Below are 60,948 nucleotides of genomic sequence, written 5' to 3'. Positions count from 1 at the left end.
AAATGAATGAGGTTTTGGTAATGTGCAGCAAAGACCCCTTATCCTTGCCTCATGGTGAGGCAAGGCGTGGGGGTGGGGGCGGGGGGCGGGTAGGGCAGTCTCTCAGCCTCTCTCATCCAATTTCCCTGTAACATATTACAAATGAAAACCAAATGCAAAAAAATGATTTAAAAATCCAACATTATTAATGACTCAGAAAAAGGAAGAAAGAAACAGACGTTGCACCCACATTCCTCTTGACAAAAAGTTCTTTTCTTGTTAGGAGCCATTTTCATTTTGACCGAAAGCTGGTGTAGAAATCTTTTAAAAATGCATTTATTCGACACCACCATAAATCTGGCTGCTCTATCAAACAAAAACAAGTCCAATAGAAAGCTTTATCCTGATGCCTAGGGGTGCAAGAAGCAACTGAGTACTCTAATAATGTTATTTTTTGTTTGTAGTGTATTCCCTTAACACCCAGACCTGGCTCTTGTCAAGAGACAAGAATGCTGGGTGAAATGGCGCTACTGGCCTGACCATTTAAGGTTATTCTGTCTTTTGGTTTCTGGCTTCCGGTGAAGCTACTATTGTGCCACAACAATAAATTTAGCTCATTGACAACAGCAATAAATCTGTCCTGAATTGTTTGACTTGCTTAATCAGTAGCCCAGTTTCATGAAGCCACGGTGCTGTCACACAATGTTGTATATTTGATGCAGAGTTGCCTCCCAAATAGTCAGTATTTCATTATATCCTGTGAGGCATTTTTACAGTCTGACGTCTAACTTGTTTTCATTCTATGTCACAATAAATCATGGCTCCTTAGGATTCTCTCATCTGCCACCCTTCTCATCCCTCCCGCTACATGGAGACATACAGTACAGCTAACATACAGTTAAAACTCTCCCTTCTCAAACCCAAAGAAAGATTGTTTGTCACAATAATGTTTCAAATAAAGGAACAAGTCTTTTTATTAATTGTATGTCATGTGCAAGTAACACGAAATGTTCTCATCTCACTTATCTACCTGGCTGGCTTTTGTTTATTTCAATAATAATAATAATAATAATAATAATAATAATAATAATATTTATATGCCGCCCATCTGACTGGGTTGCCCTAGCCACTCTAGCCACTCTGGGTGGCTCCCAACAAAATATTAAAAAGACAAAAAACATCAACATCAATTTATACATCGTTTTTAAGATATGTCCAAGGTATTTGGATTTTAAAGCTAGAAGATAAAAATCAAATCAAATCAAATCCAGAAAACAGATTTTTAGCTGTTACAGGCAGCCCTGTATTGGGACATTTTTAATGTTTGATGTTTTATTATGTTTTTCTGTGTGTTGGAAGCTGCCCAGAGTGGCTGGGGCAACCCAGTCAGATGGATGAGGTTTAAATAAAAATTATTAGAGGGATGGGAAACCCGTGACCCACCAACTCCCATCAGTCCCAGCCAGCATAGCCAATGATCAAAGGTGATGGAAGTTGTAATCCATCAATATCTGAAGGACCACGTCCCTGGGTTAAATAGTGTAATCCTATGCATATTTACGCAGAAGCAAGAGCTGTTGAATTCAGTTAAGCAGGTGCATGATCATAGCCAAAGTCTGAAAGTCTCCCTAGAAGGACCAGGACAAAGAACCTTGCTTGGCATTATTTGGATCCAGTGAAGTAATTATTATTATTATTATTATTATTATTATTATTATTATTATTATATGCCGCCCATCTGACTGGGTTGCTCCAGCTACTCTGGGTGACTTCCAGCAGCACAGCAAAACATCCAGTATTAAAAATATCTATAGTTTTTAATGAACATCTATAGTTAGTTTCATTCTGGGCCTACAGATATGGGTTCATTAGAATGGACCAGTTTTTGTTCCCACATACAACTTGGCTTGTTTGATTAGAGATTGGCTTTGCCCCTCATTCCACATTTCAACTAGGAAATATGTGGGAACTAGGAAACCGTTTTCTGGGTTAGTGGCACGGGATTTGATGGCATAGTTGCTGTCACTTACCGGGCTGGGCTTGGCCAGCTTCCTTGAATCATCCTCACTGACTCCTCTATGGTTTACATTCAGTGCGGCACATTCACACTGTGGCACAGATGTGGCTTCCCTGAAGTTGCTCCAGTGACGTTTGGATAACAGATTGCTTTTAAAATCCTAGGAGCTATAATTTAATAATAATAATAATAATAATAATAATAATAATAATAATAAGGCTCAGCACTAGGTTTTGGGAAACCCTTAGTCATGTTATTGGATTGTCTTCTGCTAAAGCGGACATGGGGAACCCCAGAGTTCTTCACAGGCCACACCCCTCCTCACTGGCTCCGCTTCAAATCCTTGGCTGAAATACATCCTCGAACTCTGGTGACTCTTGCTTGTCTGAATGGATGAGAGAGGGAGCTGTGCGAGTGTGTGTAGAAATTTTTCAAAGGTAAAACATTATATTCATAACTTCACCCATTTTTGCCTCTGGCCCCATCTACCACTGTCATGTGATCTCCAGCATATTACCCAGAAGGCCCTTGTTGACTCACACCCAACACATGTAGGCAGAGGTTCTTACATCAAAGTAAAAAAGGGATCTTTATTCAGAGGGTAACAGTGGACAGGTTTGGCAGTGGACTCAAGAGTCACACTTCAGGAGCTCAGGAATCAGGTAAGATGTTTAGGACTGGACAGGAGCCACTAAGGTTCCTCAAGAATTTTCACACCCTGCCCGCCAAGCATTTAAAAACGAGGCATGAGGCACTTAACTGGTGAGACTCACTTGCTTTGCGAGAATGTTGGGATTTCAGGGCAGGAGGATCCAGAGGTGTTGCAAGGTCAGGTGGTACTTGGTGTGAAGGTTTTTTGTCACACCCCCCATTGCAATTTTTGGGAACATTGCCCAGAGTTGTTGAGATTTTTGAAGGAAGGTTACCTAGTGCTGGTGGCTGGATTTTCGCGATTGGCGCAGTCGTTGTCATGACACCCGGGGTAGACCGCACCCCCGCACCCCCTTGCAATGCCCCTGGGTAGATCTGCTCCCACCTATGGAGAGCAATGTCTAGTTCTAGGAAACAAATTTGCCCCTCTCCTGAGACCCCCCCCCAACTGTCTCAATTTGATCAGGACATCCCAGAATTATAGAAGCCATCCCGGCTCCTGATTGGATCTCAGAATGTCCCACTTTTGGGTCTGCCGCGAGTCAGCTGACTGTCTGCCACGAGAGCTCAGGACCAAAAAAGAAGTAACCCAATTATGACCAGTAACTTCAATACATAGCAACCAGCAGGATGTTGAAAGGTATGTGAGACTCTGTTGGAAGGTGGTGATGGCATCCCTGCTCCCCCTTCTGAAGTGGCTGAAGTCGAGGCACACTGCAGAGAACCCCCCTCCTATCACCCCAGTTCCCACTTATGTTTGGCATCAATGTGAAAGAGATGTGCATGTGTCCAGATGTACATGCCTGTTCAGATTTATGTGGCCCCTTTACCTTGATGCCCAATATATAGATAACAGGGGTAAATGTAGGGGCAAGACTAGCATGTGGTCCTGTTTTCTGCTCCCATGTTCATGAATTCAAACAGTCTGCATCTGTATTGGAATTGTTTTTGGATGGTTTAATTGCTCTACTGCTTGTGTGTTTGCCACCTTGGGCTCCTTTGGGAGAAAGGGTGCAATATGAAATTTAATAGTAAGAATAGCAAGATACACTGCCCTCTGGAAGTTGTTTTAAGTTGCCCATAGAATGTGAACTAACACAGGACTTTAACGCAGCCTTCTCTGGTCCAAGGCCAATATCTTTTCTACATACCTCCCAAGTATGAAAAGGGTGATATTTACTATTAGGCATAACCCTCTGTACATAATTACAGTGCACAATAACTATAATGTATGTGACAGTTTTACAGATGCGCAAAGGGACACACTGTGATGATTATGATCAAGTCCAAACAAGAAGCACTTCTTTTTAATGAGGACTGGGTTCTTTCCAAGTGTTGTAAAATGATATACTCACTCATTAAATTTATTAGAAACATCCATTAAAAAAATGGTTTTAATCTTGATAATTTCTAGCAAAAGCCAGACTTCAGGTCAAAAATGAAATGGCACATAACATGACCCCCTACATGTACAGCTGCTGTTAGAAATGCAAAAATCTATTTATAATGCATTTGGGGAGGGGAATAATAATAATAATAATGATGATGATGATGATGATGTAGATTTCTTACTTACCCTTCACTATGTGGTCCCAGGCTGGGTTACAACAATTAAAATCCTTAGGGTTACAACAGGATTCATAGAATCATAGAGTTGGAAGTGACCATGAGAGTCATCTAGTCCACCCCCTGCAATGCAGGAATCTTTTTGCTCAACATGGGGCTCAAACCCACAACCCTGAGATTCTGAGTCTCGTGCTCTACCAGCTGAGCTATCCCAGGAACCAATACTTGGGATTAACATAGTCAAGAGTTTGGGGACGCTGGTGGGAGTTTGAACTGAGTATTATAACATCCAGCGCTAAAGTAGAATGCATGCTTAATAAATAAAAGCACCAGTCTTCTTCACTTTGCTAATCCTTAAAAATATTCAACTTCTTGGCTATATTTTATGGAAAAGTTGAATCTTTTTAAGGATTAGCAGTCACATTTTATTTACCAGTATTTATGATTTACAGAGCTGTAATTTTTGTGGGGATGTTCTTGATTTGTGTGTTGTACAGATGCCCTTTACTCAGTAACAGCCACACTCCCTCCCCAAACTGACCTCTACAGGCTCCTGCCAGTTTAGGGCCGTTAGCTTGTTCTGCTCACTGCAATATAATTGTGGGGTGGGTTGGAAACTGGGCTAGTAATACCTATGATTTAACCAAACGTGATCTCAGCAGCACCTGCCAGCCAGCAGTTTAAAAGTACTCCTTGTACAGCCTAGAATTTTCTTCAGGATATCCTTATTTTATTAATGTTCAACATCATTGGAAGTACTTATTTCCCTGGCAGGGCATGGGCGGGGAATTTATCCTTACAACATCCCAGCAGGGAAGGCGATGGTGACTGGCCCAAGATCATGCTGTGGGCTGAGTAAGAACTTGAACCGAGGTCTACCCCCCCCCCCCCCAGTCCTAGGCTGGATCTAGACACATCAAAGAAGCGTTTTGGTTAAATGCGCTGTAAACTCATACAGGGAAATCCGGTTGGGAAAGACGGGACTCCACAGTGCCATCTGGTGTCACAGTGTTATATCACATGTAAAAAGGTAGACAGACCCCTGACTGTTAGGTCCAGTCGTGGATGTCTCTGGGGTTGTGGCGCTCATCTCGCTTTATTGGCCAAGGGAGCCGGCGTACAGCTTCCGGGTCATGTGGCCAGCATGACTAAGCTGCTTCTGGTGAACCAGAGCAGTGCATGGAAACACCATTTACCTTCCCGCCGGAGTGGTACCTATTTATCTACTTGCACTTTGACATGCTTTCGAACTGCTAGGTTTGCAGGAGCTGGGACTGAGCAACGGGAGCTCACCCCGTTGTGGGGATTCGAACCGTCGACCTTCTGATCGGCAAGTCATATAAAACAATGCATATAAAACACTTTTTCTTTACCAATCTAGCTGAGTCCCTAGTCCAACACTCTTAACTACTATGCTGCACTGCTTTGTTCTCTGGAAAGTAAATATACCTCTTGATTTTTAAATTTCATACCTAGGTTGTGATGGTTGGAAAGAGACAGTTTGCAGCTCAGGCCATGATGGCTCTGCTCTGCCTCCACAGTCAGAGGCAGCAATGCTTCTGAATACCAGTTGCTACAAGCCAAAGGAGGGGGGGAATCAGGTCCTACTTGCAGGTTTCGCACAGGCATCTGGTTGGCCACTATGAGAACACGATGCTGGACTACATGGGCCATTGAGATGTCTGATTTGTCCACAGTGACACAGTTACATCCCATGTGGATTACTTTCAACGCTTTTGAAAAGTGCTCAGAAACTTCCACTGGCTCCAAGAGCAGCAGCCAGATTGGTGACGGGGCTGGTTAGAGTGAGCTTGCTACAACTGCTCCGCTAGCTAGTTTCCAGGCACAAACCAAAGTGTTGTGTATAACCTATTATGTCCAAGCGATCTGAAAACCCATATTCACTCATATGAAACTGTGAATTGAGATCTTCATGGGGGGCCCTTCTCTCAGACCCGCCACCCTCACAGGTGGGGACATGGGAGAAGGCCTTCTTGGTGGCGGCTCCCACAATTTGGAACTCCTTCCCTAGAGAAGATAGACTGGTTCCCTCCTTGCTGTTCTGCTGGCAGGTGAAGACTTTCTTATACCAACAGGCTTTGGAGAACCAACTGATTTTAATGAAAGGGCTGGTGCTGTGCTACTTTTATTGTAATTATCTGTATGTTTTTTTAGCAGATGAGAGAGAGAGTGAGTTAATTCTATCAGTGTTTTAATTGTTTTTTAATGGTTGCTTCCTGACCTCAGCAGTGTTTTTAGCTGTTCTTATTTTTATCTTAATATTCTTATGATTATTCCTATGAGGATCGCTTACACTGCTAAACCACTCACTGGTTCTGTATACTTATGAATTAAGTTCCTCTTTCTGCAAATCCAGCTAGCTTCTAAGACGTATCATCGAAAAATAACTTAGTTTAATCATTAATGTGCTATCCTGTACATTTTTAATTCACTTGCTGACCTTTTACATTGTTTCCCATAGGTGCACATTGCATTGAGGAGGACTTTCATCTTCAGGAGGAAGCTAGAAAGAAATATCTCAGTCCCTGTAGGGACAAATCCTGTCAGGTTCCCCTGTCCACCTCTGCCATGGCTCTTTTGCCTTTCCTGCACTCATGGAGGAAGAAGAGTCGTCGTCAGTGGCCTACGTGCGAAACGGGAGCCGCTCAGAAGCCCAGCAGTCTTAGCCAGCAGAATTACCAAACTTTGCTGGAGGAATGCTTGAAGAAAGGATGCCTGTTTGAGGACGAGTTCTTCCCAGCCGATATTAGGTCCATTGGAAAGGGACCACTGCTCCAGAAACTACCTCAGAGGTTGCTGTGGAAAAGACCACTGGTAAGTGATGGAAATTTCCGTAAAGGGTTGGTTTGGAGAGCTGCACGCCACATTCTCAGGGGGGTTGGATGGATGGCCTGTGGCTCATGGGTAGAACATATGCTTTGTGCAGCGGCGTAGCGTGGGTTGTCAGCACCCGGGGCAAGGCAAGTAATTTGCGCCCCCTAACCCGGGGCAAGGGAAGTAATTGTGCCCCCTAACCCCTAACCTGCCGCCACTGCCAGCTTCTTCTTGCTGCTGCCTGGGCTGGGGTATTTACGGTAAGGTAGCCACGGCGGCCACGGCGGCCACGGCGGCCATGGCGGTGGGTCCGTGTCAGGTGATCTGAGGCGAATTGCCGCTGGCGCTGCCGCCCAAACGACGCCGCTTGCCCAGAGGAGGAGGAGGGCAGAGAGGTGAGGAAAATGCAACATGGCCCAGCAGCTGCAGCAGCAGCGGCGGGGCTGTGAGGAGGGGCTGCCTGGCGCGCCCTCCGCGGCCCTGACACGCGGGGACCGCGGCGAGCACTGAGAGCCGCTGCCTGCCGGACGTCTTCAGCCCGGACGCGCGCACAGCTCGTCGGTTCCGCAAGACATGGGGCTCTGCTACAGCCTGCGCCCGAGGCTCTTTGGCGACTCCGGAGGTGGCGAGTGCCCCCCCCGATGTTGCGCCCGGTGCAGCTAGCCCCCCCTGCACCCCCCATGCTACGCCACTGGCTTTGTGCATAGAAAGCGTGAATCAGGCTGCATGTAACAACACCTAAGACACACAGGGATGGGTAAGCAAACAGTAGCAATTTCTGCTCTCGTTTCTGTTGGAATTCTCTGACCTCCCTACTTTGCACACAAAGGGAGCACTTTGTACAAAACTGCCATTAGGCCGCAGGGTATTATTCTCACAGTGGTTTCACAGGCCTTGTTTTCTGTTGAATGGCATACCGTCTAGCATCCTGCTGTTCAAAATTGGGATGCTCGGTTTTTGGTCCTGAGCTCTCATGGAAGGCAACTGACTCATGCAAGGGCACTGGACAAAAAATATGGGACATTCTGGCATCCAATCAGAAGCCGGGGTGGCTTCTGTAATTCTGGGACAACCAGCTCAAATTGGGAAGGTTGAGGGGTATGGCATGAATGTATGAAACTTTCTGACTTGGCATTTCCTTTTAAGACTGCTGTTTTCTTGTAACCTTTCAGGAACTGCATAGGACCCCAGTATTTTATGCTTCAAACAAAAAAAGGCTTGCTCTGTGCCAAGGAGTGATAGGTAAGGACCATTGTCTGTGTGTCACTTTGGTGCACGAGTATCTTCTGGAATCCTAAACCCTCTTACTAGGGAGTAAACCCCACTGAACACGAGAAGATCTTCTTCCAAACAAATATGCACTGGATTACTTCTCGGATTTTCAGCTGTATTTTGTACAACCTTGCCCGTTCTCAGACAGACCCCTCCCCCAGCCCTCCTACCTGAGACACCAGATTGAACATCAACACCTTAATCCATAAGCAGCTAGACAGAACCAGCAGAGCTAATCCAACAATACAATTTCTACATTTGTTGTTTATATTTTACACATGATGGAATAAAATGAATTTAAGGAAAAAACCCTTCACTCATGCCCTGTTGGGTTCCAGGCCAAACATTTCAACACTGATGTTTGCATGGATGGAAATTGTGCGGCGGCAGAATAAAATTTTAGGTACTGGCACATAATTCCAAAGTGCTCTGTTTCATGGAAGGTTTGCTCCCTAATCTAATTTTAAGTGCAATAAAGAAGTGGCAAAATCACCCTTGAATGTGAAATCAGGTCTATAAGGCAGGCACCAAAACAAGCCTGTTCTAAATTATCCAGTTACATGCTAACAATATAGTTAATAACTATGCAAACTTACATTGCTTAAGTCCTCTGAAATACAGTGGTGCCCCGCAAGACGAACACCTGGCAAGACGGAAAACCCGCTAGACGAAAGGGTTTTCCGTTTTGGAGGCGCTTCGCAAAACGAATTTCCCTATGGGCTTGCTTCGCAAGACGAAATGTCTTGCGAGTTCCTGCGGGTTTTTTCCCCTCCCCCCCCTTTTCCTAAGCCGCTAAGCCGCTTATCAGCTGGTCCGCTGATAAGCCGCTTATCAGCTGATCTGCTAAAAGCTGCTAAACCGCTAATAGCGCTAATCCGCTAAGCTGTCAATGGGCTTGCTTCGCAAGACGAAAAAACCGCTATACGAAGAGCCTCACGGAACAGATTAATTTCGTCTTGTGAGGCACCACTGTAGGTTTGTATTTTATTCTGGTTTTATACTTGCTTTTAATGTTTGCATAGCTTTGTAAATTGCTTTGGGTCACTCCTTATGAAATTAAAACAGATGAATAAATGCTAATAACAATGTTAATAATGCTGTTTACATGCAGTTCTTTTATGTTGTCATTTTTTGAATAGAGGACTGCTGGTTTCTGGCTGCCGTGGAAGCGTTATCATTTCATCCAGATATCTTGTCTCGGGTCGTGCCCATGAACCAAAGCTTTGAGAGGAAGAAGTATGCTGGGATATTCCATTTCAAGGTAAGCATCACCCTCGGCAAAGCTGATATGGCAAAGGTCTCCTAAGGTGCTTTCAGGTTTTGCTGTTTTCAAGCGGGATCCAACACATGCTGTCCAATTTGGGTTGTGCAATGACTTTCGTAGGTATTCTGAGCATTCATAGGCAAAAACCACCTTTGTGAGATGCAGCACCTTGTGTCTGAATTTGAGCTATCCATTGTGGCCGTTCGATGAAGTTCAGTGCTCCTGTTTAAAGCTGACGCCCTTGCCACGTTTCCAAGCCCACACCCTGGTGGCGCAGCTGGGTCTTGTATGATCCAAGCTCTTCTGCTCTCGTTTTGCTCTTTTTGTCTCTGGTCTACTTCTCTCAGTCATCCATCTATCACGCTGAAGCAGTAAGTCGGAAAAACCTCCTCATGTTTTCCTAAAGCACCAGCTGATGGGCCGATGATGACTAAATGTTACGGCATGTCAGGGCTATAGCTGAGTCATGGCTTCAGTCCTCTCTTTAAGAATGGCCTCTTAGAAACATGATCACCCGCTGAAGAAGATTCATGCCCTCTTTTTTTCCCCCAGTTCTGGCATTTTGGCGAATGGGTTGATGTAGTAGTCGATGACCGACTGCCAGTGAACGAAGCCGGACAGCTTGTTTTTCTCAGTTCCGTTTATAAGAACCTGTACTGGGGAGCTCTTCTGGAAAAGGCTTATGCCAAGTAAGTGGGCCTTCCTGCTTTCCACATTGAATCTCGCTATGAAATGGGGTCCATATACAGTGGTACCTCTGGATGCAAACGGGATCTGTTCTGGAGCCCCTTTGCATCCTGAAGCAAACGCAGCCTGGGACTGCGCGTCTGCATGTACGCTGGTTGCGATTCGCTGCTTCCGCGCATGCGTGTGATGTCATTTTGAGCATCTGCGCATGCACAAGCGGCGAAACCCAGAAGGAATGCACTCCATTATTTCTGGGTCACCACGGAGCGTAACCTGAAAACGCTCAACCTGAAGAACATTTAACCTGAGGTTTGACTCTGTGTGTGTGCGTGTGTGTGTGTATGACCTGTTCCTCCTTGTCTCATCCCTTCGTAACTCGATTGTAGGGATGGACAACCTTTTCCAACTGGAGGACTGCATTCCCCTCTGGGCAAACTCCCAAGGGCCACAGGCATAAAGGTGGGTGGGGCCAGCATGAAAAGTGGGCGGAACAAGTAATGTGAATTTTGCCTTTGTACAGTAGGCTAGTTTCCACACCCACCCACCCTCTCTATCTTCCATCCAGATAAGCAGCAGGCATGGTCAGAGTTCAAGGATGCATTCCATCCAGGCATAAACACTCAAGGAGGGCCGCATAGGGGGCGTGGAGGGCCGTACTTGGCCCCTGGGTCTAAGGTTCCCCATCTCTGCCCTATTGCAATAATCAATAGAGTGTCATATATCTATAATGCTTGGCATATTTTTATTGACAGGCTGTGTGGCTCTTATGAAGACCTGCAGATTGGGCAAGTGTCAGAAGCTCTGGTGGACTTCACAGGTGGAGTTACTATGACGATCAAGCTGTCTGAAGCTCCACCTGACCTTTGGAATATCATGACAAGAGCAAACTACAGCAGATCTCTGATGGGTTGCCAGACACAGCCAGCCCAGGTCAGTTTATGTGGGGAGAGGTGATTCTGAGGTGCTGGAGCCACATAAGGCTTTTATAAATCAAAACCATTACTCTGAATTGGGCCCAGAAACTATGTGGTGGTTAATACAATTACACCAAGATCGGTATTAAAGGTTCAGACCATCTTGCCCCAGTCAGCAACAGAGCTGCTGATATTTTCACCGGCTGCAGTTTCTGAGGTACAGTGGTACCTCGGGTTAAGTACTTAATTCGTTCCGGAGGTCTGTTCTTAACCTGAAACTGTTCTTAACCTGAAGCACCACTTTAGCTAATGGGGCCTCCTGCTGCCGCCACGCCGCCGGAGCGTGATTTCTGTTCTCATCCTGAAGCAAAGTTCTTAACCTGAAGCACTATTTCAGGGTTAGCGGAGTCTGTAACCTGAAGCGTATGTAACCTGAAGCATATGTAACTCGAGGTACCACTGTATCTTCAAAGGCAGCCGCATGTATAACACATTATATTAATCCAACCTAGAGTTTACCCAGTGAGCTTCTATGCCAAGCAGGGATACGAACCCATCTGTCCTGGGCCAAAATCAATGTACTACATTGGGTTTCGTTTTGCTGATACCAAAATGGGAAACAGATTTGGCCCTTTCCCAGAGAGAATTCCCTTCTATACACGTTACTACTGTACATTTCCATGTATAAGACACCCCCATGTATAAGACCCCCCTCTCTTTTGGGACTCCAAATAGAGAAAATGGGGGGAGATTGCCCAGACTTGTTGGGCTTTTTTGGGGGGGGCGGTTTGCCAAAATCGTTCCCCCACAGAAATGCAACAGCCAGTCAAACGCACATCGGCGAAGCCACCAATCGCTTGCCAAAAGCAAGTACCGATCTCCCGCCCAATTGCTGCAGCAGCCAATAGCCAGTGGACCTTGCAGCACCCACCAATCACCCGCAAAAACGCCACGAACAATATCCTGCTTGCGGCAGCCACCAATCCCCTGTCCCACCTCTCCACTATCCGTGTATAAGATGACCCCAAGTTTTTAGCACAATATTTTAATAAAATAACCTAGTCTTATACATGGAAAAATACGGTAAATCCCCCCTAATATAGAAAATGGCTCTACCGAATCTTAATTGCTATTGTTCTAATATAGTGTACGCAAACTCTCTTTTGCAACAATTTTTTTGTACGCCTTCTCTTAACCCAATTCAATTAGTCAGTTCTATCATATGATCAGTTCCATCATACAAGCCATATGTCACGCCATACTTAGCAGCAAATCAATGGAAGGTGGAGAAGGGCATTTCTGATTCTGGTGTATCATCAGTTTCACTGCTGTTAAGAGATGGATTGACATTTAGTATACTGAAGGTACTCCAATATCACTACTGGTCTCTAGAAATATTTTGATGAGTCTACTAAAACAGACCCCCCGAAAAGCTTTCAGCATTGGGCAGTCCCACATAAGATGATAGATATTTGCTTTCGGGAATATGTTTTGCAGAAGCACCCAACGCTATTTCTCTTTTGACCCTGAGTTTTTCATGTTGATAGAAGGAAGTGTCTTTCCATAGCAAGCACCATCTTCTAAACCTCTATTTCTGTGTCTCACCTCGATAAACTGTTGTTTTTCTTTCCTGAATACTTTCCTTTATATGGAAGGTGAGTCACCCCCTAATGTCAAAATAGACAAAACAGGAAGTTTGCTGAGGTGTTTAGTGCAAACTGTGAGTGGCATTTACAGTAAGCCCAATGGAAACTACTCCTGTTTACTCACTTTAGTTTTCTTCTCTCTCTCTCTCTTCATATATTGAGTAGCATAAAAATGGTCACCAATAATGGTCACCGTAATATCAGAGACTAGAGATGTGACCAAATTTCTGCAGTGTTTTGCAAATGGGCCCAACAGGATTGGCGCTTCCTGGTTTACAGCATAGCTAAATGTTTTTATGCCCTTCTCTTCAGGAAATAAGAGTCCTGTCAAATGGATTAGTGTCTGGCCATGCCTACACTGTGACTGGCATTCGAAAAGTAAGTTCCACCTTTTTTTTTTTTTTAGTTTCAGCTATGGTTTTATAATCATCATCATCATCATCAACAACAACAACTTTATTTTAGGTTAAAGCCTATTCTCCCATTGCTTCATGCCAAGGCAATGCCTGTAACTTGTCCTTTTTTTCTGGGGGTACGCATATCCCTAAACATTTTGTGAATCTAAGTTTGGCCTCATCGAGGGGCAGTATTTTAATATGAGTCGGAAAATGAGAATACTCCTAAACATATTTTTTTTGAAAACAAGCACTGCCTGTAACATTTTGCAGGTGTAGGTGAAATTGAACAATGGCACCCTGGATGGATGTGGAAACCCCTGAGCTTTGTGGCATCCTCTGATAGCCCTTCAGACTGGGCACTGTAAAGTAGGACACAGGACCACCCTAACCACAAGGTGGTTAGCAGGTATATGGCAGAGGTGACAGCTCAGGGTGTGCAGGGGCAGGGAGAAAGTCTGAATGGCGCAGCTGCTCTGTCTGAACATGAATGCCACTGATCTTAGATCAGCCTTCCCCAGCCATCCCTCCAGACGATTTGGCCTCCAGCTCTCAACCTCTAGAGGGCACCAGGTTGGGGCAGGCTGATCTACAGTCTCATAGTGCCTTGGACAAAAGCAGGGCTGTAGGGTACATTTGACATACACTTCTGCCCTTGCTTTAAATATTATCAGGCCTTATTGAAGATGATGAGTGCATCAGAATGGTTTCTTTTTCCTTGAGCTGTGCTTCCTTTTAATGGCATGAATAAAACATAGAGGATAATAGCTGGGCCCATGTGTAAATCAAAGGCTGTAATTGATTCATGAGACTCTGCTGACAGAGAGGCTCACATGTGCATGCTAAGTGGAGCCGGGTTTAAAGCTGAAAGCAGGTCTGTGGAAAGGGGAAGGTTTAGGAGTTCAGTGTTTTCTTCCATAAAATGCATCAGAAGGTGACCTGTCTCTGGTCTACGCACCTTTTAACTCTTGCCACTTGCATGTTTAACTCCAGCTGGGGAAATGCTGATAAAATCCCCTGCTTTTAATTATCAATCATGTACAAACAAATGTTCTTTTTATGGCAGGGGTGGGGAACTTGTGGCCCCCATTCGCTGTTGAACTGTAATGCCCACCATCGCTGACCATTGTTAAATACTTTCCCCCCCATTAAGCGAGCCACCCCAGAAGAATGAGTCCGGCCGTGTGCATTAGCAATCACTCTGTTGCGTAGCATTGAGTTTTGTGTTGTTTTGTTGCACAGTGCGATTTTTCACTCCACGTTGGTAGTTTGAAATGTCGAGCGTATATTGTTTCACCTTGGGCGCCCTGTTTGAGCTCTTTCAGGAGAGGGCCAAGGGGAGTATGACCATCTTTTTATTACTCAATCTCTCAGCAGCTTTTGATAGCCTTGGCTATGGTACCCTTCTGGATTGCCTGTATGGAATAGGCATTGGAGGCACTGTATTACAGTGGTACCTTTACTACCTGCATGGTCCAGTCCAGAAAGTAGTATTAGGGGAGTTCTCTTTGACTCCCTGGCAATTGTTCTATTTTCTCTCCAGTGCATCTCCATTGAGAACGGTCACTGGGATTTTTTGAGCAAGGCATCTCCCTATGTTCCTTTTGTCAGTGTGATTCTGACCGAATGTCAGAGGAAAAGGCACTGTCTTGGAGGGACCAGGGTTCCTGAGCACCTCATAGGCCAAAACTGGCTCCTTGAATTGCACCTGGAATGTTTTTATATGTCACCAGAGCAGCTGGGAAAGGAGGTTGTAACCCCAGTTAAGGCAATCTGTTTTTTGTTTCTGTACAGGTGACTTGCAAACATGGACCCGAGAATTTAGTGAGACTGAGAAATCCCTGGGGGAAAGTTGAATGGAAAGGAGATTGGAGTGACAGGTGCGTTTCTGAGCCAAAAAAAGAAAAGAAAAAAAAAGAGGTTATGGTTTATAGAGATGAACCCACAGTGCCACCTGCAGGCGGATACTGATCCCAACAACGGCATGAGATGTGAATATGGTGCTGTCACACTGAGAAGGGCAAGCCAAGTGGACAGAGTTGAGCTTATTGATTTTATTTTTACAATTTATTTACCACATAATTACACTTGCCTCTAAGACTTGTACAGGAGGCTCAATTCAATAAAATTAAAAATGAGTTAAAACTACAAAATAAGAAAATATACCAAAAAAATTCCTGAATATTCAAGGGAAGCGCCATAGCTTGGTAGTGGGGCACCTGCTTTGCATGCAGAAGGTCAAAGGTTCAAATTCCGGCATCTACAGGTAGGTAGGAAATGTTCCTTGTCTGAAATCCTGGAGAACCACTGCCGTTCTCTGTGAGCAGTATTGAGCTAGATGGGTAAGGTAAGGTGAATTGAGCTAGATAGACCAAGGATCTGACACCATATAAGACATTCTCTAGCATCATTATTTTTTGGGGTGGCGGCCACAGTTTGCACCCCCTCCCCTGCAAGAAGGATGCCAAGTCAGGGCATCCTGGAGGCTACAAAATGGTTGCTGATGTCGATGATTGCGGCGTCAGCAAAACAAAACTGGGGAAAAAAAACGCAGGGGAGAAGAAAGCATTGTGCAGCAATTGGGCGCCTGGGGCGGCACGCATGCTCTGCGCCCAGGGGCAGGGCCTGCTGCCCGCGGGGTGGGGTGAGGCAGGGCAGGACGCTCTGCGGGGCCTCCAAGGAGTCTGCCTGCCTCTTCCCACTCAGCCGCCCTACGGCTGGGGGGGAGGCGGTGGGTGGACCGTTTGGGGCAGCGTGGAGCCTGCGGGTGCCCAAGCCACCGTGTCACTCCCCGGAGAGACGCGTGGCTCGGGCGCGCTGCAGGCCCCGCGGTGAGTGCCACCAGGCATTTTAACACCCCCTCAGGGGTGACACCCGGGGTGTGCCGCCCACACTGCACCCCCCTTCCTCCACCCCTGGCAATGTGCTCTCACCACGGCTGATGGTGAGGTCCATCCCTGACCAACGGTTGGAGAATTTCTTCTCCCCGCTGCAGTCTCTGGTATTGATGACCGTAATATTAAATAAATGCCCGTAAAGAGCAGGCAAGGCAGAATACTGGCCAATTCTGCAACAAAGCTGAGTGGGTTCCTGTTTTAAACAAAGCTCTTTTTTCCCTGTCCTTTTAGCTCTGGGAAATGGGAGCAGCTCAGCCCAAAGGAGAAGATTTTGCTGCGGAAGAATGATGACGATGGAGAATTCTGGTACTTTAATGAAATTACCTCTTTGCTTCTCTCCCCTCTGCCCCCAGTACAGGGTTTCTCAAATGCCTATAGAATGACTGCTCAGCAAATTGTCCCATGACCAGTGCTTTTTTTCCTGGGGGTATGTAGGGATATGCATATCCCTAAACATTTTGTGAATCTAATGGGAGAAGAAACAATTTTTTTAAAAAAACAATTACTTTCTTCTCTAGCACAGTGAATCGCCAGTTCTGTTGCCACTCCCGATGGCAGCCTTTTGTCCATTTATTTCCCCCGATTTGAACTATAAAATGGTGATTTTCTTGAGTAAAAATGAGAATACCCCTAAACATTTTTTTTATAGAAAAAAAGCACTGCCCATGACCCTCCCTGCCTCTCCCCTGTTAGTAGGTCAGATATCCATATGGCATAGTTTTAAGCGGAAAGAGACCACTGTGGATATCAATGAGATTTTCTTCTCTGTTGTGTATTTAGGACTGGCAAAAAATACTTCTTAAAAACCTTAATTTCTGCTCGCTGAGGGAAAAAAGAGAGGGCATGCCACATTCACATCAGTTTCTGGGAATTGCAGGTGCGTTGGGTTCTGCTTGTGAGATTCCCAGTGGCATCTGGGAAGATGCTGGACCAGACGGGCCTTTGAACTGATCCAGCAGGACTTCTCTCAAGTTCTTATGTTCACTGCCAGCACATTCACTCCTTTGCAGCTAAAACACTTTCTTTTTTCCGGAACTGGCCGGTTTGTTGCTGCTCACAAGCACGACTTCTAATGATGATGGCCGCCCTGTATCAGTTATCACCAGCACCTTAATATTGGAGATATGCCCTAATCCCTGCAAACATCTGGCTATATGGCATTGTCTCTAATGAATCCAGTTTGCTGTGATATTTTAAATAGGCATACCTCTAGTGAGCGGCTTTTTATAATACAAGTCGGGCCTGCAACACAATGTTGCAGCATAGAGTGCTCCCTCTTCAGGATTCTGGTTGTTCCAATTTCTCTCCCCTCTCTGATATTCTTCTTTTTATATACTAGCAGTTATTCAGCATTTCCTGGACGCTGAACACTCTCAGTCCTCATTTCGTTTTCTTTTCTGGGGACGGGGATTCTTAAGCTCCCAAGTTCTGCCGATATACTTAGGTGTTTTGGCTACATAAGCAATGACAATCACAGCCTGTGCAACTGAAATAGAGGAAGGGAACGATAATAACAAAGGGTCTGTTTGTTTGTGTGTGAGTGAGTGCAGTGATACTGTTCTATTCAAAACGTACACATTTTTGCATGCCGTTTTCCCTAACGTAACACAGTTTTGTATGTTATTTTCACCAATATCATCGTTTTTTAATGTACACTTCCCCCCTTATACGTATACATTTTTGTAAACAATGGTTGCAGAAGTACGTCGCAAAATTCAGATAAGTGCAAGTTTTGAAGGATAGCAGTGTTTTGCTTCACATACTGTTTCAGAAAGTGTGAATTTGATCATTTCACCTGGATTGCAAACTGAAATTAATTTCTTCTCCAACCCTGCCTGGTATAGAATGTAGTCGGACTTGTGTTGCTCCAACCTATTCCGATTTAAAAACTCCCTCAAAAGTGAGATTAAGCTTTGTTTAAAAGGCTGCATTGTGAAGTCTGAAAATCCACATTTTCCCAAATGAGCACATGTGCACACCCACAACCGCACGTTGAAGGAGGATACAAGTGATCCAGTTTCTCATGTCACACCATTTTGCCACTAGGTGGCAGTGTTAACACACAGTGCCGTTCCTCCTCTTCTTGGGCTCCCAAAAAACCTCTCTGCTAAGAATTATTTGCGGTTGTCATGTCTGCTCCTCCTCCTCATAGTGCTGCTGCTTATTGGTAATTACTAAACGTAAGCCAAGGCAAAACATGTATCCTCTGCAAGCGCTCTTGTCCTATAATGTGTTGTCAGCAGTCACACGCTTCGGCAAATCCAGTGTGAGAAATGGGAACCTGTGGACCTCTGTGCACATGATGAGAAATGGGTGCACGTCAGAGGCAACATGCATCCATTCTACGGTCAGGGATTTAATTTTGAAAGCAGGACTGCAGAGCCTTTCTGAGATCAAAGGCCACATTCCCTTCTGGGTCACATGCTGAGGGTGGGTGGAGCCAGAGGAAAAAGTGGGCGGAGCTATGAGTGTGGGTTTTACAGTCGGCTTCTTTCTCTGTATGCTCTCACACACCCCCTCTCCACCCAGACAAGCAGGAGGCACTATCAGAATTCAAGGAGACAGGCTAGGCCAAACGCGAAGGACAAGCGGAGCTAGTGAGTGGTGAGGCCTTGAGGAGAAGGGGTGTGGCTTGTGAAGAGCCCAGAGGGCCAGATAGACCTCAGGGGCCACATTTGGCCTCTGGTCCTGAGCTTTGCCACCTCTATTCTGAAGAACATGGAACAGGAGCTAGGAAACAAGGAAGGTGCCTGATACTGTGTCAGATCATGCGCCATCTAGCCCAGAACGACCAATGGTTCTCCAGTATTTCAGACAGGAGCATTATCTGGAGTCGCCAACTTGGGACAGAAAACCTGACAGCAGCCTTAAGCCTTAAACAAAAACAGAAGATGCGTTAGTTTCAATGTAGAGTCCTAAGCCAGGATGGACATTTGACTCTGTGTCTTTGTTGTTGTTCTTTTCTCACAGGATGTCCCTGCAAGATTTTAAAACCCATTTTGTGGGTCTGATGATCTGTAAACTGACTCCTGATCTCCTGAGTAAGGAATTAGGGAAGAAGTGGACGTGCTCGACGCAGGTCGGGAAATGGGTCAAAGGAAGCACAGCAGGGGGCAGGATGAAGGTGCACAATGGTGAGGTGCCCCTTGGGGAACGCTACTTTTGAACATAATTTGCTGGCATAAATGAGCTAAGCACCTGCTCTTCTGAGCTAGAGGCTCACATGTTTGCATCTCTCACCTCCAGCTGCATTTTGGAGGAATCCCCAGTACTTGCTGAGAGTTCTGCAAGGCAACGGGAGTAAAACGTCCCGTTACTCCTGCAGCGTGTTGGTGTCTCTGATCCAAAAGCGCAACGACCATCACCGGAATCGGATGCCTCATCTCCCCATAGGCCTCTCCGTCTATAAGGTTGGTGGAATCTTGTTGCTTTCCTGCTGAAACTGTTGGGTTAAATTGTTCTAAGCTGGGGCAGCCAATGTGTGGTGCCCTCTAGATGTCATTGGACTCCATCTCCCATCACCCCCAGAAAGCACGGCTGACGGTCAGGGAATGATGGGAGTTGTAGTGTAGCAAAATCTGGAGGGCACGGCATTGACTACACCTGCCCTAAGCTGTTTCTCCAAAGCCCCTTGCCAGAAAATAAGAAGTTTCTTCCTAGCAGGTACAGATTTCTTTTGCTTAATGCGAACAGAGAGGGAACCTGACCTACCAAGGGAGGCTGTGAATCAGAAGTAGAAAACAGGGAAAAGAACTGGGCAAGTCAACATCCCATGTAGGCGCAAATGATGCCCTCCATCCTAGTACTGAACAAGGCTCTCTTCTGCTTCAAGACTCCCCTGTGAGGAACCTGTGGCCCTACACATGGTATTGGACTATTACAGGTTCCATCACTCCTCACTGTTGGCCAAGCTGACTAGGTCTGATGGAAGTTGGAGACCAAGCACACCTGGAGGACCACAGGTTCTCCACTCCTCTACCTTCAATAGATAGATGTCTAGAACAGCCTTACTCAACCTTGGGTCCCCAGATGTTGTTGGACTACCACTCCCATCATCCCTAGCTAATCAGGGATGATGGGCATTGTAGTCCACCAACATCTGGGGAACCAATGCTGAGAAGGGCTGGTCTAGGAATATCATCAAGTGTAGCTGCTGAAGCAAGTCAGGATTTCTGCCCCCTACTCCCCTAGGGCTTTTGACATTGTCTCCACCACCACCACCTCTGAATCCCACCAGGAGTCAGAGTTCATCCTGTGGCTGTTCTGGACTTCAGCAACCTTACCTCCCCAAGGTGCCTAGTATATGGGATAAGTTTTAAAATAGGGAGTTCAGTGCTTTAGTGTCTGGTGGCCCTTTTGACTGATTCAATCAACTGTAACTTTCAGTTGTAAATTTTACTTGGAATTCTCTGGCTGATACATATTCTTCTTTCTTTTTTCCTAGGTGGGCCAGGAGGTACGTATATAGTCCCGTGTTGCTTATTCCCATTTTGGCTGTGCATATGCTTCCTTCCTGCACTTTTCCCTGAGACAGAGTAGGTAAAAACAGATGCAACTTCTGTGTGCTTACCATAGCCGAAATTCTGATCTGAGTGCAATCTCAGCTGGGCTGGATTTAAAATCTTTTAAGGTGAAAACAATTGGATATTTGAAATGGTGTTTGTGCCCAAATACTGAAATGTGTTGTTTGCAAGTAGCTGCATCTTCCTCTCTCTCTCTCCACATGTTGAGACACATGCACCCATTGCTAAGAATCATATGTGTGCAGAGAGCCTTTGCATTCAGGTCCTGCATGGAAGCCTCCCTGGGGCATCTGGTTTTCCACTGGCTGGATTAAATGGCTCTTTGGCTTGAACGAGCAGGGCTCTTCTTTGTCTGTTCTTATGAGGTGCTATGGGCCTTGCATTGACATTGTGCAAGTGGGAAATGCCTGCAAGCTGCACAAAGTGTGCAGCCCTGATAAATTTCACATTCTGGTGCCTTTGCGCCTTCCACCCTGGCTGGAGGTTCATGTTCAGCCATGCCAGCTTACAAGCATGGGAATCGGATTTGCACCACGATCCTAACCATCTCTGCTGGGAAGCTACAGCTGCCGAAATCCTGTGTTCAGGGTATTGGAAAATCCCAAAACCTTGATGCTTTGTATTCTGCAGAACTTGGAATTTCTGTTCGTATGTGAGTGTTTGGACATAGCTTTCCAAACTCCATTCAAAGCTAGTGTGTCCCATTTTCTTTTCCACCTATTTTAGAGAAGCTTCTTAAGGCATTTTAAAAAAAAGATTGTTAATGCCGTCGCGACTCAATGCATTTCAAGATAATGCATTTTTATGGCTTAATTAAGCATTAATGGTGGTGTGTTCCTGAGCTATGCCCAGAAGCAGTAGACAGGGCTGAGTGAGAAATGGTTTTATTATATTTCCTTTTTAAGCCCCACAAAGTATAAATCCCTAGGGGAATTCGCCCACTTTTTTTTTAGCTCATTCTTTGGCATTATTTGCAGATGCCACTAAATCGATGCTATCATTTCTTTTTGTCCATTGCATACAGTTAAATGATGTTCCCAAGTGCCTTCGTCTCAGATATTTTTGTTACACTGCCATCAAATTCAAGTAGATGTTATGTCAGGGAAAGAGCTGCCTATGAAGGCGTTTTTACCAGGACATAAAACCAAGGATTGGCAACACACTGGCTATATGATGCTGTGCACTAGAGCCATGTGATGTGCATGGAAGATGGGAACAAAGCAGTGGCATGATTAACCTGCATGGGGACTAGAGATGGGTTGATGCTGGTATATCCTTTGCTACCTTGGTCTGGGTCCATTTGCATCAAAGTATCAGCTGAGACGCTTCCTCTGATTTTAGCAATGTCAGGACAATAGGACCAGGTCATCAGAGAAACTGTGAATCTGGCCTATGCCAGGGGAAGCTAGCATGGTGTCCTCCTGATGTTTTTGAATTCCAAACTCCCCCATCAGCCCTAGCCAGCATGGCCAATGGTCATGAATGTTGGGAGTTGTAGTCCAACCGTAGCCAGAGGACGCCATGTTAGCTACCTCTGGCCAAAGCTTTTGCCCAGGCCCAGATGGCCCAAATCATGTTGGGTGGGAAAATCCTGCATTGCAGGGGTTGGACAAGATGACTCTTGTGGTCACTTCCAACTCTACAGTTCTATGATTCTATGATTTCATGACCCACATATTTGGCTCTGTATGGTCTCAGATATGCTGTGGTTTGGAAGCCCAGCCTGTCTACCTACTGTCATGCTGTGAAACCAGTCTGGCTTCTACCCAAAGGTGCCAGAGGCTTAATATCAACAGACTGGTTGAGACTACTTGAATGCAGCAGCCAAGCCAAAGTTGTTTGTCCCTTGTCTGGAGGTTTGGACCAATTGGGAGATAGCACTTTTACATCCAGGCTCATTGAAGATCAGAGCTGGAGTCTGCTTGGAAGTAAATTCCAGACTTGTATTGAGCACCAAGATTAATATAGTGAAGTACAAAACCAAGAGCAGTTTTAACATTGGAAATACAATGAATCACTGCATTGACTGAGGCATAAAAGCCTTGCATTTAATATATGATGCATTCAAAGGGGCAACCCCACCCTCTTAGGAGATGACAGATTGCTGCATTAGCAGGAGAGAAATACAACCAAAGAGAGAGCAAAAGTCTTTCTGCAACTGCTCTTGTGGGCAGCAAAGTCCGCCAGAGAGCAAAATGTCAGAGCCATTTTGAGGAATGGCCAAATCAGGAAGGCACCAGAGTTCTTAGCCAATGCAGTTATTGACCGTCTCCATGTCCGGCATTCTCTCATTCAGTCGCTAGTAATGGGAGATGCCTATTAACAGTGCAATTTTGCCTTCATCATCATGCCATAATGGGATGATGGGGTTGTCAAAAAGAGACCACGGTTGTAATTCTATTCTAAGCCTACTTGCGGAGAAGTAAGCCCCACTGAAATCAATGGGGCTATTTTTCTGAGCAAAATTGGTTGCTTGCATTCTTGGGTTTTAGGACAACATGCACAAAGGGTATGCACCGATTTAGGAAATATTTGGACCACTCTGATGATTCTGTGTTGCCTGGGTATAATTTTTCTGATAAAGGCATTCTGTAGAATTATCATCGGTTCCCCACTTTTTCCATTCTATGTGCAGGATGTGTGCCCAATAATTTATTTTAGTATAGATTTTAATGGCCTTTGTATGCCACCTCACAATGCAAAGAGCAGCTTACAAGAAAAGTAAAAACTATTTTAGTACCTTGAAATGTGAAATCAAATGCTACATAAATACAACAAAAGAGGCTCACAAAATTGAATGTAGATTGAAAAATGGAGAGGCCCTATTTAAAAGGCCTGGAGGAACAGAATAGTCTCTGCCTGGCGTTGAAAAGACCACAAAGATGGCACCAAGAAAGCCCCCCAGGGAAGGGCATTTCATAACCAGGGTGCCACAACTGAAAAGGCCCTCTCCCTGGCAACCACCTGCTTCACTTTATTGGTGGACACACCCAGAGCAGGGCATGTGAAGTGGGTCTTAAGGAACATGGAATAGGAAGTAGCTTCACAGGATCTGAGTGCTGGGAGGAAAAAAGTATTTGTTGTTGTTATCATGTTTCGGGCAAAATATTAGCATGTAATTTAGACAAATTCAAGCACCCATTGTTTTCAGGGTTGCCTCTGCTCTTTCATTTACTTCTAAGTAACATAGATGTGGTTTCTGATGACACATTTAGCATCACATCTATTTTGTGCCTTCGAAAATGGATGCTACCCCACCCTATTTTTCATATAAATATTAGCTCGTTCCTCTTCATGGAACTCTTTACATGACTTAAAAAAATAATAATCCCCAAACAGTGTAAGCTTTTTGTAAGTTTTTCTCTCTCTCTCTTTCTTCTCAGTACCATGACCTTAATAGAAAACTGCCGGCTGCCTTCTTTGTCTGGAACATGCCCCTGAATAGGGCAGTCTTTGTAAAAGACCGTGAAGTGACTCAGGATTTCCGGCTCCCACCAGGGGCCTATCTCATTGTCCCAGCCACTGCAGAACCCAACCAGGAATCAAACTTCATCCTGCGGGTCTTCTCCAGGAAGCACAGCCTTCAGTAAGTCCTCCGGTCTTGCTTTGCTACAATCATTAAGGGGCGGGGAGTGTGTAATTTTGCCAGAGGGAAAGGCTGGTGGTGGGTGCTCCCTGGTGGGAGATATGTAGTTTGCCCTACCTTTTCATGGCCATTGGTCAGGGATGATGGGAATCGTAGTCCAGCAACTCCCTGTGGAGGACTGCAGGCTTCTGAATCCTGGTCTATACCACTGTGAACTGTGACGACAACAACAACAACAATTTAATATTTAATGCTGTATTGTTTTTAAATTGATTGGGAGCCGCTCAGAGTGGTTGGGAAAGCTCAGCCAGATGGGTGGGGTATTATTATTATTATTATTATTATTATTATTATTACAACAATGGCAGCAATGTCATAGTAATAGTTGGTCCCTATTTGTGGAATGCTCTCCCCAGGGAGGCTTGCTTGGCACCTTCATTATACACCTTTAGGCGCCAGGCAAAAAACATTCCTCTTCAACCAGGCCTTTGGCTGATGGACCTCCAATGTTGTGGAAGGCGGCTTCTAGGTTTGTTTTTGTTCCTATTTTTATTAGGAAAAATATGCATTTTGTGTTTTTTATATTGTGATTTTATGTTGTGAACTGCCCTGAGATCTACGAATAAGGGATGGTATACAAATTTAATTAATTAATTAATAATAATAATAAAAATCCATTATTAATCATTGTTCATTCTTTTATGAATTAGTTACCCACTCTTCATTGCAAGGTCCCAGAGTGGGGTACATACATATTAAATAACATGAAAGCAGAACTTAAAATCATAATTAAGCAACACAAATATTACTACAGTGCAGAAATGTGGTGTGGGAGTGGAGTCAGGGGCAGTGGGCACATAGCTTAATCTAAAATGACTCATTTGCTCCAAGAAAATCCCATGGCATCTTGTCTTACTGGCAAAAAGTGTTCAAGACTATTGCCAGGGCTTTCATTCCCAGCCACCAGTTGTCTGGCGACACCAGTTGCAATGGACTCATAGACCATCAATGAAGCTCAGAGACCTCTGTGTGCTACATTCTTCAACTTTGGGTCCCTAGAGGTTGTTGGATTACAACTCCCATCATCCCTGGCTAAGCTGGCTGGACATGATGGGAGTTGTAGTCCAGCAGCAGCTAAGAGCTCAAGGCTGCAGAACAGCTACAGGCCTGTCAACTCTGTAAAAGCAGATGGCTTCACAGTTGTACCAACACTGGCTGAAGCAGCAATGTTTGTGGGGAGAGCTTGATCCAGAAGAAGCATTGTATGGGACAAGAGAAACATTTCTGCCTTCCCTCCCCCTCTCACCTTGTTGCACTATCTACACCTCTCATTGTACTTGTTAAAATTTGATTTCAGTGAATTGGGTGGTGATTCCAGCTGTGTCCTTTCAAAGGTGAGTTGAAGAACTGCTACACCGCTTGACTTGCTTCTCTCCTCTATTCCTCTCTGCTGACCTGCGATCCTCAGCAGAGCTTCCAGGGTGGGGGAACCAATCAGTTGAGTACGGTGGGCTAAGCTTGCAAATGGACTTTTATTGCTGGCCAGCTTCACTTTGAGGCCTGAATGGCAGGATGTAAATCTGGAAATATATAGGCGATCCCTGCTGTGTGCTTTTAAAAGGGGAGAAGAGGTGTAACTCACTGTGTTTTTTAATGTTCTAACAGCACCACAAGAGTATGTTGATGTCGTAACTTATGGGAAGTGAATACACTCCCTTTGAATGAACCTCAGCAGCTGGCATTTATCATATCAAGAGAAAAGGCATAAGCCAAGTGGATGCTGATTCTCACGGCATCTTGGGAATGGAAGTTACTGAGTGGGGGCTCTGATCTCAAAAAGCCAAACTCAAGAGTCTCGTGGCTGCAGGTGTCTGTTCTTTTCCCCGTAAACTCTTGCATGCAGAATTGGCATGCAGAATTGGACTGCAGAAAGTCATTTTTTCTAGGATAAGTTTGACTGTCAGCTGTTCTCTTGCCACTAAACCTCTGTTGGTCTAGTGGCTTGAACTGCTGAGCCACTGCAATCCATTACCTAGATCTTGAGCTACCGCCTTTCCATCCTGCTTCTGTTCTGATTTGTTGTTGTTGTTTTCTGCAGGAAATAGTTGATGAACATGAAGATTGGGAAGATTTCTTCACTAAGTACTTTGATCAAGTAAGTCTGCCTATAGGGTCCGCCAGAGGGAATAACCAAACTGCCCTGTTCATGTTAGTTTCTGTGAAAAAAAATTGTAGGAGAGAGAGAGAGGGAGGGAGGGAAGGAGAAACCTACATTTTGGAAAGCATGCCTATAGAACAATCCCACCACTATGGTTTGACTTGATTTGTATATATTTTCAAACATATATCAGCTCATCACCACTTGAAGGAAGGAAGGAAATTGGGACAAAATAATAAAGCCAGTTGCAAGGTTCACACGCAGGTAGAGATTCCCGTGATAAACTTTTAAGTATGAACATCCCTCTGATGACCATAGGCACTGCTGATATCTTATGAAAATGCCTTGACTTTCACAGCTGATCTGTGACTGCAGCTTCAAAACTCAGTTTTCTATGTGATACCTCCATTAAAAATTATGGTCTTTTGAATGTGTAGAACTTGAAATATGCAAAGCTTAGATTTTTCTATAATATCTTGTCTCTCTTGCTTTAGTATCCTGAGATTAATGCAATGCAGCTGCTGAGGATTTTGAACAATGTGGCTTGGACGAGTAAGTATGATCTGGACTGCGGGATGCAGCATCACGTATGTACACGGACCCAAGTGCAGAGTAGCAGTGAGGGTTTTCATTATGTAGCTCAGTCTCCACAAGAGATGGGTACATTTCTCATTAGGCTCTGCAGATGGTATCGTGTCAACCTCTATTAATTGTGTTTAAATGATAACATTTTCATACTCTTAATTATAGCAACTCTACCACTTTTACTTTCTGGGGCTTGGGAATAAAAGTGAAAGAAGTCTTTGCTCTCATGTTCTGCTGGTGTGCTCCCATAATAATAATTTATTATTTATACCCCGCCCATCTGGCTGGGTTTCCCCAGTGACTCTAGGTTGCTCCGAACAGAATATTAAAAACATGATAAAACATCAAACATTTAAAACTTCCCTAAACAGGGTAGCTTTCAGATGTCTCCCAAAAGTCAGATAGTTGTTTATTTCCTTGACGTCTGATGGGAGGGCCTTCCACAGGGCAGGCACCACTACCGAGAAGGCCCTCTGCCTGGTTCCCTGTAACCTCACTTCTCGCAGTGAGGGAACCACCAGAAGGCCCTCAGCGCTAGATCTCAGTGTCCAGGCTGAATGATCGGGGTGGAGACGCTCCTTCAGGTATACTGGGCCAAGGCCGTTTAGGGCTTTAAAGGTCAGCACCAACACTTGTAGTAATCTGGTGGGCCACTGAACCCCAAGATGTAGCAATGGCAGCCAATGTGAAAGAAGAGTGCTGTGGTGCTCAGGTCCTGTCTGCGGGCTTCTCACAGGCAACTGGTTACCCTCTGTGAGATCAAGATGCTAGATCGTTGCATCGGTGATGTGATCCATCAGAAGCCTAGGACCAGGAGCAGGCTTTTAGGATTGTGCCCTTAGGCATACCCCTAAGGGAATTTCAAGAAACAGAATATCACATCTGGCTGAGGATGCAGCAGTGACTGGGGGGGGGGGGAGAAGGAGATGCAACAGAGAAAGTGACTTTCTCCAAACTAGACATCACAGAAGAGGTGGCATTGCAGGACTGGAAGCCGGATGCTAGTAGCTAGAAGAGAGAGCTAGAAGAGTCAAGGACACAGCAGTTGCATATGAGGGAGTTGGAGGAGCATCGCCGCCCTCCTGCTGGTGGTGATACAATTGCTGGGGCGGGCATGGGGCAAGGTACTGGTGAGGTTGTGGTTCTGCCCTGCCAATCCCAATGGACACCAGCCTCTATTCGTTAGAATTATTGTAGTTCCCTTACGGTTGTATCAAAGAACTTTAAAAGCAGGCATATCCTTAGGCAATGACTTATCATCCTCTCCATTAAGGAAGGAGGTTGCAACTACAGTATGAGTCAGTGTACTGATCATCAGAGCCCTTTCATGACATACCCCTGTGATTTTGGTCTTGAGCCTGGGGCACAGCTTGAATTCCCAAGCTGTGAGAGCAGAGAACCATCTTCAGCCCCCCCCCCCCAATTCTCCATTAACAGAGCCATCCTTTCTTACTATTTAGCCTTTCCCCTTTGATGTCTTCTTGTGTCATACTTCCTCTGGTGTTCCTCTTCTCCAGGATGTTCATTCAATTCAATTTCCTTTATTCGACCGATAGTCAGAAATAGGATGTTCCCTATGGCAATTTCTCCGTCCATTACCAATGCTTTCTTTTTATTTTACTTATTTATAAAATTCCTTTCCTGCTCTTCATCAAATATGATCTTAGGGTGGGCAACAAGTTGAAATATAATAAAAATGGAACCACAAAATGCAATTGAAACAAAAACAAATGAACAAGTATAGTTCCAGGAAAAAACAAAACTTACCTGCATTATTTTTGTTGAATGCGTTTCCAAACTTTGCTCCTGGTCCTAGGCTCAAGACCATTGCTGGTTGTTACCATTTCTTTTCACTATTCCCATCTCTGCCCAGCTCCTTCCCCCACCCAGTCCTGCTTTCCCACAATGGGAAACCTTCTTGACTGACTCCCTCTCAGTTCAAGATACTGCAAACAAATCAGCAAACTGGCCCCTCCCATCATATTTTTTTTAGGGAGGCTTTTGGTTCTGTAGTATATTTCAATTTCTTTATTGTTCACTCTTTCCTGTGAATGTTTGTGCCATTCATATTTTATTGAGCGTACCCTAAAAACATGGGGCAGACCAATCCTAGTGGGGACTGCCAAGGTGTGGAGGGGCACATCCTGTGCTCTACCCTTGCCCTGCTGCTGCAACATACTGTTTGGGGGACCCCCTGCTGGCTGTTGCCGGTGGGAACACCCCTGCCAAGAGTGTTTCCTCCGTAATAATGGGGCCTCCGTAACAGTGGAACCCTCTGTTGGTTGAGGTTAGCAGGTGGAGATGTGTACTGGATCCTAACCCCCACCAACAGCATGAATAGAGGTTGGCGACTGCAGACTTAGGTTAAGAAAAGGTAAAGGGACACCTGACAGTTAAGTCCAGTTGTGAACGACTATGGGGTTACGGTGCTCACCTCGCTTTACTGGCCGAGGGAGCCGGCGTTTGTCCGCAGACAGTTTTTCCAGGTCATGTAGGCAGCATGACTCAGCCGCTTCTGGCAAAACCAGAGCAGCGCACGGAAACACCTACCTTTCCACCGGAGCGGTACCTATTTATCCACTTGCACTTTTGAACTGCTATGTTGGCAGGACAGAGCAATGGGAGCTCACCCCCTCGCAGGGATTCGAACCGCCGACCTTCTGATCGGCTAGCCCTAGGCTCAGTGGTTTAGACCACAGCACCACCCACGTCCCTTAGACTTACCATAGGTTAGCATCCCATAAAAATATTGAGCACCGTGAATAGCTTAAGGGCAGCCTGATTCCTTATATCCCTAGCCAATCACTGAGCTCTTGGGGGGAGTCTTTGTTGATGGTCCCCGTATGGCTAAGATGCACGTCTCATATCTACTAGAAATCGTGCATTCAATGTTGCAGGACCAAACCTGCAGAACTCCACCCCAACTGAGATTAGACCGGCACCCTCCTTGTTGAACTTCAGGTGCATGGCAAATACCAGCAGGCATTTTGTGTTTGATTCCATGATGCATTTTTGTATTGCTTATTCTCTACATGGTTTATTTTGATGTATGCCGCTTAGAAATGCTAACTATTAAGCACTATGTAAATGCCTCTCAATAAGTGAAAGGCAGATATGGGTTCCAAGAAAGCCCAGTTCTATTTTTCCTCCGGGCTGTTCTACCTCCAGATACACACAGCTTACAGACCGAGCGTAGCCAATAAACAAGGTAGACGATTCCTAATTTATAAATGGATAAGATCTGAAACTGTTGACGCTAATGAGATAAAAGCTCTTGTGGCACAGGTTCAGAGTAAACAGAAAGCAAAACAGAACCTTTGTCTCTATTCAGGGTTTTGGCTTCTTTTAGGACTGAGGGTGAGATGGCTATTTTATCTGTGCTCGAGTATCTTTCCAAAGTAACCCATCAGGCACCGGGAAATCTATAAGGAAACTAACCAGGCTGTGCTGCTCATCTTTTATTCTTCATAGGCAATCAATTTTAAGGCTTTCATTTCCAAACTTTACAGTGCATGATTCATATTTAATAAACAGGGCTATAATGAGATTAAAACATTGTCGGTTTCTGTAGAGAAGGGATCGGTGAGTTATGAGCCTGTTGCCTGCTCCATGGAAGTCTGCAGGCAATCTATAATCATGATTTGCAACAAGATTAGACTCCCTTTCTGTTCCATTTCTTGTCATTCGCTTATCGCTAACCGAGGCTCGGCTCTGTGTTTTTAACTCGTCTATCTGTTCGGTCTCCTAAGAGAGGCAGAGGACACAAAACTTGTCAGATTTATCCCTGGTTGTCGTCTATTGCTGCTAGTCGAGCTACACAAGGGACAAATCAAGCAGAAAAAGGCAAAGACAAGACTTCTCCCAAGGTCAGTCAGACACAACCGCCTGTGCACATTTCCTTGGGATTGCATGTCATTGAAACTGGCGGACTTGAGCCATGCCCAAATACAAAGGCGTAGGCTGGTTTCTGTTCTTTCTGACATCTTCTGTAATAGTCTGTACCAGAACCTTTGTGTCTGTCTCTCCTGTTGAAGGCAGTTGCATGTGAGCGTGCTGGCGATGCACTCTGTTCCAAAGAGGGCTACCATTACCCCTTGGGACCCGGATATTATTCTCCTGCTTGTGGATTTGCTTTGTCTTCCTATTCTCATTCAATTATACCTTTTTTCCCCTTTCCAGAGCTTCAGAACCATGGCCCGAGATTTAGCCTGGATGCCTGCCGGGGTATATTGGCCCTCTTAGATGTATCCTGCCTTCTTGGTTTGTTTTATTGTATTTTTTTCAGTGTATATCTTTATTGATTTAAAATAAATACATTTATGGGGAAACAGACAAACAAACAGACAGACGTACAGTCAAACAAACAAACAATAGAAAATCAGACAACCACAATATTAGAAACAACAAAATTAATATAACTAACATCCTTTATACTCCGGATACTGAAAGCAATTATAAAACTTATAAAGAAAAGAATTAAAAATGACTTCCAATTCATCTCACTGTACTTTATCAATTACCTTATACCGCACAGTTACATATTTCTTATATAGTTTCTTTTACCCTCCCTGCGACCTTATATTTATACGATACAAGGATCAGTCTAATTCTGCCAAAATGTTTCCTTTTATATAATAGTTTTTAAAGTATTCTTTAAAGATTCTCCAATCCTTACAGACTTTTTGTTTTGGTTGGCCTCTTATCCTTCTTGTCGTCTTCTTGGTTTAACTGTAGCTGTGCTTTGGTGTTTGCCTGAACACACAAATGTCTATCTGTGGATGAGGGGCAGGGGGCAGCTGACATGCTCCAGTGCCTATTGCCCCACCTTCTCAATCCCTGACTCTTCCCATATTGAGCTGTGAATGTCTGCAAGAAGCTTTTACCTTTTTTTAGCTGAACAAGACTGGGGACCCTGACAAAGCGGGAGCGGGGGGAAATCTTGCAAGATGTTCCAGTCCTGTTCAAGCAAAAATGGCCTGCGGACCTTCCATGCTCAATACGGGAAGGTTAGGGACCGAGAAACAGGGTGAATTAAAGGGTGATGTCATGGATAGATAGGGTTTGCATGCCCTATGCCCCTGTTTTAGTCCACAGGTATAACCCACACATGAATACCTGGTTCTGTCGGGCAGATAGCAAAATAATTGAGCAATGTTTTGGCACTGAAGAAGGGGGTTGCTTTCTTTTGACAGTTTCCAAATATGGAATAGTTACATATTCAACTCCTTTGAATTGTAGGGAGGTAGAGAAATGGGAAGGAGAAAGGCAGAGTCCATAGGGCTTTCTGGGAGATCTCCCATCCAGGTGCTGAGCAAACTCGGACCAGCATAGCGTCAGTGAGATTGCTGGATCATGTCTCTCTGGACCAGACCCTGAGACCAGGGAGTGACTGTCTCCTTGCTCCTGAGCAGTAGTGCCTGAGTTTTTGACATTTGTTTTACTCTTCCCACCTTGTCCCTTGTCCCTGTTTGTTAGACTGTAGGCCTGCAGGTAGGGTGTCTTGTTTTAATTTCATGTAAGCCACTCTGGGAGCCTTTTTGGCTAAACAGCAAGGTACGAATGCTATAAAATGAATGAATGAATGGTGGATGGTGAGTTGTTATAGTCTGGGTGGTTTTGCTCACCTGGCTTCCTCACACCATTGCTTGCTATTGCCCCTGAGCCTCATTCCCATTTCCTCCTATTGAACATCCTATTGAATATTCCCATTTCCTCCTATTAAAGCTACAGACCTTGGAAAGATTGGTAGCCTTGGAAAGATTGGGTAAGGAGAGAAGGTAAGACTCCTCCTGAGATCTCCAAAGCATGCCAGGCAACCTGGCTGAGACCTTAGGAAGGATGTCTGGTGGAGGCCAGGATGTCTCTCTTTCTAACCAAGGCTGCGATCCCAACCCTGGGAGTAAACCCCATTGTACTCAACATTGTACTCAACTTACTTCTGAATAGACACAGTTAAAATTGTGCTGAAAGTTGCTCTTATAAAGACTAAATCTGAGTAAACAGTGTATGTGCTTGTTTTAACTCTCATGAATACACAGTCCATAGTTTGCTTTGTGCTGCCTTTGAAGTTAATGAGAAAATGCTCATTGATTTTAGGAAAAGGAAGAGTAGCCCCTGGGGCAAGGTTCAAAGACCTCTTGAAATCAATAATGTAGCTTTGACTTTGGTTGCATTAGGCGCTAGGTCACATTTTTAGTGGAAGTACAAAAATCGAGAAATTCCCCCGGTGGCTTCTCTACTTTTAATCCAAAGTCTTTGACTTTGCTGCTCTCAGGTTGGTCTAATCAGAACTTTTCCAGGTTCGCTCATTCTCCCCCAGCCACAAACTTCATTTGAATATTGTACACCTTGACCACACGATTCAGTTTAATAACACTGGCACCTTGAGCATTCAAGAATTCAGATGCCTATGGAAGAAGCTGCTTCAGTACCAGGTAAGAAGTGTGTGTGTGTGTGTGTGTGTGTGTGTGTGTGTGTGTGTGTGCGCGCCAGTATGACAGTTGAGTGGGTGGAGATTCCATGGATAAGAACCTCATTACTTTCTCACCATTTTTTGAAGCGCCTCTAGTACTGGAGTTGAGAGGGAGGCAATAGGGGCAATTGCTTCCTTCCTCTCCCAGTTCTACTGCTGGTGCTGGCATAGGGAGGAGGGGTGGGGGGAAAGGGCAGGTACCACTGCCACTCTGAGGAGGCTGGGCCACCCCCTCTTTAAAATACCAGGTGGGAACCATACTGGGCAGATAGGCATTGTGACCTGCCTCCTCAGTCTCAAAGCTGTGCTTTTTCTGGAGATCCCTGGGGTCCTATGATTGCCACTGGTGGAAAAAAGTATTTCCGATAGGTGAGCAGGCAAGGATGCTGTGTGTGTCCCCATCAGGCTTCTACTAGGTGGCAAGCAACTAATAAAGGTTAAGCTTAACCTGGCATCAGGTTCTTCCCAACCCAATCACTTTTTTACTGTTTTAAAAATACTGCCTAACGGGGTGTGGACAGAATTATACCCTGGCTGCCAGAGGTTTTTGTGGCATCCAGAAAAAAAAGTTTTTTTTTAAAAGAGCTGCTGTCAAGCAGGCAACATTCAGGTGGGGGGAGAGAAAAGGAAGGAAAGAACCCACTGCTAGCCACCACAGCCAGCTTAAGCACCTTCTCCCCCTGCTCAGATCTTTCATGCAACAGTCCTGCTCACAAGCCAGAAAAAAGCAACATAGAACCACCAACCCATTTGCCACCTGCAGATGGGAGTGGCAAAGTTAGGAGTGCCATTTTGAAGTTCAAAGCTAGCCCAAAAATTTCAACAGGAAACTAAACCCTGCAGCCTACATGAATTAAGCAAACAGGCACAATCTTGTTGTGCATAATTTAGTCTAATGTTTTGCACTGTTTTATTCTGCTTCTTCTAGGCATGGGCAGGAACAGGCCAATGTTTGGGCCTCTGTCCTGCCTTGAAATTGCTCCCTCCCCATTGAGGGATGGGGAGCTAAAGGTGGGCTAGGAACTTGAGCTGCATGAAACCTGAACCAGATGCTCTGTCACTGAGCTATGACCTCTCCCACCTCTCTCTCTCTCTCTCTCTCTCTCTCTCTCTCTCTCTCTCTCTCTGTGTGTGTGTGTAGTTCTGTTCTTAGCTTGCATCCATATGAGCAGAAAGGTAGCCAGACAGACACAGAGAAGCAGATATATTTCCGATGGTCCTATCAATTCTCCATCTGCAGCAAAATGGATAACTCTGTTGTTTTGCTTTTCAGGCTAGGCAGTCTGCCAGCATTGTCTGCTTCCCTCAGGTGGCCTCGGGACCTCTGCACCCTTTGCATTGAATGAAGAAAGGGGTGGCAGTGGTGCAGGTGTAGCCAGCTGAGGGGTGAATGGGTTGGTGTGCCCTGCTTACTTAGTTATCTTCCTCTTTAATTTTTTGTGACAGGCAGTTTTCCAGAAAAATGATATTCAGCAAACAGGAACCTTGGATCAAGTAGAGCTGCAGGCATCTGTGCAAGAATTAGGTGAGGAAAAAGGAAGAGTTTTGTTTTTGTAGCATTCAAGCTTGCAGAAGTCCCCCAGGCATTTGGTTGGCTTCTGTGAGCTGGTCTTGTGTTCTTTGGTCCTTATGGGATCCAGTCTGACTTTCTTCCGGAAAGAGCTGCAGAGATGAGGACCCTGTGACTCTCCAAGTCGAGTTCCCATCAACTCCAAGCCCATGTGGCCAATGATCAAGGATGATGGGAGTTGTAGTCTAGTGACATCTAAGGGCACCACATTGGCCCTTTCCCCTGCTGTAAGATATGCTGGGCATGTGCTGAAACCTCCTGTGCTGGACTGATGCTGTGATATAGATTACATAGTCTTCCTAGGTCAGTGATGGAGAACCTGTGGTCCTCCAGATCTTGTTGGGCTTGCATCTCCCAACAGCCCCAGTCAGCATCCCAATGGCGATGGAAGCTGCAGTCCAACAACATCCTCTAAAGGCAAATTTGAGCAAGAAAACATTTGAGCTAGAAACACAGTTTTCAGCATTGTCCTATCATCAGGTTATCTGTTTGGTTGCAGGTTGCTCTGAGTTGCCTAGGGCAAGATAATGTGGCTAGCAGTTTTAATAAATAATAATTATCCATGATAAGGGCTTGGAATCCCCCTCTTTCTACCAGCTTCACTCATGGGATTCCCATTTATCCATAGAGTGGTGTCCTAATTAATCTGATGTCCCACTACTCACATTTGCTATGTGTCAGTCAAATACAGTGGTACCTCGGGTTAAGTACTTAATTCGTTCCGGAGGTCCGTTCTTAACCTGAAACTGTTCTTAACCTGAAGCACCACTTTAGCTAATGGGGCCTCCTGCTGCTGCCACACCGCCGGAGCACGATTTCTGTTCTCATCCTGAAGCAAAGTTCTTAACCCAAGGTACTATTTCTGGGTTAGTGGAGTCTGTAACCTGAAGTGTATGTAACCTGAAGCATATGCAACCCGAGGTACCATTGTAGTTAGTATATAACCCAATGCAAGCAGCATAGATCTGTTTTGCCAGATCTCTGAATCGTCACACATTTAAGATCAGACCAGATAGAGTGCATGCTCAAAGAACACAGTAGCAGATTCATTAACCTACACTGCTCAGACCTGTTTTTGGAAATGTAAGTTGTTTGTCCCACTAGATTTTTCTCGAAATGAGCTGAATTGAATCTGAGGATTAATTTTCAGCCACAACTTTTGGCTCTTCAATAATTATGCTTGATTCAAAAATGGCTGTAAGGTAAATGGTGGCAAGGTGCGGGGAAAGCAGCTTTGTTAAATGAGATTAGTACAGTTCACAGTGACGCTGGAGCTGGAGCATAATTAACTTAATTTAGCTTGGAACTAACATATAGAAAGCACTATAAAAGTTACACTTCAAAACTGTATACGAAAAGAAATGAAATTAGAATTCATTACAATTCACTTGCTACACCGTATGACAACAATAAGCCAATCATCACCGGAAGCGTAATGCAATTAAAAATACAGCATTTTGAACATCAAATTAGCAAACTTTGTGTGATTAAATTAAGAAATGCATTATTAATTGATTTGGTGCGCTTCCGTCGCATATTCCATTGCTCTTCATGTAACAGATGCTTAAATCCCAGTGATTCTCAGCGCTTTACTTTCATGTGCTTCATGGCAGTAATTTCCTAATTGATGGCATGCAAATTTCTGTGTGGTTCTGGTGAAGGGAGGGATGGCTTCCTGACTGAAGCACAGTTGTCTTCCAGCATCATCACTGCCACCATTTCCACTGTCTTCATATGTAAGGCCAGTGTGGTTAGTGTCAGCCTATGACCGGCAAGAACCAGGTTAAAATCCCCACTCAGCTACAAAACTTATTGGGTGATTCTGGCCTGTCGCTATATTTTAGTCTCTCCTACCCCACTGAATTGTTTTAAGGGATTCAAGATGGAATAATATCAATGCAGTAAATAATATAACTAGGACTATCCACAATCGAGTCCAACTTTCTGCCCATGGCAGTGCCTGGGTTCTGCCAGGGTGCTGTCAGCGGCTCCCGGCTGATTGCCCAGGAAAGTATAAAGACAAGGAAAAGTTTCATACTGTCCTTTTTTATTTCAATCTTTACAGAGAGGCTGTAGAACCCAGCCTCTTGGATAATGGCCTTGTCCCGAATAAATCTCCACCCCCCGTCTCTCCCACTTCCTCATTCGTCATTCTCATTGTTTCTTCTACGGGTGCTGCTACGTGCCCTCTGTCTTTGGGTTCTTTGCTCTCCTACTTTTAAGGCTTGCCCGGTTCTGGGAGATGGAGGGTTGGGAACGCTTTCAGATGACAACATGTCAGCTGGGTGTTGTTCCAGCTCTCCCACATTTCCCAGCTTTTCCTCTCATCTGCTGTGAGCTGCTATCTCCCTCAAATGCCTGTTGTAAATCTATACTGTCTTCCTCTTCCTCCTCCGTGGAAGGGTCAGGATGGGGAGAGGCGGTCTCCACCATTCCTCCTCTGCCGAGTCCCTGACAGGTTCACACCCCTCTGATTAAAAGCAGCATGGTGTTTTTGTAGCTGTAAGAATGAATGAGCAGTTTAGCCACAATAGGTGCTAAATGTCCAGCAGCTTTCTCACCAAATGGGAGTTAAGTGTTCTGCACTGGGGGGGAAAGGTGGATAAAATTAAATACATGAAAAGCAGTCCAGAACTGACTGTTTGCACTGTAATTGTATGTGGAAAATCTGAACAGTAAGCCTAAATGTCTTTGGGGGTTTTCTTATCTTACTAAAGGAATCTCCCTCAGTAATGAACTCTGCAAGCTGCTGGCCATGCGATATGGGAACCCTGGTCTGAACATCACGTTTGAGAGCTTTGCCTGCTTCATGCTGCGTGTGGAACTCATGATGGGTGAGGAGGCAGATGACTATTTCTCTCATGCGGGACTCCAAGCAAAATTGGGTTTCAGTCGCAAGTCCTCTGTCTGTAACATAATGACTGTCTTTGGACATTAAGGAGAGAGCAACACCGTGCATTTAAAGCACATTCAACACACCTTCAAAGCACATGACTTTCCCCAAAGAATCCTGGGATTTTTAGTTTCTTAAGGGTGCTGGGAATTGTAGCTTGGTGAAGGGGAAACCACAGTTCCCATTATTATTTGGTGGAAAGCATGCACTTTAAATGTGCTTTAAATGGATGGTGTGGATCTGCCCTAAGATAAACGATAGCTTACTAGAATGAGCCCAGGTGAGCCATGGGCTCCCACACTTCCTCTGTTCTTCTCAAGCATGGCTATAAGTAGCAGATTATCCTTTCCTGAGAATCATCACATCAGTTTCCCTCATTTCTTCCTTTTGCAGAGGCCTTTCACAATACGAGTAAAGATGGCAAAGGAATATATCTTCAAGAGTCCGAGGTAAGGACACACACCTTATTTTCTAGCTGTAGCACAGTGCCAGCTGTTATGGAAAACAGGTTCTTCTTTTTAATATCCCAATGAATGGAGCACCTCATTGGTTGTATAACTCTCAAGTGATTGCAGTGATTGACAGGACAATGAAACCCTTGGGTCAAGAGCTCTTCCAGGAGCTTGGCTTCCTAGGTTCATCTGTGGGGATGGAGGATAATTTTATACAGTCCACATTATAAAGCAAACCAACTTAGTTGCAGCTCCAGAACTTCCAAGTAAACCAGAAAGCAGTTAAACTTCTCTGAATTTTGCAGTGTGCACTAAAATATATCTATTACATGGAAAATGCAAAACAACAACCCCAAACCACCCTTCCTATTTTAGAGGGAAATTTGTACAAAATGCATATTTTGGGTACAATTTAAATGCAGATTTCTTTTGTTTATTTCTTATAAAAATCTGCAATGAATGGAACAAACTTATTTTTGAATATGTACAAAACCGTCGGAACAGAAATAAGTTGATTCATTCGATCTAGAGACAGAGTTACTGAATGGTTGAGCTCAGAAGGGACTACACTGACTACTGTGAACTATACCAGGCACGCCATATCTGGGAATGATAGCAAAGTCTGGGCCACAAGAACAGAGCTGTTCCTGCCACACAGGTCTTCCTGAAGTTGGCTGGGTTGATGGCAGAATTATCATAAGAGGAGGTTTTGATGGAGTTGCCCTTCTTCCTTGCTGATGGCAGCGGTGGTTCTGCCTATCTTGGTCTTGATGGACCAATAGATAGATCTGCCCTAGGGGTGCCCACCTCCATGGACCAGGTCATGTGAAGGAACCAATAGCAATGACTAGGTTAGGTATAACAGGAGACCATCTCATAGGCTAGCCCCTAGTGCAGTAGAGCAGGATAAAACCATTTTAATGCATTTCTCCTTGGTATTCGGCAGTGGATGATGATGACTCTCTATTCATGAAGTAAAGCAAAGGAGAAGAGTTGAGCCAAGCTACCTGGACAGAAGTGACATCCTTTGATCTGTATACGGGGGACATTTTGAGTCCAGCTTTGTGACTCTTGTGGAATTTTGGAAGAGCTTCATTCACTGGGAGCAGCTCCATTGATGTCTCTTGGGACTGCTTGTGGGTACAGCATGGACAATGGCCTGAAATCATAAGGTCATGCTTCTAGCATACTGACTGAGGCTTCTTTAAAAAGCGCTTCCCTTAGAAGAAGAAGAAAAAAAAAACCTGAGTTACTGATCAAGCACCTGGGTGACAATGAAGACTGGTGTTAAGTCATGCGTCATTTCAATTTGTTGAGGAGTATCTGCTGTTAAACCAGGATGGAATAGTTATATGGCTGCAGCGAGGAACAGTGAGCAAGTGAACAAATACAAAGTGGCCTAAAGGGCCTTGCAGCAGCTCATTTCCAAGATGCTGTGGAGGCACTGCTCACCATCTCATTGTGGCAGCTCAGACAGGCAGTTACAAGAAACAGGGCCTTTTCAGTAGTGGCCCCAAAGCTTTGGAATACCTGGTAGAGATCTCCCTGGGCTCTTTATAAGTGTCTTTTTAGGTATCTGTTTCAACAAGCTTTGAATATCTGATTGATCTCACGGGCTGCTACTTTAAAATGATTTGGTTATTGTTGCTAAAACACTGTTTTCGGGTTGTTGTTTTTTAAAAATGAGTTTTTATTATATTTATAATTTTGCTTATTCTTGTATTTATTATTTTGTAAGCCATTTTGAGAGCTTGCAATAGAAAAGTTTGCATAAAAATGAAGAACATTTATACTGACAGTCCTTCAGATTGTCTGCAAAGGTTAGGGTTCACATATCCTTTTAGGTCATTATGGAGTGCCTTCTCCAGGCATCCCACAATGCCTCATCCTCTCTTTGTTTCCAAGCTTGGCTTTGAACATTGGGCAGCACTCTCCAAATTTCTTTCTTCTCCATTTGCGTTTCCATTTGGGGCTGGAATAAGTAGCTGGCCTACTTATTCCAGCCCCAGTACCGTGTATTTATTTATTTATTGCTATTTTTAATTACTCATTGTAAGTTTATCGGAAAGGGTAGGCTAATGAAAACAGGCATGAAAGAATCTGTGCAGTCCTTTGGGATTTGGCAGAGAGGGTCACAAGAACTATAGTTTGTCCCTTTCTGTTGCTTCCTGATGAGCAAACCACTGTTATCCTATATTTTTCAGCTGAGGTCAGTGATAAAATTGCTCTTCAGTTGCCACTGCCTACACATGTTGCTTTCAGAGCAGAATCAGGGCCTAAACTTTAATAACCAAGAAAACCCATGATTATGAAAGAGGAAAATCCTTCACAGAAAGTGGCTAAAATGCAGCTCTCAGTGGCTTCATTGGGTTTGGGATTTCACGCTGCAAAACTTTTATTATTATAATAATAAAAATTACAGTTTGTAATGTATTGCACAGGTTATGAAGGAAGCTATGAGATAGCTCAGTGAGACTCTTAACATGGGTTTGAGCCCCATGCTGGGCAAAAGATTCCTGCATTGCAGGGGGTTCGACTAGATGACCCTTGTGGTCCCTTCCAACTCTACAATTTATATGAGTCTCTGATTCTATGGAAATGGCTATAGCCAAGTACATATGTTCCATTGTGCTCCAATCATTATATGTATCTGATTTTTGTACACGCTTGTGCATTGCCTCCTTTTAACACAACTACGTGTAATTGCAGCATTATTGTGTGACTATTCATGCACCCCGAAGAATCCTCTGCTGATTATTCAATAAAGTTTTTATAACGCTAAGTAGCACTGAGATGTGTGAAAAGAGGTCTTTGTGAACTCATTGTATGCCTTAACTCATACAATGCAAACTCTGTTCTGTGGATCGCAAGGAAAGTGTTCTTGCCATGGTGCTTTCCTTGACATTTTTGAAAATTTTATATATCTAGCAGAGAAACGCTTCCAGGATTCTGAAGATATGACTCCTGTTTTCTGTGTGCATGGTGGGAAACAACACACAATCTATCTTGGGGGGAGGGATGCATTCATTTATATTGAGAGGTACTTCTACACCATCACACTTTTCACTGGGTGCATTAGCAGAAAGAATTACAAGGACATCACTGTGTAGCTGGAGACCTGGATGAGAAGTCTTTCATGGAGACAGAAGAACAATGTAGAAAACAGAGCATACAAAAAACAATGAATAGAGAAGGTAGGCCGATATGGCAATTAATAATAGAAAAATCAGGAGTAATTCAAGAATCTAGCCCCCAAGTTCTCAGAATACAAAAGAGTTCACCTTGTATGTATAATACAACAGGAGGCATAATAAAATGCATATGGAATTTGGAAGGCTCTTATATCCTTTTGCATGAGGTCGATTTTTGGGCAGCTTCAGTGATCTACAACTTTTGGATTTATTTATTTAGATGTTCTTTGCATGGCCGCTATTGGATGATAGGAATCTAGCAACATCTAGAGGGCCACAGGTCCTAAAGTGCTGGTCTAGCACTTGGGAGACCAGAGTTCTACTCCCCATTCAGCTATGAAGCTCGCAGGTGACATTGGGCCAGGCATTGTCTCTCAGCTTAACCTGCCTCACAGAATGGTTGTGTGAAAATGGGGAAGAAGAAAGCCATGCACCTTATGTTCCTTGCTGGAAAAGGGAACGATCAACTAATAATAATAATAAAATGAATAAATTAAAAGTAGCTTTTTAAAACCCCCAGCTCTTGTCACTAGCGCTTATTCAGACAAACTTCTGGACTGGGTCCTTTCCACAAATAGTGAGGATTGGGCCTGTTACATCTACGTCCCTGAAGCTCAGCACTGGCACTCAACAGGGATGCGTACTAAGTCCATACCTGTATTCGTTGTATACATATGGTTGCATTTCATCTGACCCATCTACTGCAATTATTAAGTTTGCTGATGACACCACCATAATGGGTTTAATTACAGGCGGAGACGAATCTGCGTACAGGGGGGAGGTTCAAAAGGTATCCACATGGTGCTCTGAGAACAATCTGCACCTAAACATTGGCAAGACAACGGAGATGGTGTTGGACTTTCGGAGGAAGAGAGGGGAGCTAGCCCCATTGTATAGCAGGGGGGGCTGTGTGGAGAGAGTCTCTTCCTTTAAATTCCTGGGAGTCCATCTTAATGAAGACCTTACTTGGAAGGTCAATACAGCCCAGGTAGTTATGAGGGCCCAACAGAGACTTCATTTCCTTAGGGTCTTGCAAAAGAACAACGTTAGACAGCAACTGATGATTTCCTTCTATTGGTCCACGATAGAAAGTGTTCTCTCATACGATGTGGTACGCTGGTTTGACAGCCATGGACAGAAAGTCCCTACAGAGGGTGGTGAAGACAGCACATGATATCATGGGCTGTCCCCTGAGTCCGCTAGATGTTATCGCAGGAGACCATTGCCTCAGAAGAGCGAGGAACATTCTTAGGGATGACTCACACCCTGGCCAGCACCTTTTAAATCTCCTGCCCTCGGGCAGGAGATATAGAAGCATGATAAGCTGCACCAACAGGTTAATTTTAGAATGTATTTCAGTTAACTGATTGTGATTTTATGTAAACTGTGTTATTTTTACTGTTGTTAGCCGCTCTGAGCCCGGCTTTGGCTGGGGAGGAGAGGTTATAAATAAAATGTATTATTATTATTATTATTATTATTATTATTATTATTATTATTATTGTAAATAACAGTTTCTACCCGTGGGCCGTGAGGCTGCTGAATGGAAGGCAGCAACATTGCAGCTGACGTTTGGGGTTGGTGGTTGTAGGACAACACACAGAGTGTAACAAGGACAGAGAGATGGGGGGGGCCTCATTTAATCTCACTGTAAACAAGTGGTACAGTGACAATAAAGTATTTCTATTAGAGATATCTGCCCCCCACCCTGCCAGATATGCCATGATTAGAGAAAGGCTGATTTTCCTAGCGAGTGGCTTTTTGCAGAATGAAATGCTGGAAACGACGGGCTCCCTCCTGTTTTGCTTCCTGCTGCGTCTCACACTGGATTGCACCTGAAAAGGAACCTTGCCAAGCTTGAAGTTCAATTTATCAGCACAGTCAAGATTGATTTGTTACACCACCAATGCTGAGGAAATGAATGTCTCCATTCTATTCCCATCCAATCCCAGCAGATCTTTGTTTTCCTCAGGTCACCTGTGTAATGTAAGACGCTGACGTTCCTCAGATAAAGCAGGGAGCAGCGGCAGAGGAGGAGGAGGAGGGGAACTTCTGCAAAATACAAATTAACTGCCTGCATCCAGCAAATACATTACCAAAAATTAATGCTGGTTGGAATGTGAAGCGGAGCCCAGATACAACCTGTGCCTGGCAATGAGGCGACTGCAGCTGCATGATATGGGTGGGGGTGGGGTGGGGAGCAGAATATGGCAACTACTTTAAAGGGCAGTATTTGAATTAAAGCCAACATGAACATCTACATTTTGGCATTTTGGCATTTTGTTCACAAAGGCCTTTGTCCCTTGTCATCTGGTTTGTTATCACGAGTCTGTATAAATATGCTCTTAGTTCAGCTGGCTGTTTTCAAAACCAGATTGGTGTTGTCATTTGACTGTTGTTATGTTTTGAGATATCTAATACTGTCGTTAGCTACCTATTTATTTATTTACTTATTTAGGTGATTTATATACTGCATTTTTTGGCAAAAACTATTAAGCTGTTTGCCAAAAGGGCACATTTAGATGTGGAGGAAATTGCATTCATGTTCCTGATTTTAATTCCAGGGCTTTTGCCACATTTTCTACTTTTACTTTCATGCTACAATACCTGTTGTGGACTTGCGGCTTTTCAAGCAGTACACCGTATCGCGCTAAATTTCACTTCCACCGGTGAGGGTGTCGTGTGATACAGCAACACACATTGCACACCATGGCTACCTTCCTCACCTTTTCCACACATCCATGCCTCTCCGTTCCCACACCATTCCTGCATGAAAACAGCAGGAAAGAACTGCATGCTGCTATACGGCCCCAATTCCCATCAGTTTACTCCTGCGATTTTCCAGGTTACGGAGGTTGCAAATGGATCCCCCCCCCCGGCCCGGAATCAAATAATATGGAAATGAGTGCTAAATAAGCCCTATATTCCACTAGTTTTCCAGAAGTGGCTTTTACATGCTGCAAAACCAAAATATATTGTGGAAGTTAGAGAAATGGAGAAATGCAGTAAACTGCTGTGTGAATGCAGCTAAAGTATAATAAAGTATTACAAGTCATAATCAAAATACTTTAGGAAGGTCCACCATTGAAAACAGTACAATTAATAACTGAACTTTATCACCCTGACCAAAGAGCAGAAGGTGCAAGGTGGCAGAGCATCAGTCTGAAGCCCTTGAGAGTCACTGCCAATCAATGTAGACAATACTAAGCCAGATAGACCAATGGCCTGACTCAATATAAGGCAGCTTCTTTTGTTGCTATGGGTTTGTGCTGGACATTTAAAATATCTAAACATTCTAATGTAGCATACCAGACCTCTTTTTGTGTGTGTGTGTGTGTGTGTGTGTGTGTGGGATATTCTAGAGGGTTGGAGAACTCATTTTTCCTGTGATGTTTTTAGATGACAACAGGCAGAGTCTCTTCTGAAGATCACTTCAGCTGATTTGTCCTGTTGTAGGGGACGGGGGTTGCTAGGTGTCTTGGTCCCAAGTGGTTTAGAATTTTATACATCAGCAATAGAACCTTGAACTTGGCTTGGTAGAAATAAGCAGCCAGTGCTGATCTTTAAGCATATAAAGTAAAAATATATATAAATAAATAACAGGTAAAGGACCCCTGGATGGCAAAGTCCAGTCAAAGGTGACGATGGGGTGCGGTGCTCATCTTGCTTTTTAGGCCAAGGGAGCCAACATTTGTCCACAGACAGGTTTCTGGGTCATGTGGCCGGCATGACTAAACAGTTTCTGGCACAACAAAACACTGTGACAGAAACCAGAGCACATGAAAATGCCGTTTACCTTCCCACCACAGCGGTACCAATTTATCTACTTGCACTGGCATGCTTTCAAACTGCTAGGTTGGCAGGAGCTGGGACAGAGCAACGGGAGCTCATCCCATCATGAGGATTCGAACCACTAGCCTTCTGATCGGCAAGTCCAAGAGGCTCAGTGGTTCAGACCACAGCACCACCAGCGTTATATGACATATAAAGTTTCATATATTCATGACTAGATGGCACCACTCAGTAGTCTACCTGCAGCATCCTAATTGCAGCTTCCAAACCAAGCACAATTGCAGCCAATGCATGGGTCACAAACACCTTTGGGTCACAAACACCTGCTTTTTTGGGGATGGGGGTATGTGGGGCAATTTCAAATTTTAGCAGATCCCCATTTTCATCACCCACACTCAAGTTTCATTTACAAACAAACTGGATGCCATAAGGGAAAAACCAAAGGTCTGACATCTTACCTGAAGAAATTGATGTGCTTTAGATTCACGACACTTCATCCCACAATACAAGTTGGACAAGAAGAGGCTGTTGAAGGCACCATCGCAGAAGTGAGGTTGTGGGGGAACCTGGGACTTCTATGTTCATTTTCGATCCATGGCTGCCCCTTACTTAACTAACATCACTAACGAAGCTTATAGATGGGCTTTCTCCAGAGCCCACTTTGAGACAATGCCCTCAGCAGTGTTGTACGGCAAATTTACGCGGGTACCAATGCATGCGCGTCTCTGCCCCTGTACGTCTAATAAGGTAGAATCTGTCACTCACATCCTTCTATTTTGCGAATTTTATAGTGAAGAACGAGTTCAACTTATTTTGCCGCTTTTATCAAAATTTATACCCCTTCAACATTATTTGGAATCCTTCCCCGAAATTCTACGAAAATACCTTCTGGAAGATTCCTCAAGCTCAATATCATATGATGTGGCCAAATTTTGCACTTTAGCAATCAGGAAGTGTAAATCTCTTTTGTTGAATGGCACACTGCGAAGTTCCCTTGTGTAATTTTTTTTTTTTTTGATGCTGTTGTTGATTTCCTTTTGTTTGATCTTGTGATGTTCTGTATCACTGGCTTTTGCCATAATAAAACTAACTTGAACTTGATTTTGGATCCATGTATTTTAAAGTGACAGGATGGAGCCCCATTTAAGAAGCAACCCAATTCCAAGGAATTTGAGAGATGTTTGGGATCATGGGTAGAATGGATTATTGTTGTTCATCCAGTGTGGAAGGATCCTTCACAGGAAGTAGCAATACACCTTAGTTCCTATTAGAAGCTTACAGCCTATGGCCAAGTCCATGTACACAGGGAGGGGCGGAAACAGCATGAATTCTGTACCAACATACCCAAATTCTATTAGAAGGAAATTCTGTCAGTATAAAGCATCATGCAGAAGTATTCTTATTTGCAAAATTTACTTGCTTCCAAGACTGAGGGAAAATCTATCCATTCATCCATCCATTTGTAGGATCCTGAAATGCAGGAAGATAGAAACCTGTGTCGGGAAGTACAGTATTCGCCATGGGAAAAGTACAGAGATCTGTCCAAGGTACTGAAGTTTCTGACCATTAATGTTTGCTCTTTCAATCCTGATCTAGACTCTGAGAGGCCAAGAAACAACAGGGGTCCATCTTTTCTCAGTAGTCACAAGAATAGACACGTTAAAGAAAAAAAATTATAAATTATAAAAAGCAAATTTCATAAGCAACAGTGACACGTTATGAATGCTAGCATGAATATGCAGCCACCATTTTATCAGCTTTGGCTAATTAAGCATTTTCTGAGTGCTCTGAGTAGGCAAGGATGTGTTTCAGGAGACCTGACACCCTTTGAACAACTTTGAAAGGCTGCTCTGAGTTCAGTAAAGCTATTTTGTTTAATGGGAAGGGGTGAGGGGATTAAAAAAAAAAAAGATGGGCAAATGATATAAGTGGTCAAGTACCGTAATTGTGCCTCAGTGGGTATTCATATGGCACTACAATTTTTCAGATTACATTTGCTGTAAAATACAGAAAAGCAAGTTACAAGGGCAACAAATATATTTAGAAGGTATGTCTCAGGGTTGCTTAACTCTTGCAAGCCTTAGGCAAATCAGAAAAGAGAAGCATTGAATACTGAAAATGAAGGAAAGTGATGGTGGTTGGGGAAAATGTGGTTGCAATCTATGGTTCCTGCAGAGGCATTCTTGGAACCCTATGACAGCACAGATTTCCCTCACCAAAGCTGAAAAGAAAACATCTGCATGGAGGCATCCTCCTTGCAGCTGTAGAAACTTCTGCCGGCATACATCCTCTGCCATTGATGTTGCAACAGTGCAAAGGACCAATGGGATTTAGCCTGTCCTGTTCCCCGGGATGTGGTGGATGGGTGTAAATACATCAGCCCTGAAGCTGACATACTTGTTTCCCCTCTTATTGGGATCAGGGGGGAAATGGTAAAATCCAAGCAAAGTCAACAGAGGACCAGTACTAGAGGGGAAACATCCCCTCCTTCTGTCCTGGCAGCATGAGCCCAGCAGTTTTGGATCTGGTAGTTTGTCTGTCTTCAATTCCTCCCTCCCCTTTGTTGGATTGCTCTTCTGATTTCCACTCTTGGTGACCATGCCTCACAGTTCCATTTTGGGGGTTGTATTGAAAATGATGGCAGGTGCAATGGGTTGTGTTTGTCTTACACTGCTACTATTACTTTCAACAATAATTGAAAGATAGAGAGCGGAATCCTACACATGTCTACTTGTGGGAAAGTCCATTTGCGTTTACTAGGGCTTACTTCTAGGTAATTGGGTATAGGATTGCACACCTAATCAAGACTAAGGATCTGGAATGCACATTGAATATTCTGTCACTGGGTTATAATCAGAAAGTACATAGAAAGAGCAACAAATAACCTATACCCACAGAAATATTGCTATTAAAAAATGATCTGCAGCAAAAAAGACTGTACTGTGAAGAAATTATAATTAATGACTTTCTGAGGCAATGGGAACCATTCATTACCTTCTTGAGCCAATGTGTGTGTTACCAACTAGTTTTTTTTAATGTTCTTTATTAAGTAATTTATTACACTTCTCTTTTTTTTAAGTGTTGATATGAAAATCTAATCATTTCATTTTTCTCTCTCTTCCATAATTGTGATAGCCTATTAGGACTGCTAATAAATCTTAAAATTAAAAGATGAGATCATTGAGATGCTGGACGCTGCATCAGACACATAAAAGATGCAACCTTCACTAAAATCCTTCTGCGATGATTTTGCAGCTCAGCTGTTAAATTCAGCCCTCAGCTTTATGAGAACCTGCTTTTAGAAACTGACCCTTAAATCTACCCTCCCAAAATATTGAAGTCGCCCACAGTAAAACAGAACAAGGCCTTCAACACCAGAGTTCCCTTTGCCTCAGTGGGGCTATGAGGTAAGGAAGAAGATGCTTCCAGCATCTCATTAATTCTAGGACTGATAATAAGCATCTTCCCAAAAAGAACTGTTGGAAAATGAGTTCTCTTTCCATATATGCAGTTTTTTGCACTCATTACCAAGAATTTGCTGTGGCTCTGAGTCTGAAATGTGGCAAAATTTACATGCTTGGTTTATTTTTCATCTCACGTTGCTTGAAAAATGTAACTGCTTCATCTCTCTGAACTAGATAGCAGGTCATTAGCAAGCCTCTGGAAATTCACTGCCTGTCAGAACAGACAATACTGGGGTAGATGGGCAAAATAATCACTTGGTATAAAGCAGTTCCTGTATTCAGTGGTCTGTGTTTGCCTGAGCTAAGGATTCTGAGCCCCTGTGTTCTGATTCAATACATGATATCCAATTGCAGAATATTTCACGAATTGGGCCTCTGCCATTGGCCCTTGAACTCTGAGTTATGATTCACAGCTTGTAAGTTTAGACAGCCAATCACGTTGGGAGTGGGAAAGGGCCCAGACCTGCAGAAATGTATATAAGTAGTTGCTTTGCCCCTGTTGTCCAGTTCTGTAAGTTCAATAAAAGTTCTTGCTGTTATCACTGTGTCTTGCCTCGTGGGAACCCACCTACACTTCAGTTCCTATGAAGGTATTCTGCAAAGGGCAATGAAGGACGGTCAGAATCATGGAAGAGAAGCTGAAGGAGTTGGGTTTGTGTACCCTGGAGGAGAGAAGGTTGAGGGAAGGAGACACAGATGATGGACAAAGATTTGTTCCTAACAGGCTGGCCTCCATTGGATCTAACACTCTTTGGCCCACCTGTGTTATATAGCCAGTGAAGGTGGTAAAGGGGCTAGTTAAACAAAAACAAAAAACCAGTGCTAAGCAGGCACAGAACCAGGAAATGGTGCTTATATCCCATTAGACAAGATGGACCACTCTGTTCTACTTTGGGGAATTTAAAAAACATCCTTTGGATAAATTCATTGGAGATCATTTTTTGCAAGAGGGAAGCTACAATGGAAGTTGGAGAGCTGCAGTTAGCATCAGAAGTACAGAGCTTCTCCAAATGTCCATAATTAGCAATATGCAAATTGCGGAGACAATGGGCCAGTTTTTCCCCCTTTTCCTCCATCCATATACGCACAGCTTAATTAGAAAAAGGCATGCAGAGCACATTGAAGATGCGAGAGGCTGTCTCTGTGCTCTTACATATGGCTCACTTCTAGGTCTTTAGACAAGTCTTAATCTGTTTTTATAAACAAATAACACAGTCATTTACATGAATAGCCCGCATTTCTAATGCAAATCATCCTCCCTAGTGCATCTCTGCAGAGAATAATATTCTGTGTAATTACCACACATATTTACCAAATACATTTGCCCAGAGTAGCTTGCAGTCCATAAAAATCTATGGCTAAGCAGGCCTATTAACAGAGCTTCAGGTCCTTTGACATCGCTGGACATGCCTTGGGGATTTATATGCTCTCCAGCAGGTGCTCTCCTTGTGGAACGCCCTCCCATCAAATGTCAAGGAGATAAAGAACTGCACATCTGAAGGCAGCCCTGTACCAGGAAGTTGTTAATGTTTGATTTTATATTATGTTTTTATGTGTGTTAGAAGCCTCCCAGAGTGGCTGGGGCAACCCAGTCAGATGAGCAGGGTAATCATCATCATCATCAATATCAACATTATCATCTTTGCCTAGCCTACCTCTCAAGGTTGTTGTGAAGATAAAACAGGAAGTGGGGAACCATGTATGTCACCTAGATCTCCTTAGAGGGAAGGTGTGGTATAAATCAAATAAATGAATAATCCTCCAAGGCTGATGTGACTTTAGGGAGTTGGGATGGACCTAGGCAATGAGAAGATGCTCTTGTGACATCCTTGGAGATGATGTCAGGCACTGTCCTTCCATACCTTGTAGTTTGAACTTCTCTTCCAAATAGCCGCTCCTTTGCTCATAGGAAGGCTATCTAAAACCATTTGTAATTTGGAAATTGCTACGGGAGCTTGAAATCCTTCTAGGTCTTACCATTCCTAATTATGTTCTCATCCATATGCATCACCCACCTGCATGCTCGTTCACTGCGAAGAGATCAGAAGCCCAGCTCCATGGAGCGGTTTCTTCTGCCGTGCTAGCTTGTAATGAAAACATGCAGGTGAAACTCACCACCTCCCCCTTCTGAACGGGATAATCTTCTTTGGCTGGAATGAACTTCGCTGATTTCTCCCAACACAATTAAGACAAATCCACCTGCTTTCTTGCTCACTCCCTGCCTGGATTGTTCCTAGCCAGATTATTGCTTATTCAGTGGAAATTATTATCATGTCCTAATGGGCACGGCTAGAATCCCGATTGCCTCTTTTTACCTGTTTAGCTGGCATCTGTTGAGCCGTCTGGTCTAGAGGAATCACCTGCAGGGGCTAGACAATTTGTACTATTTGGTATACGTTGGTGGAACAAGGTTTGGGGCAATAAATGCCATTTTGTTGATGGGCTTTTAATGTACCCCACTCCATAAAGCCTGATCAAATCAATCCAGTTCACAAGAGCGTATTTCCTTAATTAATAAGAAAAGTAATATTCAGAGCCTCCTCCTCCTCCTCCTCCTTGCTGAATTTTAAGGGGAAACCATTTGAAAAACTGCAAAATGCCCACAAAATCTCATTAATGCTTCCATCTTTTCAGTGGAGATTCTTCCAGAAAACGATAAGTTTAATTTTCCATATTGGTTAATAAGATCATAACATTATGTTGAGCCTGAGATAGTGTATAACATTTTTGTTTCCAGCTAAGTAAAAATATTTCTCTTAAAAATAATAATAATTCTCTTTTTAGATTAATATCTAATATTTTGTTTTAGCTTTACTAACCTTATATGCAGCTAATGGGCTGCAATCAATTACCAGCTTTTCTACAACTGTCATGGGTTGGAACTGATTAGATATTGAGAGCTCTTTAAACCCCTGGGTCTCTCTTTTCTTTTTAAACTTTATAACAGGGCAGGCTATATATATATAATGGTCAATATATCTCATTTCATCAGTGGACTGGGATGTCAGAATTACCATATCCAGAGACAGTGAACTTGTGAATACCTGATGTATCATCTTCAGGTCCTGTCAATGAGGTGTGCATAACTCAAGAGTAATTTACTACTGGGGATGTGCTATCGTCAATCTGATCAAAATGCTGGGGGAGATCTTGAGATGAAGAATGACATTGAGGAATCATTTCCAGAATGAAATGTTGTAGTTATGGGTGACTTCAGCTATCCTCACATAGACTGGCTACATATGTGCTCCAGTTGTGACACAAGAGGCAGCCCTGCCTTTATGGACCTTCCAGAAGAACTGGTCACTGTTAAAAATACAGAATGTTGAATGAAATTAATCTTTGGTCTGATGCAGGAGGGTAAGGGCACCCAATGTGGTGCTAACTCCTAAGGGATGCGGGTGGCGCTGTGCTCTAAACCACTGAGCCTCTTGGGCCTGCTGACCGGAAGGTAAGCGGTTCGAATGCCTATGACAGAGTGAGTTCCCATTGCTCTGTCCCAGCTTCTGACAACCTAGCAGGTCGAAAGCACACCAGAGCAAGTAGATAAACAGGTACCGCTGTGGTGAGAAGGTAAATGGGGGTTCCATGTGCTCTGGTTTCTGTCACAGTGTTTTGTTGCTCCAGAAGTGGTTTAGTCATGCTGGCCACATGACCCGGAAAGCTGTCTGAGCACTGCAACCCCATAGTCGCCTTTGACTGAACTTAGCAGCCCAGGGGTCTTTTATCATTTTTACCTGGCTAACTCCTAACCACCCCACCAGGGATGATGGCAGCTGGAGTCAAGCAACACCCAGAAATCAACACATTGACAGTAAAGTTCCCACCCACCTCTTATGTTATAGAGACTTTTCTATTGCCAGGATGACTTCGAGATCTGCCTTGAGATTAGCAAGGTGGCACAACAGCAAAATGTCAGCACTTGACGTATGGCTGACAAAACTCACCGAGAGAGCCATGGGGACCCTGCAACGAAAGGTTCCGTGTGTAGATGGCGTGAACGATTAGATCAAAGAAAGGGAAAAACATCTTAAATCATCACGGGTGGGATGGCCTCAGCAGTGCAGGAGGCCTTCAGCCCCACTTAAGCTCTTAACGGAGAGCATCAGGAAAGTTTAAATGGTTTGCAGAGGTCTCTCCACAGTAGGGGTTTTGCTACACCAAATCTTTAATTAGTAATACCTGACCTAGAAGGAATGAAACAAACAAACTTGGGGAACTCTCTGAGAATTCAGTTCATTAACCCTTGAGTGCAGTTGGGTCCTTATCATTATTCGCCAGGGGAATGGCACAGCTCTCCGGTTAATGGAAGCTGTTAAATCAGCTCTTCGCCAACTCTCTCCCTCCCTCTCCACCTTTTAAAAACAGTTTCAGCTGTTAATTAACCAGAGACTGTCATCTAGGAAAGTTTGCAAGAGAAAAGGGGGCCAGTGGCTTAATTAAAATAAAATTCCTTGCTGAGGAAATCTGTTCAGAATTCCCTCCTGATCGCTGTGAAGGCGAAAAGCCCACAGGAATCCTCCCGCTTCTCCCTTTGATGATTTTTAACGCTCACGAAAGATGAGCAAAAGGAACGCAGCAGCTCGAGCAGAAAGAGGAAAGTGCTTTCAAACATGCCACATTTTGAATCTCTGATTCTGCCTGTCATCCTGAGCTTCAGATGTGAGGCAGACGGGAGCCCAGTTAGCCTTACAGTGGGGCGTGTGGAGGAATGCATGAAACCAATGTCAAAATATTCTGCTTCGTGAAGGCAAGACTTTGTGGTGTATTTTTAGAATCATAATCTTTCTCTGTTAGAAGCCTCATCTAAAGGAGTTTTGAAAAAGATTTCCTGGTTGTAATGAGCAAAAGGCAAGGGGAGGAAATCTAGCCTCAGAATATCTTACATTATACGGCAATATTGTGGAAGATACCTACAAAATACATCACATCATCAGGTATAGCCATCTTCAAGCTCCCCGAGGCAAAGATACAGGAATTAATCAAAAATCTAGGAGGGGGGAAATCACTTGTCAGCTTTGAACTGTGTACTTTTTTTGTGTGAGGCTGCAATCCTAACCTCGCTTACCTGAGAGTAAGGCCCACTGAATTCAAAAGGACTTGGTTCTGATTAGACATGATTTCAGTCACATTGTGAGTTGCCTAGGGACTGTTTGTATGAAGTGCCAAATAAGTCTAAATAATAAATTTGGTTCTGTACTGGTCTCGTCGGCTCACCTCTCAAAGGATATCGTAGAGTTGGAAAAGTTTCAGAAAAGAGCAACCAAAATGATCATGGGCCTGGGACAATGGTCCTATGACCGTTTTAATTTGGAGAAAAGGTGACTAAGAGGGGGGATGATAGAAGTGGATAAAATGTGTGAAGAAAGCAGAGAGAGAAAACTTTGTCTCCCTCTCTCACAATACTAGAATTTAGAGACATGTTAGCAGAGTTGGGGCAGATAAAATAAGGTAATTCTTTGCACAATGCACAGTCAGCTCATGGAATTTACTCTCACAAGGGGCAGTGATGGGCACAACTTGAATGGCTTTAAAAGAGGATTCTATCCTGGAAATATAAGTAGTGTTTGAGCGCCTGCACACATGGAGTCCAGCCTGCAAGGGCTCATTTAGTGGGAGGCCAAGGCTCAGCAAACCTACCAAGACATTTCTGTGAAGAAATCTACTTCTTGGAGTGCCCTTCTCTCCTCCAAGTTCTCATGCAGACTGCCCATCTTCTGCGATGCTTTAAAGATCCCATGGGCTACTGTGGACTAAAACTGACGGGAGTAAAATTCACTCCTTCACACATGGAATCTCCTGTACTCCATCTGGGAGAGTTTAATGGCGTTTTCATTACTGAGGCATAGGGAAAAACTGGTCTCCAACTACAGGCAATTCCAGTCTTGTAGGGAAACTGCACCCCTTACTCATTGTGGCACTCATTGGTGCCACAAACCACTGGGTCTTTCCCCCCTCCTGTGAAGTCAGCAGAAGTCATTCACTTTTATGGGGGAATGTAATAAAACCTCTCCTATTGAACTTGGAGCTGCCAAGCCAGCCTTAGGTAATTTTGAGAATAATAATTTGAAAAATCTTGAATGTTCTCATTCCATATAAATCCACCTTGGACTGCTTTTGTAATTATACAGGAGGGCAGTTAGGCAAATAACTGACACTCAAAAACATTTTTGGTCAAGTTTTTTTTTTTTGAAATCAAATCATTTTTGATAAAATTCTCAACAGATGAGCAAGTACTATTACTCGTGACAATATATTTCAATCTTTTCTGACTGAAGTATAACTCTATATAACTCTATATAAATGCTCATGATTGTATTTGTATTGATAAGTTGTAAGCCTGCTGCCGTTGCTTACACATTATTTGGGGATTATTTGTTTTACGTGCTGGTCAAAAGTTCTTGAAAACCTTTAGCGTTTATATTTATTATATTTGGTTTTCACTAGAGCTTGATTTTTTAAAAAGGACTTTAGCAAAAATGAGTCAGGGAAGGCAGGGTGAGGGACTAAGAAGAAGTCCTGCCAATGCTATAGGGGGGAAAAGAAAAACCTAGAATGAATTATTTAACAGCTTTGAAACCTTGGTGATTTATAATAAGAACCTGACATTTGGCAAGGGATTCTCTCGGGATCCATGCACTCCTTGGTGCTATTCCTATGAAAATATATACATTTTGTCAACTAATTTTTTTCAAGTGAGCTATCCATTTTTGTCTCTGTGTGAAAAATGCCAGTGTTGGTAGAGGGAAAAGGCAAGTTCACTTGAAATCGGGGAACCCTCCGATTTCACTAAGCTTCTTTAAACACATACTCATTTTATCTTCATAATTATATTCAATATACACCAGCACTTAGGAAAGGATAGGATAGGATGGATGAGCCATTCTATTTGCTAAGCTGGCTTGGAACTGAAGGATCCAGTTTTGAATTCAAGCCAGAATGAATGGAGTCAGAATCATTTCTCAAGAGAGAGTTCTACCAAAATGGGGCAACCACCAAAAATGCCCTGTCTCTAATGTCCATCAATATGACTTTATTTATTTTCAAAAACTGTGCTGGGCTATTATGAATCCTGGAGCACTTTGATTCTCTCTGGTTCTTCTCTGATGTTTGCAGTAGTTTGGCACAAAGTGAAAACACCTCTCCCACTGCCAGCCCCTCAGTATCTGCTATTTTGTGTGTGTGTGTGTGTGTGTGTGTTTTCTACAATAGTTCCATATCAGTCCACACCAGCACCCATAACGCTTCCATTCCTGTGGCCAAAAAGGACTGGATTAGTTTGCTGCCATCAAGGGCAATTTGATGCATATTCTGTCCCCTCCCTCCCTTACTTGAGTGTTCCAGAACTCAGCTATTTTTGCCAGGTCTCGGGACAGTCCAGGAACCCACAGAATAAAATCTTTTTTCCAACTTTAGTCATGTTGCTCAGCTGATCTTTATGGGCAGATATTTCCTTTTGTCGAATTATTTTTTTACAAGCTTTGCTGAGCATTACTGTGGGAGATTACTTCCAGGAAGAGAATATTGGACAGTCAGAGATGATACGTTGCTTTGCAACGTATTTTCAAATCTGTAATGGAATGTTGCGCTCCTTCTATACCAGCTACAGTGATACAAACCTGTTTCACATCAGGAATTGGTAGTATAGGGTGGGGTTGTGCAAATCTGTCTGGTTCAGTTTAATCTCTGTTTCTCATTTTTCCAACCTAAATTCAGCTCTTCGCATTTCGTATATCTAGCCCTCATGAAAGTTCACTGGCATTTTAGTGTTGAATTTCTCCTACACATTTTCAAGTGCAATTTTGCCTAATGTACATGTTTTTTTGTGAATCCATTTTCTTCAATACAATGAACTTTTGGGTGTTATTTTCACCAATACAGCCGCACCTTGGTTGTTGAATGGAATCCGTTCTGGAAGTCCATACGACTTCCGAAAATGTTTGACAACCAAGGCACGGCTTCCGATTGGCTGCAGGAGCTTCCTGCAGTCCATTGGAAGCCACAGAAGTCACATCGGACATTCAGCTTCCAAATAACATTTGCAAACTGGAACACTCACTTCTGGGTTTGTGGTGTTTGGGAGCCAAAACGTTAGAGTTGCAAGGTATTTGGGATCTAAGGGACGACTGTATATGGATTTTAATGCACGATTTCCTCCACTCCACTCCATGCATTTTTGCATGTTACTTGGCTGAAGAACTAGATTTGCAAAAACTGGAGTCGTGGTGTGAATTTTGAAGGATGGTTGTGCTTTGGTGCACAGGGAGGGTTGCTTTAAAGGCAAACCAAACTGAATTTCTCCACCACCCCTAGTTTAGAGACAGCAGCCTCCATTATTGCTCTTTATAGCAAATCACTGCCTCTTTTGGTTTGGCATAAGTGCTGCCCGTGATGCAGGGGCTACCCGGTATGAATGGAGCCCATTGATTCTAAAATTCCTTGTATAGTCTACACATTCTGAAAAATATAGTAAAACTCTGCTGGGATTGTACCACTTTAGAATGTAGATGGGGGTGCTTTCCCATGTTAAGCAGATACCTGCCCAGACAACCACATGGAGAAAAGCTAGGCTTTTCTCTGAAACTACTTCAAATAAAGTGTTTTGTTTTTATTTGGGGGAGCATTTAAGCATTCAACATCCCCACCCCCCTGTTTGAAGTGGTATGTTCCAAAAAAAATCTATTTTTAACATTTTTTTCCTGACTGCTTAGGTCAATATGATGGAGTTACAGATAAGTAAAGTAGAAGCAAAGGGAAGCTGCAAAAGGAAATAAAACAACAACAACAACAACAACAACAACAACAACAACCGCCCATGTCTCTTAAGCATCTCACACTGCATATTATATGCAAATGCACTTGAAGGCAGCCAATCACACCCAGTAAATGTGTAAATGGTCCTTCTCAATGAAGAAAGGAAGGAAAACTTAAGCCTTTCCTCACCTGCCACTTCTCAGTTCCAGACCATCCAGGTCTGGATGCATTGGAACATATGCTTTGGAAAGCCATATATCTTAATAGAATGCAATTGTGTGTATGTTGTTTTCACTAATATTTTTATGCATTATTTTCTTTAAAAAAATTACTTGGTTGGAAAAGTATATCGCAAAATTCAGAGAAGAGCAAGTTCTGAAGGATCACTGTGCATTTACTTATTTTTGGGAAAGTGCAAATTTGGTGTGTTTTGTCTTTAAAGAGGAACTGGTTTTAATTCTCCCCCACCGGCTTCAGAATTAAAATATGCCAAGTTGTAACCAAATGTAATGGTGTCTGAACGCAGCATTTGCCAACTGAAGTGCTTTCAGGCTGGTGACAACGGACCAAATTCTCTCCAGCTTTATTGAAGCAAATAGCTCTCTTTCGGTGGGGTTATGCTGAAGTGGCTGAAGGGAATTTGATCACCGTGTTCACATTATTCCATCTGCCTTGCTCGAAATATAATTAGCTCTTTGGCAAGTTAATGGGTTTTCCTCCTTCTCTTCCTATCTCTAAAGCTTACATGACCATTCGCCAAATATACTTGTGGGTTGCTTGTCTCGTTGTTGTTGTTGTTGTTGTTGTTGTTGTTGTTGTTGTTGTTGTTCAGTCATTTAGTCATGTCCAACTCTTCGTGACCCCATGGACCAGAGCACACCAGGCACTCCTGTCTTCCACTGACTCCCGCATGGATCACTGCCTTGTTGTGGTGAAGGGGCTTGAATAACTCAAAGAAGCTATGAGCTATGCCATGCAGGGCCACCCAAGATGGACAGGTCATAGTGGAGAGTTTTGACTAAACCTGATCCACCTGGAGCAGGAACCGGCAAGCCACTCCAGTATCCCTGCCAAGAAAACTCCATGGACAAAAACAACAGGCTTGTCTCTATTTGTTGTTGTTGTTTAGTCATTTAGTCGTGTCCGACTCTTCATGACCCCATGGACTAGAGCACGCCAGGCACTCCTGTCTTCCACTGCCTCCCGCAGTTTGGCCAAACTCATGTTGGTATCTTTGAGAACACTGACCAACCATCTCGTCCTCTGTCGTCCCCTTCTCCTTGTGCCCTCCATCTTTACAGAGTCTTTTCCAGGGAGTCTTCTCTTCTCATAGGGTGGCCAAAGTATTGGAGCCTCAGCTTCAGCATCTGTCCTTCCAGTGAGCACTCAGGGCTGATTTCCCTAAGAATGGATAGGTTTGATCTTCTTGCAGCCCATGGGACTCTCAAGAGTCTCCTCCAGCACCATAATTCAAAAGCATCAATTCTTCAGCCATGAGCCTTCTTTATGGTCCAGCTCTCACTTCCATACATCACTACTGGGAAAACCATAGCTTTAACTATACGGGCCTTTGTTGGCAAAGTGATGTCTCTGCTTGTCTCTATACAAAGTGCTAAAAAACAACCCACAATGGTGACTCCTCTCACCTTATAGAATTATAGACTAATGCTTTGATCCCTACAGAAATGGAAGGGAAGAGATGCTTCCTGTTTTGATTGCTCTCCCCCCCCCTTTAAAAATATTATTTGATTTTACAATTTAATATTCAACCAAATAACACAATGTAACATTTGTTGTATAAATGAAAAAGAACACACACACCCTGCTCATTTTTCTGGCAGGACTCACTTGAGCAAAAATAATAAATTCTACCGGAGAAGCTTCCCTGTCCCTGTCTTTGTGTGTAGGAACCCTGAAAGGAGCATGTAAGTATCTGTCTCTTTCCCCTAAGGCTAAGCTCCAGGGCCACATCTACCATTAAACAGCGAGGCAGCTGCCTCAGGTGGCAGATATTGGGTGGTGGGTTTGTTATTCTCCATCAGTTGGAACAGAAGGTTTTTCCCTAGGATGAAGCTGCAGAGTATTTGTGACTGTCCTATGTCTGTTGCTGCATGTAGTGCTGGCCTGTACCAGAAGCTCCAGCATTCTGGGTGTGTGGAAGTGTGGAGATTGGTGAGAAGGGTTGTTGATGACAGAACTGGAAAGACTGTAAAACAAATCTAACAAATATGGTCCTCCCATGTCTTTCATGTAGCCACTGTGTAAACCGGGGTTGCCATCTGTCCTCTTTTTTCAGGACGGACCCTCTTTTTTTCATGGGTAGAGTTGTCATAGTGGTCCATAGTTAAAATGTCGGCAAATGTGTCCTCTTTTTTTGCTCTTCAACAGGAAGAACATTCGTTTAAAGAAGATTGGAAAATGTTTATTGAATATACAGGGGGGAAATTGTGTACACTTGAAAACGTTGGCAGCGTTAAGATAAATTCGACAGTGTAAATAAGTTTTGATGGAAGTAATAATGGAATATTGAATGGTTTAGTTTATATAAAATATGCAGGGATTTATGTTATGCAAAATGAAGCATGGGAAGAGAAGAAGGGAAGGCATTGATATTTTAAGGTTGTCTAAATGAATATTCTAAATTGTAAAACAGAAAATTTAATAAAAATTATATAGAGATATAGATATAGATATAGTAGAAATTGGCAGATGTGTCCACTTTTTTTTGCTCTTCAAGATATGGCTACCCTAGAGGAATGGGGTCTGTTTGCATATTCTTCTTTCAGCCCTGTGGAATAATATACCATCCCAAAGAGGGGCAAATTCACCCGAGGGAGGTGAAAGAGCAGGAGAAATTTCAACAGCCTCATCTGAAATGCTTCTGGACTTTCCCCCCTGCTTTGCGTGAGGAACCTGAAAATTAATTTGAAATATATATTTATAGGTGACATTTTTTTCAGCAATGCCACTTGAAGCACACGAAGGGATTGGCACTTGTCACTTTCTGGCACTTTCGTCTTTCGTCTAGCGAGTTTTCCGTCTTGCGAGGCACTTTCTGATGTTACAGAAAGGGGATCATTGCGAAACAAAAAGAAAACCCCTTCACAACTATGTTGGATTATTTTTCTTCCTCATTTTACTCTCAGGAGAACCATACAGAACAGGCTCCCTTTCCCCCCATCTCTCTGCTTCTCATTACAACATCCCTCCTTCCACCAAATCAGGATTCTGAACATGCAAAAGTAATAGGGATCTCGTTCAGTTTTACGCAGACGTAAATGGCCATATATAAAATTATACATATACATACAAACCAGAGGTGGATATAAGCCCATTCCTGATGATGAGAAATAAATCACTGGATATTTATTGGAATTGCCGGGAC

At 43.7% G+C, this 60,948-nt stretch overlaps 1 protein-coding gene across 1 annotated transcript; it reads left to right on the top strand.

Moving 5' to 3' along the window:
• The first annotated feature begins 6,695 nt into the window (after window positions 1-6,695).
• LOC309337602 (calpain-14-like) lies at window positions 6,696-39,790 on the top strand. Its single transcript, XM_081854242.1, has 21 exons — window positions 6,696-7,048; window positions 8,221-8,290; window positions 9,460-9,581; window positions 10,137-10,273; window positions 11,024-11,201; window positions 13,144-13,209; window positions 15,021-15,106; window positions 16,355-16,429; window positions 19,094-19,257; window positions 19,370-19,533; window positions 20,568-20,579; window positions 24,030-24,232; window positions 25,590-25,626; window positions 26,331-26,387; window positions 26,885-26,942; window positions 31,155-31,219; window positions 33,341-33,409; window positions 34,894-34,972; window positions 37,735-37,851; window positions 38,304-38,359; window positions 39,309-39,790. Exons 1-21 carry the CDS (start codon window positions 6,803-6,805, stop codon window positions 39,333-39,335), a joined length of 2,088 nt encoding a protein of 695 aa, XP_081710368.1. The 5' UTR covers window positions 6,696-6,802; the 3' UTR covers window positions 39,336-39,790.
• The last annotated feature ends 21,158 nt before the right edge of the window (window positions 39,791-60,948 follow it).

The sequence above is a fragment of the Podarcis erhardii genome, assembly GCF_964252035.2.
Source record: "Podarcis erhardii genome assembly, chromosome: 3".
Lineage (NCBI taxonomy): Eukaryota > Metazoa > Chordata > Lepidosauria > Squamata > Lacertidae > Podarcis > Podarcis erhardii.
The sequence above is the reverse complement of the archived record's forward strand: the minus strand, read 5'-3'. Positions and strand labels throughout refer to the sequence as shown.

Excerpts from the sequence above, each read along its gene's own strand:
- LOC309337602 (XM_081854242.1), top strand. The coding sequence starts at position 6,803 with ATGGCTCTTTTGCCTTTCCTGCACTCATGGAGGAAGAAGAGTCGTCGT. Across the intron at positions 26,388-26,884 it reads TCACTAAGTACTTTGATCAA|TATCCTGAGATTAATGCAAT; the intron begins GTAAGTCTGCCT and ends CTCTTGCTTTAG. Across the intron at positions 31,220-33,340 it reads GTATATTGGCCCTCTTAGAT|TTTAATAACACTGGCACCTT; the intron begins GTATCCTGCCTT and ends CACACGATTCAG.